This window comes from Nicotiana sylvestris, chromosome 9 (genome assembly GCF_000393655.2).
Source record: "Nicotiana sylvestris chromosome 9, ASM39365v2, whole genome shotgun sequence".
Lineage (NCBI taxonomy): Eukaryota > Viridiplantae > Streptophyta > Magnoliopsida > Solanales > Solanaceae > Nicotiana > Nicotiana sylvestris.
Window position 1 is genome coordinate 1,099,706 of NC_091065.1, and position 72,089 is coordinate 1,171,794.

Below are 72,089 nucleotides of genomic sequence, written 5' to 3' on the forward strand. Positions count from 1 at the left end.
TTTCAAGTGCCCATTTTATGGGCTTTAGGCCCTTTTCCTTTTTTTAAAACTTAATCAATTATTAATGATACCCACCTTTAATAATTAATAATATTAAAATTATTAATATTTCCCTACTTGTATATCCAATTATTTAAGTGTGTGTGTATATATATATATATATATATATATATATATATATATATATATTCACTATAGGCAAGAAGAAAATAATAATAATAATAATAATAATAATTTAGTTCTATAATTAGCGTGTCTCGAAACTTTTATAAATTTGAGGAGTGTTACATTAGGGAAGTATATTGGTGGGACGGAATGAAAAAGGATATAGTGGAGTTTGTTGCTCAGAACTGTCAGCAGGTTAAGATTGAGCATCAGAAACCCGGTGGGTTATTGCAGGCTATGGAGATTACAACTTGGAAATGGAAAGTAATCAATATGAATTTCATCATAGGCTTACCTCGACTCAATATGGGTGGTTGTTGATAGGCTTACAAAGTCAGCCCATTTTCTGGCCACTAGAACTACAAATTCCTCAGAGGACTATGCAAGGCTTTATATTAAGGAGATAGTACGACTGCATGGTGTCCCTGTATCTATTATCTTGAATAGAGGAGCTTAATTTACAGCTAACTTCTGGAGGTCCTTCCAAAAAGGATTGGGGACTCAAGTAAGTCATAGTACAACATTTCATCCCCAGACAGACGGACAGGCTGAACGTACTATTCAGACACTGGAGGATATGTTACGAGATTGTGTGATAGACTTCAAAGGTAGCTGGGATGATCATCTTCCACTTATTGAATTCACATAAATAATAACTACCATTCCAATATTCAGATGGCTCCATACGAAGCTCATTACATACGGAAGTGTAGATCACATGTAGGGTGGTTCGATATTGGAAAAGCTATGTTAGTAGGGCAAGACCTGGTTCAGTAAGCCATAGAAAAAGTAAAGCTTATCCGAGCTCGACTATTGACAGCTTAGAGTTGTTAGAAGTCATATTCTGACGTGCGACGACGAGATTTAGAGTTCGGGGTTAATGATTGGGTATTCTTAAAATTGTCACCTACGAAGGGTGTAATGAGGTTTGGCAAGAAAGGCAAACTTAGTCCACGGTATATTGGGCCTTATAGGATTCTGAGAGTGGACCAAGTAGCTTATGAGTTAGAATTTCCCTCGGAATTGGAGTCTGTCCATCCGATTTTTCACGTATCTATGTTGCGGAAATGCATTGGTGATCCTACCCGAGTGGTGCCCATAAGTGATGTACAAATTACAGAGGACTTATCATACGAAGAAATTCCAGTTGTCATTCTAGACTGACAAATCCGTAAGCTACAGAATAAGGAGGTAGCCTCCGTAAAAATGGCTTGGGAGGCCGAAGAAGACATGAAGTCTAGATACCCTTACTTGTTTCCCCTCTAGAGAAAGGTCCGACTGAGACGTCATAACCTCAAGGTACGTGTACGGATTCTTGTGTTAGCTATTGTCATTGGTCATGTGAAGTCATCATTATTATTGATAATTGTGGTCCTATGTGGCGTTAATTTTTTGAGTTTCTACAAGAAGAGTGGGTAGTAGCGTTGTTACAAAGGCGACTTTGCCAAGGTTATATAGATTCCGGAGAGTTAAACATTCGAGGACGAATGTTTCTAAGGGGGGAAGGATGTTACATCTTGCGTTTTTGTAAGTTAAAAGTTTCGTCTTCAGTTAATCGACGTAGACTCGGGGATGAGATTATCTTGAGGTTAACGTAGTTATGCTAATTATAACAAGCGATAAGTAGGTGTCATGAAGTATAAAGGATACACGAATTAAAGAAAATGAATTTCGTTGAAGGTGGCCGGTTTAGGGAAAAAAATACGGGTCGAGATATAATACCCGATAATTATGGACTAGTACCATATGACCATGATAGTATAATGTATAAAGTATATATAAACAATATTAAAAATAAGTAGAATTTTAAGTAATTTGAGATAATTTTTAAATTATGCGGGTAATTGGTTAATTATCGGGGAATGAAACATTACCCAGTTAACTAATAAGTGGATAAAACTTATTTAATTACACCCCAAAAATGTGGCACAAAGCCACAAGACTAAGAATGACTCTTAGTCATGTATGTCTAGGTGGCTACCTAAGAATAAGGAATTTAATAAAACAAGACTTATAACAAGTCTTGTTATATTTTCATATTGGAAAAAGGAAGAATAAAAAACGTTAACTATCCTAAAGTAATATCCTATCCTTCTTCTAAAGTAATACCCTATCCTTCTTCGTTTGAATGTTTCAAGAATAGAGGGTTAAAATTCATTCAAGAATTTCAAAGAAGCAGAAGCAAATTTTGTTCAAGAATTTCAAAAAGCAGAAGCTTAATCCGATTTTTGGAGTTCTAAGGAATATTAATTATACGGAGTTTTCCCTATTCCAGATATGTTAAGGCCATCCCTTCTATCTTTTTGGCATGGTCCAAGTATATAGAAGAAACGAGCAAATACACAATTTTCATAAACGACTCTATTCATAGATATACTAGGGGTCTTTATGTTCTTGATTCCCCATGTGACATATTATTATATCTTCTGTTCATGAGTCTCAGAAAAATACGTATTTGATAAAGTTTATCCGAAAGGCATATTGATTTTTATGGCATTCCGAGAAAATCTTATGGACATATTTCTTATGCATTTCATGCATTTATACATGAACATTGACTCATGACCAGATGGCGTTATATACGTGTATATATGTATATTATATTTATATGGGATATGGGAAAAAGGTTATGGCGTTATATAAGCACCACCACCTGATCAGCTGGTATACGTTGATGATTTGCCCACAGTGGCCGAGATGATATGATGGGATGCCCTCAGAGGCTTGATGATGTTATATACGTACAGACCTATGCATTACATGACATTTATACGCATATGCATGACATTATAAATGTTTCAGGATTTATAAAGTTATTTAGATTTACAGATGGATTTCTTTATTCCATGTTTCATCTATGTCTCTACGTATAGATTTTCATGCCTTACATACTTAGTACATTTTTCGTACTGACGCCCTATTTCACGGGGCCAGTGTTTCATGCCCACAGGTGCAGGTAGGCAAGTTGACGACCCCCCTTCTTAGGATCCTTGATCAGCAAGAGTTGGCGTGCTCCACTTGATCCGGAGTTGCTTTTAATTTTGATACGATATGTTTGTATATATATGGGTATGACGTGGCTCCATCCCGTCTTTGTATAGTTATATTTCTATTAGAGGTCTGTATACAACATATCTAGTGGATAGTATATGGCCTTGTCGACTTCCAGTTTTGAGGTACATAGTTGTTTATAGCAGCCTTGTCGGCGCACCCTACGTATGTCGCACGTATATGTATGTATGCTTTTTTTTTGGGCAGGTTCCCTTCCTGTATATTGTTTTCGTAATTTAGCAGATGTTATTCAAGTTTATATCTTAGACGCATGCTTTAGAGTATTTGACAGGTAAGACTCAGGCATCCGTCGCGGCCCATCAGTTTGGGTCGTGACATTTTCCAATCCTGAAAACCGCTCCAAAGCCTTCTGATTTTTATTTTATCCTAGATAACATGAGATCAAGACTTTCTAATTGGAAAACACGTTACATGAATATAGCTGGTAGGACTACATTAACATCCTCTACCCTAGCCTCTATCCCTAATCATGTGATGCAATTTACTTTATTACCCCAAAAAATATTGAAAGAAATTGATACAATTCAAAGAAATTTTATTTGGGGTACATCAGACCAAAAGGAAAAACTCCATCTTCTAAACTGGAATACTATTACTACTAATAAAGCCAACGGTGGATTAGAAATAAAAGAAGGCTAAATCAAAAAATTTAGCACTTTTGACTGAGCTTTCTTGGAGACTACTTAATTCTCCCAATGCCTTATGGTCTCAACTTCTTATAAGTAGCTATGCATCTGGTAGACCTAAGTCCAGTTCTTCATTTATATGGCGGGGTATAATCAAAGGGTGGTACTACTGTAATTTGGGAAACACTCATAAAAATTCTACACTCAATGTGTGGAATGCCATATGGCTCCCAAATATTCATAGCCTTAGAAGCACTATAGAGAAGCCTCTAAACATCTCAGACTTCAATTTGACTATTAAAGACTTGTGCAGGAACAACGACTAGGACCTCTCGAAGATTTTTCTTGTTTTACCCCCCAATATTATTGACAACATCAACCTAGTTATTCATCCACTCTATCCCAAAGCCTATGACATTCCAGTTTGGAATATTACCAGTAGTGGTGTATTTACTACCAACTCCTGCTACAAACTCATCGATGGCTTTAGTAATATAGAGAAAGATTTTACATGGAGTTGAAAACTTCACTCCCCGAACAAAATTAAGTTCCTTTTATGGCTATGTTATCACGATAGGCTTCCTTATCGTTCTTATCTAAACTACCTCGGAATGAACATAGACATAGTATGTCCAGTATGTAGAGAAGCTGAAGAAACCATTACGCATATATTTCTATATTGTTATGCGGCACGTAATGTTTGGAACAAGTTAGGTATTGCAATAGATCGCCAAATATCTAATAATAAGCACTGGCTTATTAAAATTAGAGACATGAGTCCCACGACTAATGTTAATAAATTATTGACTTGGAGGGATCTCTTTCCATTTATTATTTGGAATCTTTGGATAAACATAAATCGTAACAATCAAAATAACACAAACAATGTCGTGAGCTTTATGACTGCTATTAATCATGCTGTGGAATATAAGCTCATGACTGACAGAAAGTAATCCCACTAAGATAATTCCTTTACATATTCGATGGTATAAACCACCTGCTGGATGGTACAAGTTAAATACTGATGTTGCCTTCAATGTCAATAAATTGTGTTGTGGAATGGGAGGTGTAGTAAGGAATTGTAAAGGTGACTAGTAATTGGCTACCATGATTACTCCAAAGCTATCTCTCCTTTGCATACAAAATCCTGGCACTCAGACAAGGTCTCCAAGTGGCTATGCAAATGAATCTCATACCACCGGAAGTGAAAATTTGACTCAACTGAGGTAATAAAATACTTAAAGCATGGATGTCCTACTTACGATGCCTTAATTTATGACTGCAGGTTATTACTGTCCGGAATGGGGAAGCCAAGGATTATGCATAACTCCAGGGAAGGAAATGAAGTAGCCCACCTACTGGCTAAGAAGACAATCAATCAATCTAACATGGATCATCTCGTCTATCTGGCAATTTCTCCTTCTCTTGTTGAGACCAAGGTGTTGTCAGACAAAGATGGAGAATCTTCTCTAAAATTTGTTGTAGACGATGCTTGTAGGATGTTAGCTGAACTTGGCAATCGTAATGCCTTAGAAGGCATCGCTTTGGCATGTAATAGTATGGAACAACTTTAGTATATTTTCAATAAAATCTCCAGTTTCTCAAAAAAAAAAAAAAAGACCTAAAACATTACTAGACTTGAAATACTCAAAAGAAATCAAAAAATTATAGAAAATATTTTAAAACAGGTTGTTCTAGGCGACCTATTGTTAAAATAATTTTGGAATTCAAAAAAATGACTATAGAAAATATTTTAAAAGCATATCGCTGGATTTCAGGGACGTTAAAATAGTATTTCAATAAAAAAAAATAAAATTTAGAGAAAAATATTTAAGAGCAGGTCGTCGGATTTACTCGCGATCTACTATTAAAATAGTTTTACAAATTTAAAAAACAAAAGAATTTTAAGAAAATAACGAATTATGATAACAAACTTCGTCGTCTTCTGCTTCCTCTCTCTTTATTAGTATAATAAAAAAAATTGCAAAAATCTCATCTGTTTCACGTATTTCTCTCAACCCAATATATTTTCCCCAAAATTATCAAAGTCATTAGAAAAATTCATTAACTTTAAATTTCAGATTCGATTTACATATTTTACGAATTCAAATTCAATTTTTTTCCAATTTTGTGATTTGCAGGTCCAATATGGATTTCATGAAGGTATTCGATCAAACAGTTCGCGAAATGTAAGCTATTTTCCTCTCTTACCTCTTAATTCATCGTGTTTTTTTTTTGTGTGAAAATTTCAATTTGTCCCCAATATTTTACGCAGTGTTTTTTTTTTTTTTTTGAAAATTGGTAAACTGTGTGTTTTGCAGAAAGAGGGAGGTGAATTTGAAAGTGTTGAAGGTTCCTGAGATTGAGCAGAAGGTAAAAAAGCTTAAAATAAATACTTTCAGCTTTAACTTTTAGCATTTATTTTTGTAGAATACACATAAAGTACATAACATAATCAAGTAACTTAGAAATCAGTTCAGGATTTTAAGTCAATGAGTGCAAAGAGCCGAGGGTCTACAGGAAATAGCCTCTCTATCTTCAAAAGGTAGGGGTAAGGTCTGCGTACCCACTAACCTGTTGGGAATAAACCCCGTAAAAATAGTATTCACGGTATTAGTGATCAACGGAGAATACTAATTTATGGTTGAATCAGCAAGAATAGAAATGCAGCAATAATGACACCAAGATTTTACGTGGAAACCCTTCTGAATAAGGGAAAAACTACGGCCAAGAAGAGCAACTGATATCACTATAGCGAGGAATTTTATACTGTGTAGTAACGAGTACGAATACTCCTAAGACCACTACACTCTCAAAAGAAATAAACACTCTTTTGCTTTTTCCACCTTACTACAATATCTCTCACACTCTATTTTTCTTCACAAACTATTTTCTTATAGTTTATGAAATACCTTGCTCTCTCTTTTCTCTCTTTGTTGGTGGATAGAAATGAGAGTTAAAGCTCTCTTTTTATAGCCAAAACCTCACTCTCTAAAGCCTACAATATTTGACAATTTGCACACCTTTTTCACAATTTCAACAAGGTTGACTACCAAACCAAACCAAGTCAAGAAAATTGGCTACCAAATTATACTAATTCAACAAGGTTGGCTACCAAACCAAACCAAGTCAACAAAATTGGCTACCAAATCATTTGAATGAAATGGATACCATATCAATCTCCCCCTCCAGTCTCATTCATCTAGAGGAGATAGCACTGTCTTCTAGTCTGAGTGCATGCCAACAAGTTCTTTGCATAGCTCGAACTTGTCTCTTGGTACCACCTTGGCCAACATATCATCCACATATAGCAAGAGGATGATAAAATCATCATCAGAAAATCTTTGTACAAACACTGAGTGATCTGAAGAAGTCTTCTTGTAACCTTGCTCCCCCATAACAGACTCAAACTTCTTGTACCACTGTCTGGGAGCTTGCTTCAATCCATATAGACTCTTCTTAAGTTTGCATACAGGATTTTCCTTACCCTTTGCCTTGAAGCCCTCAGGTTGTTTCATATAAATCTCCTCTTCTAAGTCACCGTGAAGAAAAGCAATCTTCACATCTATCTGCTCAATCTCCAAATCAAGACTGGCAGTCAAACCAAGAACTGTCCGAATGGAGGACATTTTCACGACAGGAGAAAATATTTCGTCAAAGTCAATACCTTTCCTTTGATCAAATCCCTTGACAACCAATCTAGCTTTGTATCTGGGCTTCAAACTATGTTCTTCAGCTTTAACTTTGAACACCCACTTGTTCTTCAAAGCTCTCATGCCCTTAGGCAATTTCACCAACTCATAAGTATGGTTCTCATGCAGAGATTTTATCTCATCTTGCATGGCTTCAATCCATTGATCCTTGAGCTCATCTTCTATGGCCTCCGCATAACATTCAGGTTCTCACCCATCATTGAGTAATACATACTCATTAGGTGATTAACGAGAGGAAGGAGTACGAGGTCTAGAAGACCTCATGAGTGGGATATCTAACTTGTCCACAGCTTCGTGAGTAGGAGCATCTGCCTCATCAACATTAGCATTGTTATCACCATCACCATCAATATGTTGATTTGGAATATGGTTCTGGGCATCACCATCATCATTGAGCCCACCAACGTTATCCGCATTTGTATGAGGAACTTGATCAAGATTGACTAAACCTTCAGAACTTGGAGATTTTAGCTTCTCCGCTTTGTTAATATCTTCAATGGTTTGATCCTCCACGAAGATAACATCACGGTTTCTCACGACCTTCTTCTCAATTGGATCATATAGCCTGTAACCAAACTCATCAAGGCCATAACCAATGAAGATGCAATGCCTTGTCTTGACAGTTAATTTTGACCTCTCATCTTTAGGCACATGTACAAAAGCTTTGCAACCAAACACTTTCAAGTGGTCATAGGAAATTTCCTTGCCATACCAAACTCTGTTTGGAACATCACTTTGCAAAGCAACCACAAGGGATAGATTAATAACACGTGCGGCGGTCAACAAAGCCTCACCCCAAAAGGAATTCGGCAACTTTGCTTTAGAAAGCAAACACCTGACTCTTTCCATCAAGGTCTTGTTCATCCTTTCTGCTAAACCATTAAGCTGAGGAGTCTTCTGGTGTCTGATACCCTGTTGCTTGCAGTATTCGTCAAACGGTCCACAATATTCACCACCGTTATCAATACGAATACACTGCAGCTTCTTTTCTGTTTCTCTTTCAACTGAAGCTTGAAACTGCTTAAAGACACCCAACACTTGGTCTTTAGTCTTCAAGATGTAGACCCAAAGTTTCCTTGAACAATCATCAATAAAGGTAGCAAAATAAAGTGCACCACCCAAAGTTCTTGTCTTCATTGGACCACATAAATCTGAATGCACCAACTCAAGCAACTCTGTCTTTCTTGAAGGAGGATGAGATTGCAAAGAAACTCTTTTTTGTTTTCCAGCCAAGCAGTACTCACATTTTTCTAATTTTGCACTTTCAAAATTTGACAACAATTTCTTCTTAGCCAGAACGTTTAGTCCTTTCTCGCTAATGTGGCTAAGCCTCTTATACCATAACGTTGAAGAGTTATTGCTCTCAACGACATTCACCATATCAACACAAGTAGAGGCCGTAGTCCAGTATAGACCACGACGCTTTTCCCCACGAGCCACAATCATGGAACCCTTAGTAAGCTTCCTCTTTCCAGCACCATTGGTACCGACATATCCCTCATCATCCAAAACATCAACAGAGATCAAGTGCAAACGAACATCAGTGCATGCTTTACATTGTTTAAAACTAGTTTAGTTCAATACTAGCTTCCAAACAAATCGTTCCTACACCAGTTATCCTAGATACAGTCTCATTACCCATATTGAAAGTTCCAAAGTCACCCTGAGTATAGGATGAGAAAGACCTTTGGGTCTACATCTTGAATACTAAAGACCAAGTGTTGGGTGTCTTTAAGTAGTTTCAGGCTTCAGTTGAAAGAGAAACAGGAAAGAAGCTGCAGTGTATTCGTACTGATAACGGTGGTGAATATTGTGGACCATTTGACGAATACTGCAAGCAACATGGTATCAGACACCAGAAGACTCCTCAGCTTAATGGTTATCAAAAAGGATGAACAGGACCTTGATGGAAAGAGTCAGGTGTTTGCTAAGCAAAGTTGCCGAATTCCTTTTGGGGTGAGGCTTTGTTGACCGCCGCACATGTTATTAATCTATCCCTTACGGTTGCTTTGCAAAGTGATGTTCCAAACAGAGTTTGGTATGGCAAGGATGTTTCCTATGACCACTTGAAAGTGTTTGGTTGCAAAGATTTTGTACATGTGCCTAAAGATGAGAGGTCAAAATTAACTGCCAAGACAAGACAGTGCATCTTCATTGGTTATGGCCTTGATGAGTTTGGTTACAGGCTATATGATCCAATTGAGAAGAAGGTCGTGAGAAACCGTGATGTTATCTTCGTGGAGGATTAAACCATTGAGGATATTAACAAAGCGGAGAAGCTAAAATCTCCTAGTTCTGAAGGTTTAGTCAATCTTGATCAAGTTCCTCATACAAATGCGGATGACGTTGGTGGGCTCAATGATGATGGTGATGCCCAGAACCATATTTCAAATCAGCATATTGATGGTGATGGTGATAACAATGCTAATGTTGATGAGGCAGATGCTTATACTCACGAAGCTGTGGACGAGTTAGATATTCCACTTAGGAGGTCTTCTAGACCTCGTACTCCTTCCTCCCGTTATTCACCCAATGAGTATGTATTACTCAATGATGGGGGAGAACCTGAATGTTATGCGGAGGCCATAGAAAATGAGCTCAAGGATCAATGGATTGAAGCCATGCAATGAAATCTCTGCATGAGAACCATACTTATGAGTTGGTGAAATTGCCTAAGGGCATGAGAGCTTTGAAGAACAAGTAGGTGTTCAAAGTTAAAGCTGAAGAACATAGTTTGAAGCCCAGATACAAAGCTAGATTGGTTGTCAAGGGATTTGGTCAAAGGAAAGGTATTGACTTTGACGAAATATTTTCTCCTATCGTGAAAATGTCCTCCATTGGGACAGTTCTTGGTTTGACTGCCAGTCTTGATTTGGAGATTGAGCAGATAGATGTGAAGACTGCTTTTCTTCACGGTGACTTAGAAGAGGAAATTTATATGGAACAACCTGAGGGCTTCATTTCAAAGGGTAAGGAAAATCCTGTATGCAAACTTAAGAAGAGTCTATATGGATTGAAGCAAGATCTCAGACAGTGGTACAAGAAGTTTGAGTCTGTTATGGGGGAGCAAGGTTACAAGAAGACTTCTTCAGATCACTCAGTGTTTGTACAAAGATTTTCTGATGATGATTTTATCATCCTCTTGCTATATGTGGATGATATGTTGACCAAGGTGGTACCAAGAGACAAGTTCGAGCTATGCAAAGAACTTGTCGGCATGCACTCAGACCAGAAGACAGTGCTACCTCCTCTAGATGAATGAGACTGGAGGGGGAGATTGATATGGTGTCCATCTCATTCAAATGATTTGGTAGCCAATTTTGTTGATTTGGTTTGGTTTGGTAGCCAACCTTGTTGAATTAGTATAATTTGGTAGCCAATTTTATTGACTTGGTTTGGTTTGGTAGCCAACCTTGTTGAAATTGTGAAAAGGGTGTGCAAATTGTCAAATATTGTAGGCTTTAGAGAGTGAGGTTTTGGCTATAAAAGGAGAGTTTTAACTCTCATTTCTACACACCAACAAAGAGAGAAAAGAGAGAGAGACGAAGGTATTCCATAAGCTATAAGAAAATAGCTTGTGAAGAAAAATAAGAGATATTGTAGTGAGGTGGAAAAAGCAAAAGAGTATTTATTTCTTTTGAGGATGTAGTGGTCTTAGGAGTATTCGTACTCGTTACTACACAGTGTAAAATTCCTCGCTATAGTGATATCAGTTGCTCTTCTTGGCCGTGTTTTTTCCCTTATTCAGAAGGGTTTCCACGTAAAATCTTGCTCCCCAGACCTCACTTGTGGGATTACACTAGGTTTGTTGTTATTGTTGTTGTTGTAAGTGCAAAGTACGTGCACCCATTACACAATAGGCGCACGTCACGAGTTTGAACCTTGCCACAAACAAAAACTTGGTATTTACATAGAGAAGCGGACCCATTAGTTTCGAATCGTGTGCCGCTAGACCTCGGGGATTTCTCAGTTATCAAAAAAAGAAAAGTATCAGTGCACCCATTATCAGAAAAGGAGTAGCACGTGTCGTTTCAAAGGACTAAAAAAAGGTGAACTCAAATTGTTGTTTTTCGATATCAATGGATCATGTGTTTTAGTTTAGAAATAATATTTATTCCTTGATCTTATATAGTAATTGATGATTAACAAAGAACTAGATGGCTCAAGGAAAGCACATTGACTGATTAATAAACTCAGGATTTGTCTGAAATTTATTGTTTTTTCTGAACTAGATCCGGTTTTTCTGTTTCGTACTTGTTGATCAACAAATTTCTACTTAATTATGTTGTGGTAGATGCCAATAACCTCTTTGTCACATGCATTGTGAGGTGTAATATCTATCATTTGATGCAGAAATGAGATTCGTGAAAGTCATAATTATGTCTGTGCTGAAATGTCAATGACGAGATATCTGGGCATATGATCATGGTTCTTTTTGTTGTTTTTCTTTCGACATGTATTCAATAGAATCAGATAGTGATGAACGTTGACTACATGGTGAGATTACTGAGGAAACTTTAGTTGTATGGACTGTATGTCTGTATTATATGTAGTTATTAACAGTAATTTCGACCGAGCATGCGAAGTGAGGGACCACCGCTTATCATGGGTTAAATGAAGCGAATTCAGAAGAAGTCTGCGCTTCGGACAGTGAGGCACAAAGTAATGGAGAAGCTATCGTTTCTTTGAATTTGATCCTAAAGATTTAAGAGATAGGGTAAAGGGAGGATAAGGAAATAGGGCATTCTCTTGTGAGTGCTAGGACTCCTCTCCCGACATACTTCAGTGTACTTTTTGTTGTCTTCTTCTTCTGTGGGTTGCAGCAATTCTTCTTTAACTACTACTGTTTCACTAGTTCTCAGATTTGCTTCTTAGGTTCCTATTTTCCCTTTGAAATGACTCTTTCCTCTTCATTTTTTTGTCAAGTCCTCCTCTTATGCTACTTCTACTTTTGGATTTTCTTTTGCTTTTTTCTTCTACTCAGTCCACTCTTGTCTTTCTCTATCTCAATTATCAAAAGATTCTGTAGCTCTACAGGTTGTTAGGAAATAATATTTCAATTAAAGTTATTATAGTACAAGAGGCGGATCCAGAATTTAAATTTAATTGGTTCAACGTGAACTCACTCTACAGTTAAAATTATGGGTTCATATCTAATATTTCTTAAGATTTTAGTAGGTTTTTACATATATATCTATATTTCGTGTCAAAAATTCTGGGTTCAGATGAAGCCATAGCCAAAAGACGGTCCACCTATGTGTAGTTCAATCCTAAAGCAATTGAGGCTTATTTCTTTTTTGTGCTTTTTCACTTTCAAAAAACAATGGATTTGCATCCTATGCTCTTTTTGTCCTTTCCCCTTCATATTCTGATTATAATGTAATATTATAACATGAATAGGTATTGGACGCTACGGATGATGAACCTTGGGGCCCCCATGGTACTGCATTGGCTGAGATAGCTCAGGCTACAAAAAAATTGTACAACCTCATCAATATAGTTGCTAATTCTTAACTCTTTGGATTTTCTCATTTGTTCTCATCATAATGGTAAGTTCATTGAGCTATCAATTACTGGTGTATCCCGCAGCTCTGAGTGTCAGATGGTTATGAATGTCCTGTGGACAAGATTGACTGAAACAGGAAAGAATTGGCGTTATGTTTATAAGGTGTGTACTATATCCTTTTGCGGTATCAACTTTTTGTAGTTAATTGTAAAAACCTAAGAACCTGTAGAAAACTGAAGAAAAGTTTAAAATATCAAGCTCCCAATAGTCGGTTCTTTGTTTAAATTTTGAGTTTCATTTCTGTACCTTCTCGAACAACTTATATAAGGTCTAATAGTTGTGAAATACTTTTGGTACCAGTCTTTGGCTGTTGTTGAGTATTTGGTGGCTCACGGATCTGAACGCGCTGTTGATGAGATCGTAGAACATACCTATCAGATATCTGTATGTATTTTTGTGTCATTGCGTTAAATTTCTTTGCCAGTGACAGTTGTTCCGTGGTCATACTTAAAGGAGTGTGGTCCTTTCCCTCCTCCCCGTGTATCTTACCTCTTTCCCTCTTTCCTTTTGCTACTCAAGTCTCTCACAAGTTTCGAGTATGTTGAACCCAATGGGAAAGATATGGGGATCAATGTGAGGAAGAAAGCAGAAAATATTGTGGCACTATTGAATAACAAGGAAAAGATCGAAGACGCTAGAAATAAAGCTGCTGCAAATCGCGACAAGTAAGTTAATCCTTTATGGTCTGACTTTGCTCTTGATTATTCAAAGAGTCCCTGGTAACTAGTTGCATGGTCATGATGGAATGCCACCTTTTAGGTACTTTGGATTGTCATCTTCTGGAGTAACATTTAAATCGAGCTCTGCCTCCCTAAATAGCAGCAGCAACTTTCAGAGTGGTGATCGATATGGAGGTTTTGGAAATAAAAGTGATGGCGATTCATTTAAGGATAGTTACAGGGAAAAGGATCGGTATGGTGAAGATAAATTTGACCAGTTTAAATCAAAGAAGGGGTCTTCTCGTTATGGAAGGTCAGCATGATTATTTTTTCTCTACTATGCTTCACTTTGTCCTTCTATTTGGGGTTTGTGGCATAGGTGTTTTTACTATTGGTTCCGTTACAGTTGCAACAGCCTGTTATGCACTGATGTACAACCATTCAATTGCATATATCTTCTTTTTTAATAAATAAAAGTACCTTTTTAAAATAAAAAAATGATCAGTAAGGAAAGGGCCAAAAGGTTTTTTTTTTTTAAATTACCAAAAAAAAGTACCTTTTTTAAAAATAAACAAAATGATCAGTAAAGGAAAGGGCCAAAAGTTCTATTTCTGGCAGCATTTGGGACTGAAGATCTTTTGTTATTGTCCTTCCACTTTATCATTTCATTGCTACTGTGTGACTTTTCCCTCCAAGTTCTTTTTTGCATATTCTAGATTTACGGGAAGAAGCAATTTTAAACCCTGATTCTTTGATTGCCTCGGCAAACCCATGTTAAATGAAGTATACATGATTATGGTCACTCTCTATGGACGAACTATGCACTAAAACCTTTTTAGAAACTTAACATATCCATCAGTTAATCATACCTGAGTCCATGTATGTGTAGGTTAGAATTACTTTTTGTTGTTTTGTTGTCTAATCAAGGTCATTATAATTGACAAAGAACTTCTAGAGCCAGTGGACTTGTTTTTTCTTTCCTCACTTTTCTTCGGGAACTATCATCACCAACTTGTGGGCCTAGAATCTTCTACAAGAAACAAAGTGACAAACTGCATTATGATGGTCTAGTACTCTAGTTACCAAATCCAGTAGCTTTCTTTACTGGCATAAGCAGGTTGATGGGTTTGTAGGTTATGGTGTCTGAAGAGAGTGATGCGAGTGAAGAATGTGGATTAGAGAAAATAGAGTGTGGTGTTATCTGGTTTCTGTTGAGGGAGAAGTGTAATAAAGCATAAAGAGAAAGGGGGGGGGGTATAAAGTTTTACTTATTGCTTCTGATTCTAAAAGAGAGAAACTTGTCTCTTTTTCTTCATTGGTTCTCTCCCCAATTAGGTTTTCAATTTTCTGAATTGGTTACTGCATAGTGTACTCTATGCATACTTTTGGGCCTCAATTGTTGTGTAGTTCTCTGTCCAGCATGTTTATGCAGCTTATACGTACCTGTTCGAACTTTATTTTCCTCTTTATATCACTTTTAGATTTAGCATTCAAATTGACTAAAGTTTAAGTGGCAATCATCTCCACAATGGTTCTACTGTTGCACTTTAAACTCCATTATATCCCCGTTTTCTTAAACTCAAGGACATTTTGCAGCAATGTTCAAGACACTGTTTCATCTAGTGGATCAAAGACGTCAAAGAGGGTAGGTAAACCTGATAAAGCTACTTCTAATCCTCCACATAGTGCAGCTGTATCATCAAGCAAATATGAGGAAGATTTTGATGATTTTGATCCTCGAGGGACTTCAAGTACTAGTAAGTATCTGTATATCTGTAATAGATGCAATGCTATTCTACTTTATGTTTTCTAGAAGGCCCTTTCCAAGTCTTTTGCCTAATGTTTGCATAAAAAGGTGAAGTATCACTAGGTTCCATTTCATTTCTTTTTGCACCTGGGGGTTAGCTCAATTGGCAAAGGTTGAGGGACTTGTGTCTTAGGTCGCACGTTTGAGCCTTGCACCAACCGAACTAACTCTGGTATTTAAGTGGAGAAAGGTAGGAGTGGGCCCATCATCATGAGTTTCGAAGGCTGCGGTTGGCTCAAAGGGTCGGCTCCAGCCAAACTTCTCGGTCGTTAAAAAAAAAGGTGAAGTATCACCAATGTTTTGCATACAAAGGCAAAGTTTCACTTTTACAAACTTTGGTGGTCTGTGCCAAAGAACTTAACTGGTCTTTTTATCTATCAGATATCCACTTGGGGGATCCAAAAGATAGGAAGAATTTTTCTTTCGCCTCAAAAAGCTTAGGATTCCAAGTGAAAAATTAGTAAATTTTAAAAAGATGTCCTTTTGATGCCGAAGAAAGAGGTTGGCTGGACTACAAAATACTAACGCTATTTATTGGTTATGAAAAGCCAAAGATAAGGTTTGCTTGTCCGGCAGTCGTTTTGTTTCATAGAGAAGACATTTATCTTTAAATTAATCTTTTATCTAATGAAGTTGTGTGCCGAACATTTTGGATGTTTAGAACAATGCAGCTTTTTACATGAAATGCATTTTCTTTTTGGGGTTTTTTTTTTGGGGGAGGGGGGGGGGGGGATGTGACAGGAACTTCCAAATTGCAGAGTTGTGACAATATATGTGGTGAAAAGTATGACATGGAGGTTTTTAAACTTGGGCATTCCTGGAACTCATTTTCTTATTTCCTAGGAAATTACTTCTATATGAAGGTAAATAAGTAACTGTCCAACAACTTGAGAGCATACAAAAGAGACATCCTCAAACATTTCAAAGAAATGAAAAATAAATCAAGTGAAGTCTTCATTATGGTCATAGTAACTTGAGCAGCCTTTTCTCATGATTATGTACGTCTCATTTTTATATGCTTTATGATGTAGCATTACATGTTTGGTGCTAAAGTCACAACATACAGATTTCCTTGCGCAACTTTCACTTTTAGTTTGTTTACCCTTTTCTTTTCTCTATCATGTTTATACCCGCATCCACGCACACCCTTGCCTTTTGGTACTTGTGCATGTAGTCAACCTATTGTTTTGTGTGATTAAGGGCCTTCAATGAAGCCTTTCCTTAGTTGACCTGGTTGATTGTTTTTCTGATTTGACGAAGATAATGCCAGTAAAATCTTAAGGACTCGATTTACCGGAAAATGGAAAGAAAGCCTAAGTACCTTGATATTTTGTTCTCAACAACCTGGCAGGAATTCCAATGGGGCAAATCCTAAGCAATTTTTTTTTTATTGGATTTGGTTTCTGTGATGCAAAATATTTAAAGAAAGATCCGTATAATAAATTCATCTGGAACCTATTCCATGTAGAATGTGTGTTCTAGTTAGTTTTGGATTGAGGCTCAGTTGTTGTTTCTTTGCAATTTACTATTTCTTTTGATTGTCAAGCAGAGCCTTCCACCGAAAAATCTGACCAAGTAGATCTATTTGGACAAAATTTGATTGGTGACCTCTTGGATGTACCAACACCTGTTCCAGCTGATAATTCTACTGTCTCCAGTCATCCATCAGAGGTTGATTTATTTGCTGATGCCAATTTTGCATTGGCGAAACCACAGTCTGAGGTGAGGGTAGCTTCTCAGGCTCCAGTGTGCAACACTCCATCATGTTTTTTTCGCAATTTTGCTTTTTGGTTTGTTGGTTTAAAATTGGCCGTCTGTCTTTTCTGCAGATAAGTGTAGATCTGTTTGCTTCTCAGCCTGCCTCTTCATCTGCAGCTCCTTCAACCATAGATTTTTTTTCTGCACCAGATCCTGTTGTACAATCCGATATCAGATCTCCTAAATCAGACAAGATAAATGCTACTACGGTTGATCCGTTTGCTGCAGTTCCACTAAATACCTTTGATAGTTCTGATCCCTTTGGTACATTTGTTTCTCATGCTGATCCTGTATCAGTAGCCAGTGAAAATGCTAATCGTGGTGGGAATCAGGAGGAGACTCCTAGCAAATTAGATAAATCTTCTGTCGAAGCTAAGCCCGCACCAAAGAAGGATGATTTTCAAGTCAGGTCTGGAATATGGGCTGATTCATTGAGCCGTGGACTGATTGATCTGAATATCTCTGCACGTAAGTTTCTGTTCTCTGTTATCACTGGCAACATTCTGTTGAACAACTACATTTTTTTTGGTTTAACCATACGGTGTCTGGAAGCCAGTGGCCCTATTAATTTGGATTCACGTTGTAGAAGCTCACTACGGGAGTTTTAGTGCTCCCTAGTCCCTACCAAAGAGAACTCCATTCTCAGGGCTCAAACCCAAGACCTCTGGTTAAGGGTAGAGGAACCTTTATGGTTCCACCAGTGACCTTTTGGTGGTTGAACAATTGTATATAGTATGCTTACCATTAGATATTTGGTTTAAATCTGTTAGCTTTAAAGTAGAACTAGGCTACAGTTACTCATCTTATAGATGATTGTACTTATTCTGTATCTCCCCCGAAATTTGCAGCCAAAAAGGTCAACCTTGCAGACGTAGGCATCGTGGGTGGATTGACCGATGGGTCAGATGTGAAAGAAAAAGGGCCTACTACATTTTACATGGGCAGAGCCATGGGTCAAGGAACCGGGCTTGGCCAATCCGGGTTCACGTCCACATCAACGGGTGGAGATGACTTTTTTTCAAGTCACCAGAACTATCAATTTGGCAGCTTCCAAAAGTGATTTCGCATATCACCACAACTGAGGTTCATTCCTCCCAGTTCCCACTAAATATTCATTTGTGAATTTCACCTCTAAATAGAAGTAGAGAGCAGTAGTGTGTTGGTGCACATTAGGAAAGTGATCAATGTTATGTCATTGACAGGCTACTAGTTCACATATATACCCCCCCCCCCTGCAGCTGCCCTGCAGAGTGCAAAATATTTTTTTGCTGTGCCTCTTTTAGTACTATACAGATTTTCCTTGTACTTGATCTTGTGTCTTGTGCTTTTCCTATATACAAATTTGGCATATGATTGACTGATTGTGTACATTACCTGGTACTAGTCTGACTCATGGTGATCTAGTCAGAAGATCACTGCATTGCTCCTAGTGGTTTGATTGCAACGTTTCAAAAATCGAGTGGTAATGTTGACCACCGAATCAGATGTCTCAGGGTGTGCTGGAATGGTCGGGATACCTTCGTCCACCTTGAATCAGATGTCTCAGGTTGGAATCGTGGAAATAGATAATCTTTTTGTAAGAACGCTTAAAACTTTTCTAGTCATCTATTAGAGAATTCTCAAGTTTAAGCTATCATTTGTAGGTGTGAAATACGGAAAAGAACCATTCGAAAACATTTTTAAAACCATATTCAAAACATTTTTAAAACCATATTCAAAACATTTTTAACCCTTTTTTTTCATAGACCCCGTGTATTGTAAGTGATTCAAACCTGCTTGAAGCGAGCCTCCCATAGAAGCAAATAAAATTGGTGAGTTATATGAACTAAGTTATGAGCAATATGAAGCCAAACCGGCAAGACCAAGGAACGAACGGGCGTCTTGCACAAATAGGACACTTTGGTGCCACTATTAATTTTTTTGACTCCGCTTAGCCCAATGGGCAGAACTTTAAGTTTAACAAGTGTTGCCCCTCGCTTGCCTCATGGTCAATACTTTTGACTTTTGACCTTAAAGGTTTGGGGGCAAGCGGGGGTTAAAAAATCAAGACCATCCATTTTTGAGGTCGTTGGGTGTAATTTCCTGGGAACACGAATGTACAAGGGACAAGACACCCAAACATAGAATGAGTTTGCAAATACTACCACTAAAAATTGTCACCCTCACCCTTTATAGATAGGGATGCAACAAAAAGTATTCAAAGATTCAATGTTCTTATACTTCTTTGCAGTTTGATGCTAAATTCCTTTGTTCACCAATCAGTAGTAGCAACACATGCAAATGAAAAATTTAATCTCGAAATACATTCGAAAGAAGAGGTCTAGAACGAAGACATATCTTAAGAGAGCTCTGTCCATTTTCAAAATGAGGACCAACAACAAAATGGAAATAAGTGTACAGCATGGTAAGAAGCAATCACTGTACACTGTATATTATCTAAAAAGGCTCATCGACCGAGTTATCAAAGGTACATGGTCACATTCGCGGCCTAGGTACAACCTCTAGATGAGGGGATAAGAGTCAATTCTGTTCTCTGTATAGCTATAAATGAGAGAAATCTGAGTCAATGCTGTTTTCTCTCTTCTTGTATAGACTGAAAAATCCGAGCAGCAGATTCTGTAGCAGCACTGGCATTACGAGGCACAACTTTGATAACTCTAGCCGTATGACTAGGAAAATGAGGCTGGGAGCTACTAGCGGGGTTGCTAATAGCAGGAAAAGTTGGGAACAGAGGAAACACGCTTCTTCCTCCGGTGGAGTTGCCCACGTCTAATCCATGACCTCTTTCCCTTGGACTACTTGCAGTGCTGGCTTGCAACTCAGAATCTCTAGAGGGATACAATCTCACAACCTTTGGCGCGGCTACATTATTCTCTCTCGCAACATTACTTGAGTTCTGTTGTTGAATGTGAAAATTAACTTCCTGATCTCTCGATAACAGACCTTGAAAACCCGTTGCAGCAACCTGGTCCGGTTGATCAATAGCTGGAGATGGGATTACTGGATTCATAACTGGCATGTCAAACGGAGGAAAGTAGCCATGACTAGGTTGAGGTGCGAAAGGAGCTCCCGTTCCTTGATAGTATGCCGGAGCTAAAAAGTTTCCCGTCATTGGAATCGGGGGTCCACAACCGCCATATACTGGACTCATGAATGCAGGTCCAGGATGTGGCTTGTATACTAGTCCTTCAGAAGGAGACATCACGGGTATCAACCATTGGTGTCCCGAAGGTTGATTGAAGAGCCACGGACCCATGTGGGAAACGTGTTTTACTGGTGTTGGTGACGGGGTTTCTGAAAGTGGTCTGCGGCAAGAAAGAGATGTCTCTCCTACATCATTTTCGGCATTGGATTCCATCCTAGAGTTAGGCTTCTCAGAATCATTCTTCTGTTTCGAAACATTTTCAGGTGCTTTGACATTATACTCCAATGCAAGTCTTTTAGTAGACAACCTCTTTAAAGGTTTGCCTAAAGAAGAACCATCTTCGAGTATACTATTTGGCGAACTAGCTATCAGTTTCTGGACCTAATGAGTAACAAACAGAAAAATTTGAGCAAAATACCAAGTCCAAGGAAAAACAGGGAATGCAAAATCTCAAAGCTGATAATTGAAGTTATTCAGTCTCTACAGTTGCTTTACCTTGAGTAGTCGATGCAACTCGAATACTTGGACTGCAAGCACTCTCTGTTGGCTGCAACCAGGACAATAGGGATAGGATCAATATAACAAATAACAGAGAGGAAAAGACTAGCTCTTTAATGTTGGCATCCAAGTATCAATACAAAATAAAACTAATATAAGACATTGTACAGTTGAAAATCAGCTGGAAGACAAGTACCGCTCTAAATTATATAATTGCTAAAACTCGCAAAACAAACTCAAGCAAACGGAAAGCAGGATTACCAATACAAAATTGGTAGGTCTAAGCGTCTAACAAGCCGCTTGATAAAAACAAAAGCGTCAAACAAAGCCTATCAGCATTAAATGCAAGATGAAGCACACAACAGAATGCTAGTAAATGGTAGTAACCATGTTTGCACAAGTTGTCCCTTTTCAGGTCCAAATGGAAAAGTTCACAAATGCTTTTGACATTCATCCAAGTAACACGTCATTCAACCATGCGTCAAATGGCAAAGACTAAGCCACATCATGAAGAGATCTTCAAGACACATTGTTTGATGAAGTTCTCGATATACAAGAAAGCGCAGTTGAGATGTAAATTTATGTAGAAGTGAATCACAAATATCATTGAAATAATTTGAAAAAACAACTGTATGTTACGAATGGTTATACTATAAACATGTATTCAAAAGCAGATAACTTAACACTAACAAGAACATATTGGTGCTAATTGACTGCAGAAATATTTGAGGAGCACATCTCTCATTTAAAAAAAAAAATACCATGAGGATACACAAAAGGGACAATTTTTTACTTTCATAGTACAAGTCATGATCTGAGTGGCATTTTAAAGTACATCATCAGCAAGTAAAAGTTAGGTTCAAAATAAAGCCAATTTATAACATCCCCGAAAACACATCCGCCAAAGACAAAGATAGGTCTCATGTTCGCACAACGTGATAAGAAAATGCAATATCAAGCTCAAGCATGCAACAATCAACCAAAGCTAGCACCAAGAACTCGGACTTACTTGGCAATAGCTCGTCTTGCTCTCCAGAAATGCTTTTGTCCTATTATTCTAACAATATCATCGGGAGATATGTCCACTTTAGATACACACTCCACCATAGAAGTCTCTGATAAGTCATCACTCCGGTCCGTTTCTCCTGTTTGTGATGATTTACATGTCTTTTGTTCATGGAATTCTGTATCATTAATAAGGTTATTAGGATTTATCCGCTTTTCTTATGCAAACTCCTTCAAATGAAATGAAGAATTACCCTTATCAACATCCAAGGCAGATCCGGCAAAGACAGTGCAATCAACTAGAGAATCAGGTCTGACTTGTAACCGTACAATATTGGTCTTCTGTAAATCACCAAAGGTATTTGCATGATTCTTTCTCGGTTTGAAATGCAACAATTTATCAGTTTGCTTCAAAATACCTTCTGCCTTATCCATGGATAAAGAATCTGAGGTACATTTACGGCTTATTGCACGATCTTTGGAGTTCTCTCCATTCTGGATTTTACCAAGCTGTCTCGTAATCAGACCTGTGATTTCTTTCAATTCTTTGTTTGAGCACCCTGAAATTGCTTGATTAGAGGGAGTGAGCTTTTCCATATCAATATTGTTATTAAATTTCCCATGTCCCTGATCTACCTTGAAGTTACCAAACGTGGGAATTCTAAAATCATTCTTTTCTGTTTGCTTTCTAGACTCAACTTTCTGCAACGGGGTATTTGAACCATAACTGCGGCCATGTGGCTTCTCAACTGGATGTCTTGATGCAGGAAGCTGTCTCGAGAAAAATACAACTCTTTCATGTTCATTCCCCTACACAATTTAGTTGCTGAACTCAGATATAAAAAATTCAAACAACCACAAACTTACTATCCATGCACTAAAAATAGAAATAACAGCTCAGTCGGGAAAGATAAAGTTTGACATCAAGAAACCTTCTAAACCAGTAACTAAGGAGTACCACCTCACAACTTAAGTATAAAGTCGAGGTAGCTGTAAGTATGACCACAAGGAGAGAAATGGAGGAATGGAAACGACATATTTTACGTGGAAGAAGTGATCAAACTTGCATAAAGAGACCTATAAGAAAATGGAAACACATCGACAGAGTTGAATAGCATCCTCCTGGAGCATTAAAGGGAAACATCTGGGGATTAGTTGTAGTTATTGGTACTTGATACTTGGTAAAGAAGAAAAATTCCAATGTAAGCCTTAATGGAATTGACCCCCCCCCCCCCCCCCAATAGAAGAAAAAACAGACACAAGAACAAAAAGTGCAGATAACATAGACAAGCAGCGGTGCCATGATACCAAATCATAAGGTGATGACAGTTGATTCTTTTATCATCCTCAATCAATGCACCGGAAGTCAAGCAAGTCAAGGAAAAAATTCTGTACTACCATTTATCTTAACAAGAAGAACAACCTATTATCTTTTTTCTTTCTTTTGCTTTTGGTTTTTTTTAAGGGGAGCCTCGTCGCAACAATAAAAGTTGCCTCTATGTTACCGCAAGGTAACGGGCTCAAGCCGTGGTAAACAACCTCTTGCATATGCAAGGTAAGGCTGCGTACGTAAGACTCAATGTGATCCGGTCCTTTCCAAACCCCGCGATATTGGGAGCTCAGTGCAACAGGTTGTTTTACGAATTCAAAGAGGCATAAGAAGCCACTACCAATAATGACAATCCAAGCTTTTATCTGCATCAAGGTCAATGGACTACTCAACAACAAAAACTACTTATCAGTAGAGGTGGAATCAAATTTTAAAGATGATGGTGCACCTCTTAACATACAATAACAATCCAGTAAAATCCCACTAGTGGGGCCTGGGGAGGATAGTGTGTACGCAGACCTTACCCCTACCCCGAGGGGTAGAGAGGCTGTTTCCGATAGACCCTCAGCTGCAGCTCTTAACATATATACAAATTGGATTTTATATATATAGATGTAGAGTCTCCCATTGTTTATATGTTGGATCTGCTTCTGCTTACCATAACAATGTAAATTCAAGCAGAATGTCCTGATCTAAAAACCACTGACAAAGTTTAGAACGTATCCTGTTTATTTAGGAAGTAAACAACAGCTATGTGAACTTGGTTTACCTGGCTTGAGTAAGGAGGCACACTGTTACTATTATTGTTAAGAGGCAAATCACCAGGGCTGAATCTTTGAGAAGGGATACTAAGCTGTTCATAAAGAGCCATCTTGTTCCTTGGAGGTGCTCTTGGACCTCCTTTCTCTGTATCATTTACATGAAGCCTTGGAAACATTGGCCCCATTACTCTCTCTTCATCTTTCCCTCTCTTCATCCTCTTCCACCTCACTACACTTCTAGTACTTCTTTTTTTATGACCGAGAACTCTGGGACCAACCGCAGCCCTCGAAACTCTTGGATGATGGACTCACCCCTCTACCTTTCTCCACTTACTCCTCTTCTAGTCGAAGCTCGGGATAATGGGTCCGCCCCTCCTCCTCCACTTACTCCCCTTCTAGTCTTTTTATGAGGGTGGTGTTCAGGTCAGCTTACACGTACCTCAACCATTCTACAATTCTACAGGATACCTACTAGCTCCCATCATCAAAGATACAACAAAGTATTATTTTTTATGGCAGTGGTATCCAAACCAACTCGTTTGCACCTCAACTATTGCACCTCAACTATTGCACCGGATACGTACTACTCACCCGCACAAAATTATGACGATGGTTTCCAGGACAGCTTGCTCGCACCTGGACTATTTCACCACGTACCTAGTACCTCTCACCAGCACAATACAACAAAGTAGTATTTACTATTGAATAATTCAAGAATCCCCCAAGAGCAACCATCAACTATTTAGATAATCACAAAGTCAAAAACCCACAAATTAAATCAACCCATTTCCTCCAATGACTTGCAAATACAAATTTCACTAGCAAGTCTTTTCTTTTACCACAAATGTTCCATTACTGCTACTAAAAACTAATCTAACCCACTTGAGAAAACACTAAAATCCATATACTCAGAATTAAAAAAAAAAAACTAGTTCTTTACCTCAAATCAAGCACTTTTAGAAGTACCCAGAAGCAAAAAGACATGAACTTTGCTTTGAACAAGAGATTAAAGTGAAGAAACAAGAAGTGATTCTTGAAATGGGAAAAGGGGAATTCTTGAAGGAAAAAATCAAAGCCAAAAAAGTTTGGCCATGGACCCAATTTTGGGTAGGATATAGAGATAGTTTATTGGAGTACAACAATTATTGTTGGGATTGTTTGTGATTGAGATTTCTTCATTTTTTTTTATGTCACATTGGTCATTAAAATAACTAAGTATATGTCTCTTTTAATATAAGTAATTTTTGATTGGTAGACAATAAGACAAATATCAGTTCATTGGGGAGACGGTCGCCTGCATTTAAAAGTTCGAGTTGCATTTTCATTTTTTTATCATTGGATAATATGTAGGTCTAACTGCACAGCAACAAGTATAGTCAAACCACCATAGTTGTGGTTGAGTGTTAAGTATTCATTCATTCTTGATCAAAGGTTTCGGGTTCGAGTCACTGGGTATGTAGTCGCCTTTGTTAGGGAGCGCTTTACTCCCAATGTGGGACTTTCCGATGCGAATCCGGATTTAATCGGGCCCCAATATGGATACCGAACACCGAATGGAAAACCAAAAAAAAAAAAACAAGTATAGTCAAAATTGTTACAATAAAAAACTCCTTAGATACCAAAAATATTAACTCTATATTAAGGCTAATGAACTCGAAATTCATATCAAAGTCGTCCAACTTTCTTGCCAAATTAAAGCGAAATCAAGATGGATAATAAACTCAATAAAATTCTTTATTAGTGACAATTTATATAGTCGATCCCAATTTATTTGGAACTGAAATTAACATCATTATTGTTGTTGTATTCTAGCCGGCCCCATTCCCACCTTTTGTTGTTGCTATTTTCATTAAAATAAAACTCTAGTTTGTTAGATCCTAGAAAAACCAAAAGTACTCACTTTTGACGGCCTTATATGATAAAATCGCAATAGAGTATATTTAAGGGTCTATTTTGAAATTTTTTTTTTTAAAAAAAAAAAGTTAAAAAAAAAGTTAAAAAAAAAAAACTAGAGGTCTATTTCGAATTTACTCCCAAATATAAGGATCCCTGGAAACAGCATCTCTGCCCATCGGGGTAGAGGTAAGGTCTGCGTACATATTACCCTCCCCAGACCCCACTTGTGGGATTACACTGGGTTGTTGTTGTTGTTGTCCCAAATATAAGGATCACTTTTGTCATTTTTTCTCGTATTTCAGGTAGTTTTTTTTGCAAATATTGATTAAAATTATTTTTGTGATAAGTGAAGCAAATTAAAATGACTTTTACGTAACAAAAGAAAGAATAGTGACTTTTGGGTAATGAACATAAAGATGGATGACCACATATGAAATTTACTCCTTGAAATAGCCCACCATTTTTGCAAAATTAAAGCGAAATTAAGATTGATAATCAAAACATCAAAATTCCATATTAGTGATAAAATAAGTTTAGTTAATAATAAGGAAGGGCAAGATGAGAGGAAAAAATAGTTAACGACGCGACCACATCCAAATCGGTCGTTACATAAAGCGATGCTCTTCGTCATTTTTATGATAAGGTGAAGTATTATTAATAAAAAGTGTACCAAGAAGGTACACAAAGAGAGCGACGCTCTTCGTCATTACGTAACAATAAATTTAATGATACGATAAAATAAATTAAGTAATAATCAAAATAAATATTGTATTTAAAGTAACTATCCAATACAATAGATAACAACCATCCAAACTAGCTGTTAAAGCAAAATCAAGATTGATAATAAACTCAACAAAATTCAAAATTAGTGACAATTCATATAGCCGACCCTAACTTATTTGGAACTGAAGCTAGCGTCATTGTTGTTGTTATATTCCAACTTCACAAATTGTTTTAAGGGCATATTGGATTCTTTCGCGGCCCTCCAAAGTGAAATTCAGGTTTTTCAACATAATAATAATAAAGAAAATTGATACAATACAATAGATAACAACCATCCAAACTAGCTGTTAAAGCAAAATCAAGATTGATAATAAACTCAACAAAACTCAAAATTAGTGACAATTTATAAAGCCAACCCTAATTTGTTTGGAAATGAAGCTAGCATCATTGTTGTTGTTATATTCCAACTTCACAAATTGTTTTAAGGGCATATTGGATTCCTTCCCGCGGGCCTCCAAAGTGAAATTCAGGTTTTTTAATATAATAATAATAAAGAAAATTGATACAATACAATAGATAACAACCATCCAAACTACTTGTTAAAGCGAAATCAAGATTGATAATAAACTTTACAAAATTTAAAATTAGTTACAATTCATATAGTCGGCCCTAACTTGTTTGGAACTGAAGCTAGCGTCATCGTTGTCGCTATATTCTAAATTCACAAGTTATTTTAAGGGCATATTGGATTCCTTCCCGGCCCTCCAAAGTGAAATTCAAGTTTTTAACGTAATAATAATAAAGAAAAATGATACAATACAATAGATAACAACCATCCAAACTAGCTCTTAAAGCGAAATCAAGATTGATAATAAAATCAACAAAATTTCATATTAGTGACAACTCATATAGCCGAATAACCCAACTTGTTTGGAACTGAAACTAGCGTCGTCGTTGTCATTGTATTCTAACTTCATAAATGTGTTTTAAGGGCATATTGGATTTCTTCCCGGCCCTCCTAAGTGAAATTCAGCTTTTTCAACATAATAATAATAAAGAAAATTGATACAATACAATAGAGAACAACCATCCAAACTAGCTGTTAAAGCGAAACCAAGATTGATAATAAACTCAACAAAATTCAAAATTAGTGACAATTTCATATAGCCGACCCTAACTTGTTTTGAACTGAAGCTAGCGTCATCGTGTCGCTATATTCTAAATTCACAATATGTTTTAAGGGCATATTGGATACCTTCCCAGCCCTCCAAAGTGAAATTCAGGTTTTTCAACATAATAATAATAATAAAGAAAATTGATACAATACAATAGAGAACAACCATCCAAACTAGCTGTTAAAGCGAAACCAAGATTGATAATAAACTCAACAAAATTCAAAATTAGTGACAATTCATATAGCCGACCCCAACTTGTCTGCAACTGAAACGAGCGTCACTGTTAACAATGTGTTTTAAGGGCATATTGGATTCCTTCCTGGACCTCCAAAATGAAATTCAGGTTCTTCAACATAATCACCCATATACTGAGTACGATAACAATCATATTCCTCAGAATAAGCATCAACATATTCTGGAAATTTCAACTCCATTGAATTTTGAAGAACTCTTATTCTTTTCATAAATCCTGTATTTGCATATATAAAAATAGGAAATGCTCCACTTCCCATTTGTGTTTTTGTATGTGGATGTGTTCCTACTTTGCTGCTATAAACTTCACCACCCCATTGAACTGTTTCTGCATGGTATTTTAGCCCACCTTCAAATATCTCTGATGGCCAATATCCTATGTTTATTTTTTCTCCATATTGTAGCCACCAGTTGCTTGTATTTAAATCCTAATTTGGTGAAAAATATAGAGAAATTATAAGATCAAAGAAAAAAAAGAGAGAATTGTCAAATGTGAGCAATTTATCTATATTTGTAAAGCAAGGTAGCCCGGTGCATTAAGCTTCCTCTATACGCGGGGTGCGGGGAAGGCCAGACTACAAGGGTCTATCGTGCGCAGCTTTACCTTGCATTTCTGCAAGAGGCTGTTTTCACGGCTCGAACCCGTGACCTCCTGGCCGCATGACAACAACTTTATCAGTTATGCCAAGGCATGTAAATTAAATTAATACAACAACAACAACAATAACAACAAACTCAATATATTTCTATTACAAGTAGTGTCTGGGGAAAATAGATAGTACGCAGACCTTACCTCTACAGTGAATGTAGAGATGTTGTTTTCAATAGGCCCTCGGCTTGAGAAAAATGAGAAAAGAGCGGTAGCAACAAGCAACAACGAGAACAAGATAAAAGTAAATTAAATTAATAATATGTTTTTTTAACTTGATTTTGGATATGCATGAGTACAAGAAATAAGAAAAGAAAGATTTAAAGATTTTAATTATATATATTGATAGTGCTATAATAATTTTTATGTTGTTAGGAAACTTTAACTAGATATAATTAGCAATTTGTTATTCTATTTTTTTAGTAATTATTTTATCAAATTTGCTATAAAAAGTTACATATTATTGTCAACCTAAAAAATTACATATATATGTTGATATTATGATAACCTGCTAAGTCCAATTAAATTAGTTTGATACTATAAAATTAATACATTATCAACATATATTACTTAAATTCATAACATAATGTGCCTCGACGTGTATTAATTTGCGAAAGCATCCGTGAAAATTGACAAAAAATAAGACTCGTGTTTGTTGTCAAAATGCAAGCAAATCATTCTTATTTGAAGGGGAAAAAAATAGAATATTTGTCAATGTCTAGTATATTAAACATGTTTATATTTCAAGATGTTGTCATATAAATGTATATGGATCATAGTGTGATGGATAAGAATTCTTCACCCTTGACCCGAGACTTCGGTTTCAAATATAGGAAATTAAGAAAATATGGAGCATTTCCTTCTACAATGGATCTTACACTTACGACGCAAATCAGAATTAGTTTGGACCCAATGTGAATATCGAACTGAATGGAAAACCAAAAAAAAAAGTATTATGTTACTAACCTTGTAAATATAAACAGTAATTGAATAAGGGAGACCATTTTGGGTTGAGATTGGGTATATAGCTGCACCAAGTGCTATCTCATGGCTGGTTTGTACAAAACCAGGACAAGCCAGGTCAAAGCAACCTGTTTCTCTTGAGCCATCAGTCTATCATTTGAACATCCAAACACAAGTGAAATTCATTACATAAGACTTTATTAGATCGAGTTTGTTTCATTTTATATGACAGTATTTGAATGAGCACGTAACTTAATAAAACAGTAAGATTCTTGACACATATTCTTGACGATATTTAGTTTTTATCTATAACAAGATATCACTCTTTCTTGATATATATATAACAAGTCATTAAGAACAAAATAAAAGTGATAAAACTAAAGCGTCTTCACATATAACAAGATATCAATTTTTCCTTCCTGATATTCTTACCATATTTGATTTTTCTATCTCTTGAAGGAAGAACGACATATTTACCATTATTGGTTTTACCTTTTACGAAAAGGAAAATATAATTCAATGTATCATTTCAAATTGAATAAACCTTTTAGAATCACTAAACTTGTCAGATTACATTTATCATAGTTATTTTTTATATTTCAAGACCAGACTTTAAAAAGATAAGGTGAAAGAGATGAGATAATAAAGAAGAGAGCCAATTAGATGGTGTTTGGCTAAGCTTATAAGCTGGTCAAACTGGCTTATAAGCACTTTTTGGCTTATCTACGCGTTTGGTAAAATTAAAAGTGCTTATAAGTTAAGTGCTTATAAGCCAAAAGGCATAAGTTGGTCTCCCCCAACTTATCAAATTTCAGCTTATAAGCACTTTAGGTTTGACCAAAATATTTACTATTCTATCCCTAAAATAATTCTTTTTAAACAAAACTCTTCGTATACCCAATTCTTCCGCTGCTTATTATTAATTCCAGCACTTTTATCCAAACACGTAACTGTTTATTTTTTAAATCAGCTTCAGCACTTAAAAGTGTTTTTCAGCACCTAATGCTTATCAGCTACTTAAATCAGCTAAGCCAAACGAGCTCTTAGTAAGAATTCAAGCTTATTTCAAGCCATTTCACTCAAATTACAACTTTAAGAAGTCAAGCATGAAATAAAGAGAATATGATCACCACTAGTTATTTTCTTTCTAGTGTTGTAAACAGTAAATTGTGTTAAATGCACCCCTATATAATATGGTAAATAATTTTATCAAAATAGTCCTATATATTATATATGTGTTGAACTTCCAAAAAAAATAAAAAAAATAATGATGACTTAAAAAAATGAAGAAAAAAATATAAGAACTTACAGTCCAATAAGTGAAAAATCGCGTCTGCCTATCACCATAAACCCTTGGATTAACCTAAAATGTTAGAAGTTAAATCAACCAGTTAGTAAATGCTACAAATTATTAATGACGTGCGAATTTAATTCTATGAAACTTCACTGATAGTTTAAAGAATTTTTACACTACCAATAACATAATACTAGAAGCTATGTTGCATGGACTCTCTCCAAAAATGTTGTCATATTCGTATTGAATCTGCCAAAATACATTACTTTTGGAGATTCCAATGCGCATCCGGCGATATTTTTGGAGAGTCTTAGTAACATAAACTAGAAATATGAACAACACTAAAAGTTATGTTGTGTGGACTCTCTAAAAATGCTACTGTATCCATGTAGAATCCGTCAAAATACATTATTTTTGAAGAATTCAACGTGCATCCAACAAGCATCAAGGGAAGAACGACCAAAAAACTGAAAGTTAGAAGACAAAAGAGAGTTTCAAAAAAGAAGTCCAAGGTGACATTTAAACATGTTAAGGTATCTGGCAACTCCAAAAACAAGGGAGGTATAGAAGCTGCTATGAATGACCAACAAGAAAACAACTTGCAAATGAATACTCAGATGGATACTAACAGAAGTGAGGATAAGATACAAAATGGAGATGAAGGAAGCACTGATGTGATCAAGAATGATAGTCAAAATGAGAATGAAGAAGCAGTGCAAGAATCAAGCAATATTGAGGCCACCAAAACAGACAAGGCTCCTGACTGGCAGATGTATATCAATGAATCAACTAGTGTCCCTTCAGACATCAAGAATCTGCCAGGAATTTGCCTGGCAGTCGATTTGATCCTTGAAGAACAGGAAGCCCACACAGAAGCAGCCTCAATGAGCAGAGTAACTCAACAACAATTTGAAGTAACTTCCCCCAACAGTGTCACTGTTGTGATTCCAAAAGATCAATTACATACTGGGCATGACAACGAGGAAGGGGATGGTTTCTCACCTGTGACTAGGGCTGTCAAATTTGGCCCAAGCCCAAATGACCCGCCCAACCCGTCCAAGGTTGGGTTGGTTATTGACCCGCCCATTTATTGAACTTAGCCCATCTTGACCCAATCCATCTCAATCCAATTAAAGTTGGACTAATTTTTAGCCCAAATTGATCCATGAGTAAGTTTGTCAAAATATCTGAGAAATAATTTTATTTTTTGTCTAATATTTTAAATATGACCATAACAAAAGCAAAAAATCCTTATTTAGTAATTATACAATTTATAAGAAAATAGAATATATTAATTAAAGTTTAATAAGAGTTGGGCGGATTGAGTTATGACCCGAATTTTAACCCATTTTGACCTAACCCATCTTAGCCCAAGTAACTTTTGGGCGGGTCATTTGACCCGCCCAATTATTGACTCAACCCATTTTGACCCGCTCAGTTGACACACCTACCTGTGACCAAACCCAGAAACCAAAATAAAAAGAAAGAAAAGAAGAAAAATGCAATACCAATTCACTTCCTCGGGGAGGTAGATCAAACTAATCCTCCTCCCATGTTTCCATGATTAGTGCAATCTTCTGGAATATTAGAGGAGTGAACACCAAGAAAGACATGCCTAGGCTTAAAAAACTTGTCAACATCAACAAAGTGGATTTCATAGCTATTATGGAACCGTTTGCCAACATGAACAAGATTGATAAATACATGAGGTATCTCAAGCTTCGACACTGCATCTCCAACACCAATGGGCAAATCTGGCTCGTGTGGTCAGGTAATTATCAAACAAGTGTAATTAGTATAGATGACCAACAAATCACCATCAAAATGCAGAATGGGGTGAGTACTACTAATATGTTCATCACTGTTGTCTATGCTAATGTAATGCAAAGGAAAGAAAAGATCTTTGGAGTAGTTTAGAGGATACTCATATGTTGATTGATGGGCCATGGTGCATTGGAGGAGATTTCAATGTTATTCTTGATTCATATGAGAAACAGGGGGGTCGTCCACACAGAATGTACAAAAGCCTAGATTTCAGCTCTTGTATGAACAATTGTGAAGTTAAGGATTTGGGCTACGTTGGACCTAAATTCACTTGGTGTAATAATTGGGAGTCTAGAAGAAGAATTTGGAAGAGACTTGATAGAATTTTGTAAATGATTTATGGTGCCAACTACTTCAAAATAACATTGTCAAGCACCTTCCGAGGACTGGATCAGACCATAGACCATTGCTGCTTAGTTGTTACAACAGGAACAATAATGGCATAAAGTACTTTAGATTCCTTGACGTCTAGACCGAGCAGCCTTCCTTCATGAACCTGGTTGAAGAAGTGTGAGCAACTAACATACGTGGGAATGCTTTGTGGAAACTTAAACAGAAACTAAAGATGCTCAGCAAAAGACTTACTCAATGGTCTAAAAAAGAAGTTGGCAATATTTTCGATCATATTCAACACTGGGAGGCTAGAATTCAAGACCTTAAGGAGTTAGATTTAAAAAACAACATTGATTTCTCTAGAGAAGAACCGAACAAAGGGCAAGCAGAATACATTAGATGGATGACCATGCAAGATGCTATCTTGAAACAGAAAGCTAATATCAAGTGGTTTGAAGAAGGTGACTCCAATACCAAGCACTTTCACAGCTTAATCAGAGAAAAAGAAGAAAACTACAACTCCACAGGATCAAAGATAATAGAGACAAATGGGTGGAAGATGATGATAACATAGCAAAAGTTGCCATAACACTTCCATAAGAGAATCAACATCAATCACCAATTCAGAGATACTGAAATTCTTGAATGCATCCCTCAACGAATCACTGGTGAAGACAATAGAACTCTCACTGCCATTCCTAATATTGATGAAATCAAAGATGCTGTCTTTGATATGGGAGCTACAAGTGCAGCAGGGCTTGATGGTTTCAATGGCACCTTTTTTCATAAATGCTGGGATATTATCAAAAATGATATTACTGATTTTGTTCAAGAGGTTTTCAATGGGAAGAGGCTTTCCAAATTCTTCTCACATACCTGCCGTGTCCCGCTTCCTAAAGTGGAGTCTCCAAACAATTTCTTTGAGCTTAGACCTATCAGTCTAAGCAATTTCACTGCCAAGATCATCTCCAAAATCTTTTCAAGAACACTTAACCCTATGCTTCACAAGCTTATCTCAGAGAATCAAAGTGGTTTTGTCAAAGGAAGATCTATCATTGAAAACATTCTACTTGCGCAAGAGATCACTCAGAATATCAACCATAGGAACCGTGGTGGTAATGTTATTATCAAGACAGATATGGAGAAAGCCTATGACAGAATGTCTTGAAATTTTCTTATGTCTGTTATGAGGAAATATGGTTTCTCCAAGGAAAAGATTGACATCATTTGGAGTTTGGTCAATGAAGTTTGGTATTCTATTATTATCAATGGTAATAGAAAAGGTTTCTTTACTTCTTCCCACGGTTTGAAGCAAGGGGGTCCTTTGTCCCCATCCTTGTTCATCATTGGTGCTGAAGTTTTGTCCAGATCTTTGATTAAACTATTTGAATATGACAACTTCACTCCATTCAGCATGAATAACGGAGGACCCAACATCAACCACTTAGCCTATGCAGATAACATTGTCATATTCTGTGGTGGAAACAAGCAGTCTATCAAGCTTATCAAGAATCAAATCAAGAGGTATGAAAAGGCCTCGGGGCAAAGAGTCAACAATGATAAGAGTTACCTCATTACTTCTCCTAACACCTCTGCCTACAGGATCAATAGAATTAGACAAGCTTCTGGTTTCATGGATAAAAGGTTTCCTTTCAATTACTTGGAATGCCCTATCTATCATGGGAGGAAGAACACTGTCCTATTTGAGGGCATATTAGCTAAAATTGTTAAAAGACTCGATGGATGGCAAGGCAAGATTTTATCATCAGGTGAAAAATCATTCTGATCAAGCATGTTCTACAATCGCTTCCAACTTATATTCTGTCGGCTATGAACCCCCCCAATCTACTATTACCCTCAGGGAAAAACATTTTGTGAATTTCTTCTGGGGATCTACAAATGGTAAGAACAAATACCACTGGAGCTCTTGGCACAATATGTGCCTTCCCAAAGATAAAGGTGGCATTGGCATAAGGAAGATGCAAGATGTGATTGAAACCTTTAATATCAAAAGATGGGGAAGGTTTAGAATGCAACATTCTTTATGGGCCGCCTTTCTCAAAGCCAAGTATTGTAAGAGATCTCATCATGTGAGTAAAGTCCTCAACTCATCAGATTCTCACAGATGAAAATATCTATTGAAGACCAGGAGTAAAACCGAAATGCACATTAACTGGAAAATTCAAAATGGTTCATCCAGCTTCTGGTGGGATAATTGGACTGGTAAAGGACTCTAGCTCACATGTATCAAGGTATCAGGAAATTTGCAAACACTCAAGTAAATGGCTTCTTTCATAATGGGTAATGGGACATCAACAAGTTAAACCAGGTTCTTCCTTCTCATATTACTGGTTACATTATTAAAATTGATATAGATAATGATATGGAAGATGGCTTCCCTGTTTGGAATTCTTCTGATGATGGTTTGTTTTCAAACAAATTGGCTTGGCACCTAATTAAATAAAAAAAATGATTTCTCAAAGAAAGTTTGGCATCATTCTACCCTTTTAAAATGTCCTTCCTAACTTGGAGACTTCTTAAAATAAAACTCCCGTTTGATGACATGATTGGTAGGTTTGGTACTAACATCACTTCGAGATGTTCTTGTTGTAGTGTCCAACAGGTTGAGACTATGCAACATGTGTTCGTGGAAAGCGAGGCAGCTATGTTCATTTGGAAGGCAATGGAAAACCCGCTCGGAATTGGGCATCAACAGGCCCCTATTCATGCCATCTTCAAAAATTGGTGGGAAGGAAAAGCAAAGAACAAAGTACATGGCCCGATTCTCCAAGTAGCACCAACTGTCATATGCTGGGGGATTTGGAAACAGAAAAGCTCCTGTAGATATGGCACGCAGAAGAAATTTCATCTCAGGTTATATGGACTATCAAATCCATAATCTCCAATCTAATGCCGAATGGAGAGGTCTCTTATCACTGACCTACCTTATGCAGCAGGATAGAAAAGTTGAGACCTGTTCAAACTTGAAAGCAAGTTTAATGGCATCCTCCTCTATATGACACTATCAAAGTTAACACTGATGGTAGTTACATAAAGGAAAGCAGGAAAGCTGGCATAGGAGGGATAATCAGAGATGGGAATGACAATTGTATCATGGCCTTTGTTATGCCTGTTAATTGTGATAGCAACAACATGGCCGAAGCCTTAGCTGCGGAGTTTAGAGGAAAATGGTGCAACCAATTAGGTTTCGCTAATTTTGCTCTCGAACTAGACTCAACTGTCATTGTTAACATGATCAACCAAAGAGGAACAAAGCACATGAAACTAAAATGGTGGTGGATAGGATTATAAAAGTTGTCCAAAATGCAAATGCGACTGTTCAACACTGCTACAGAGAGGGCAACCAGTAGCCGATGCCTTAGCTAAACTAGCCTCCACCTCCAGTACAAAGTTGATCTGCCACTCTTTCGGCCAACTACAAAAGGAAGCTAAAGGCCCCTTCATTCTGGATAAATGGCAAATGCCTGGTATTAGAACAAAATATGATAAGTGCAACTTTTTTGTTAGTTTATTATGTATATATATATGTACTGGCAGTTGAGAGGACTTTGTATATCTCCTGCTATTTTTTGGGCGATAGAAATCACCATGTTGTATTATCTTATTGAGGTAAGGTCAAGCCACCCTCACTGCAATTTTTTTTGAAATACAACATCTCCCCGACCTCTGTCTGGGGTACTTCAGTTAAAAAAAAAAAGTGCATCCGACAATATTTTTGGAGAGTCTTAGCAACATAAATTAGAAGTACGAACAACATTATATTGTGCGGACTCTCTAGAAAATGATGTTGCACCCTTGTCAAATCCGCTAAATTACACTACTTTTGGATATATCAACGCGCATTCGGCGATATCCCAACAATATCTTTGGAGAATCCGAGCAGCATATTATAAGGGATAATAAATAAATAAAAAGAGAAGGTAAGAGAAAATATTATACTAACTGCCCATCCAGATTCAATGTCTTGATAGTCATAGTAAGCTCCACTCATAAGAGCTACTCGAGAAGTGCTATACTCATCATCTGCTTCAACATGAGGATTCCACGTTACCATGTCTGTTTTTGCTCCTAAATATCTATATCCTTCTGTATGTAGTATAGCCAACTTCATATTCATGTCACAAAATGAAAAAGAAATAAAAAGAATAGGGTTAGACGAGAAGTAAGAATTTCGATATAATATTTACATAATCTAATCACCTGTAATGTAGAAAAAAAATATTTAAATTCTATAAGAAATATATATCTCAATATTTTACCCTTAATTTGTTGTACCTTGACGTTGTTAATACTATTATCGTTAGTAAAATATTGGTCTTGACAATTAAATGTAGTTCTAGCTAGCGAATAAATTGAGTGATAATTTTCACCTTCTCATTCATTATATTAGGTTAGGAGATCGAATCAAGCACGCATAATGCAACATTATAATTATTTCGTGTGTCAAAATATTTGGAAAAAGTCCTATTTACCCTTTACTTTTGACTATGGTTTAGAACTATTCTTTGTTATACTTCAGATTTTGAACTCCGTTCATGTCAAGGTTTGCTAACTCCATCACTTATAAATTATAATGCAGGAAAAATATTCTTTATACCATTTGCTAACGCCAATGGTATAAAGGGTCCAAAGTATAACGATGGATAAAATTAAATATAACTTTCGTATAGTAGAGGGTCATTTTTTTACCCCTTTTCTAAAATGTACTCTAATTACTAGTATATATATATATATATATATATATGTGTGTGTGTGTGTGTGTGTGTGTGTATGTATGTATTGGAAAAAATTGTATTTAAATATAAAGGTGATGTGTCGAAACACGTAGACTGGTCAAATGATCAAAGAATTACAACTAGCCAAGAGGCACGAGTTGCAACAGATACGAGCAAACGACAGAGGAAGAGGCACGGGAAGGTATACAAATAACCTAGCGCCCGTACCTATCTAAGTCATTTATGTCCGAGAATCAAAAGGAATGAATCAGACAATAGAAAAGAGTGCAGATACGACATTTAATAGGCATTAAATGTGGAATACGTTAGAGAATTTGTATTGAATGTAATGATTATGTAACGTAGCATTCAATGTCTTTAATTACTCATAATAGCCTCATTATGATTTGGGCAAAACGTATATCTCCAAGATATCTATAAAAGGGAGATATCTGATTAATTGTGGGGACACGAAATACTATTGATATAAACTTTGGTTTACTTGTTTTTCTCTTGATTACTCTCTTGCTACCTAAATTACTTCCTTTTATACACTCTTTTGATTATCAGTAACCCGTGTTCTTCTAAATTCTAGCTTTGACTAAAATTTTATTTTTTGTTTAAACAAATTGGTTCCGTTACCGGGAATCTGATAATCTATTTTCTTTTCGCTTAACTTCCCTTGTTGCATCAACTATGTCGAACAACAATGACAACATTTAAGGAAACCAAGAAAACCAAATAAACGAACAACTTTAGAGAGACTCTCAGGATAATAACGCACTAAATATTTCTCCACAAGGCTCTCCTCGGCAATCTTGTGAAGGCACTCCTGAGGGATCTCATACAGATGGACAGACTCAATTCGAAAATGTTGAAGCTATGGATGAGGCTTTGTAAAAACTTATTACCGCACAGGTCAATAAAGCCGTTCAGTCCTTGGTTAGCCAGTTACCTTCTGCACCACCCACACCTACTCCAAATAACAACACTCTGGAGAACCCTCATTCCGAGCTTGTGAATTCAGGCAGCGGAGGAACCCCCAGTGAATCGCAAGATGGAGAACCAGGTAATTTAGTTAATTCAGATTTATAAAATTTAGTACTAACCTTTCAGAAACAGCTCAAGGAGCAAAGTGAGCTCATAGAGCAGATACTCGGGGTGCCGCCCATAATCAAAGGGGTAGATATGGATGGAAGCCAAGTGCTGCTCCACTCCCAGTTCCAAAAAAGTTCAAAATGCCTGATATTCCAAAATATGATGGAACAATAGACCCACGAGATCATGTGACTGCATTCACAATGGGTGTAAAAGGCAACGATTTGACTAAGCAGGAGATTGAATCAGTATTAGTCAAAAAATTTGGTGAAATGCTCACTAAAGGAGCGCTAACATGGTATTCTCTTTTACCCAAAAATTCTATAAATTCTTTTGCTGAGCTTGCAGATTCTTTCATCAAAGCACACTCGGGAGCTCAAAAAGTAGAGAAAAGAATGGAGGATATTTTCAAAATCAAGCAAAGGGACTCAGAAATGCTTAGAGAATTCGTGGACAGATTTCAACATGAAAGAATGACATTGCCACGTGTACCTAACAATTGGGCAGCTATAGCTTTCACAAGTAATTTGAATGAAAAAATCTCGGAAGCTACGAGGAGACTCAAGGAAAGCCTTCGAGAATTCCCGGCTACAACGTGGAATGATGTTTCTAACAGGTATAGCACGAAGCTGAGGATTGAGGAAGATACTGTTCCACGATTTCAAAAAGAAGAAAAGGTAAGTTCGAGATGTGCGCATACCTAAAAAAATCCGGTAAAAATAGGTACGAGCCTTACATGGGACCCGCGAGAAAGGACTCACGATCAAAGCAAGATAATCAAAGGTACGATCACAGATCAAGAAACAGAGAATCGGGTTCTTCATGAAGATTTAGGAACGAGCAAAACAACTATGAGTCACGAGATGATGATAGAAATTTAAAAGCGAGATTCGGTGGTTACAACTTCAACGTCAGCACCTCCGAGCTCGTAGCTATTTTGAGAAGCATGGGAGATAAGGTTCGATGGCCAAAGGAAATGAGATCGAATCCAAACAGGCGCAACCCTGACCATTGGTGTAAGTTTCATAATGACCACGGACATAAAACATCAGATTGCAGATTTTTACAAAGTGAAGTTGATCATTTATTAAAACAAGGATATCTTACTGAGTTGTTCAGTGAGAAAGGCAAGCAAGCTTACATGAAGAACATGCAGGAGCCTCCAAAACCACCTTCTCCCAAAAGAACTGTCAATGTTATAAGTGGGGGTGAAGACATCAATGGTATATCATATACTGCAGCTAACAAAATTTTCAAAGTAACAATAACCCAAGGGAAACGGGTGCGACATGTTTTAGAGGAAGACAACATTACATTCAATGATGCAGATGCAGATGGCATATTAACCCCTCATAACGACGCACCGGTAATATCTTTAATTATACATGATACTAATGTGAAACGAGTTTTGATTGATCCAGGTAGTTCCGTGAACATTATTTTACTAAGAGTTACGTGAGATGCAAGCTGAAGATAAACTGATACCAAAGACGCATACTCTATCTGGATTTGATAATTCTAGTGTCCTCACGAAAGGAGAGGTAACACTCACCACATTCACTGAAGGAGTCGTTAAAGATACAAAGTTCCAGGTGGTAGTTATGGAGATGGCTTACAACATGATTCTTGGGAGACCATGGATCCACGAAATGGATGTTGTTCCTTCAACCATGCATCAAGTTATTAAATTTCCATCGCCATGGGGAATCTGTCAAATTCGTGGAGATCAACATACAGCCAGGGCTATCAACTCTGTTGCAGATACAAGCACGAGAAATGAAGGTAAATAGCAACCACAAAAGGCAGTTGAGGTCACTACAACACAAACCTCAACTAAACAAGGAAAAATATATGTAGATTCAAGGCCTGATACCATTTAAGAACCAGAAGAGAATGAAAATATCAAAACAACATTAGAGGAATTAGAGCCTGTCGTGTTATTTGCTCAATGCCCTGATAAAAAAGTCTATGTTGGAGCCAATCTTAGCCAAGGTATGCGAGATAAGTTAATTGAATTTTTGAAAACTAACGTGGACTGCTTTGCTTGGTCCCATTCTGACATGACAGGAATACCACCGGAGATGATGACTCATAAACTAAATGAAGATCCATCATACCCTCCTGTCAAGCAAAAGAAAAGAAAGCAAGGAACTTTCAAGAATCAGGTGATTCAAGAAGAAGTCCAAAAATTGCTAAAAATTGGTTCCATTCATGAGATAAAATATCCTAACTGGTTAGCTAACACTGTTGTAGTTCCAAAGAAGAACGGTAAGTGGCGGGTTTGTGTAGATTACATAGATCTTAATAAAGCCTGCCCTAAAGATCTTTTCCACTACCACACATAGATCAATTGATTGATGCAACTGCAAGTCACAAACTATTAAGTTTTTTAGATGCATATTCAGGTTATAATCAGATTAAAATGGATTCGGGAGATGAAGAAAAAACTTCATTCATAATAGACAGGGGGACTTATTATTATAAAGTAATGCCTTTTGGTCTAAAGAATGCAGGTGCAACATATCAGAGGTTAGTTACCAAAATGTTTCAAGAGCATTTAGGAAAGACTATGGAGGTATATATAGATGATATGCTTGTTAAAACTCAGTATTCAAAAGATCACATACCACACTTATCTGACACATTTTCAATTTTGCGCAAATTTAATGTGAAGTTAAATCCCGAAAAATGTGCATTTGGCGTTGCATCAGGCAAGTTTTTGGGTTTTCTTGTTTCTAACTGTGGTATTGAAGTAAATCCTGCACAGATCAAGGCTATTGAGGAAATCCCTGATATACTTTCAAACAAGAAAGAAGTTCAAAGATTAACCGGGAGAATTGCAGCCTTGGGAAGATTCATTTCTAAATCATCAGAAAAGTGTTTTAAATTCTTCTCAGCCCTTAAAAAGCAGGATCATTTTGAATGGAATGAGGAATGTCAACAAGCACTTAGGAATTTGAAAACGTACTTATCAAATCCACCTTTGCTGGCAAAACCAAAGGCTAGGGAAAGACTACTCATTTACCTTGCTATTTCGGAAGTTGCGGTAAGCGCTGTTTTGGTCCGAGAAGAACAAGGTAAACAATCCCCTATCTACTATGTTAGTAAATCTTTGTTAGATGCGGAGATGCAATATCCTCAATTAGAAAAACTACACTTGCATTAATCATGGCATCTAGAAAGTTAAGACCTTACTTTCAGTGTCATCCTATCGCCGTAGTAACTGCCTACCCTTTACGTAATATATTACATAAACATGAGCTATCAGGTAGGTTAAGTGAATACGAAATCACATACCAACCTAGAACTGCTATAAAATCACAAGTGTTAGCTGATTTCGTGGCTGATTTTAGCCAAGAGATGTAATTAGAAGCAGAAAAAGAATTACAGGTACTCAATGGAACTAACCCGGGAACTTGGACTTTATTCACTGATGGCTCATCTAATGTAAAAGGTGCAGGTTTAGGGATTATCTTGGTACCACCTACGGGTGGTACCATTCGACAAGCTATTAAATGTCACTCCATAACTAACAATAAAACGGAGTATGAGGCTATGATTGCAGGTCTAGAATTGGCACGAGAGCTTGGCATAAATCAGATTATAATTAAGAGTGATTCGCAACTCGTGGTTAATCAAATGCTGGGGACTTATACAACTAGGGAAGCAAGGATGCAACAATACTTAGAAAAGGTACGGGAATTGATAAAGCAATTTCTAACCTGGAAAGTTATACAAATACCAAGGGATGAAAATATTGAAGCGGACGCCCTAGCTAATCTCGCATCTGCAGCTGATGTGGCAAGCGATGCAAACGCCTCAATTATACATTTATTTCATTCAGTTCTCGATCCTGATAAGAATGGGGTAAATTTTAATAATTTAACTTAGGATTGGAGGAACGAGATTATTGTTTTTTTGCAGTATGGTACCGTCCCTGATGATAAGAAGAAAGCTCATGCGCTTCGAAAGAAGGCTGCTCGGTACTGCTTAAAGCAAGGCAATTTATATCGTAAAATGTTCGGTGGTCTCTTAGCAAGATGCCTCGGACCTTCGTAAATGGAGTATGTAATGAAAGAAATACACGAGGGACATTACGGGAATCACGTAGTAGGAAGGTCATTGGTAAGAACCTTAATTAGGGCAGGTTATTACTGGCCTAAAATGGAAGAAGAAGAAGCAGAAAGTTTCGTGGCCAAATGTGATAAATGTCAAAGGTACGGTAACAATATGCATAGACCTGCGGAGTTATTACACCCGGTCATTGCGCCATGGCCATTTATGAAATGAGGAATGAATATCGTGGGTCCATTACCACAAGCAAAAGGACAGGTAAAGTTTCTGCTCGTACTCACTAATTATTTTACTAAATGGGTGGAGGCAGGAGCATTTAAACAAGTGCGAGAAAAGGAAGTCAAAGATTTAATTTGGCGGAATATCATATGCCGATTCGGTGTACCAAAGGATATCGTGTGTGATAATGGCCCTCAATTTATTGGAGCTCAAATCACGGAATTCTTTCAAAGTTGGCAAATTAAAAGGATTACGTCAACACCTTATCATCCGGTGGGTAATGGGTAAGAAAAATCAACGAACAAGGTTATTATCAATAATTTAAAGAAACGATTAGAGGAATCAAAAGGTAACTGGCCTGAAGTATTACCTGGAGTTTTATGGGCATATCGCACAACTGCAAAAACAAGTACATGAGAAACACCGTTTTCATTGGTTTATGGAGCTGAAGCTTTAATTCCAGTTGATATTGGGGAACCAAGTACACGGTTCACACAGGCGACACAAGAATCTAATGACGAGGAGATGCGGGTCAATCTAGATTTACTCGAGGGGAGGAGAGGAGCTGCATTAATAAGAATGGCAGCACAAAAGCAAGTCATAGAACAATATTACAACCGAAAAGCACGCCTCAGATTCTTCAAAGTGGGGGACTTCGTGCTTAAAAAGGTTTTTCAATCTACAAAGGCAGCTAACACGGGTAAATTAAGTCCAACATGGTAAGGACCCTATAGAGTTCATGATATTGTAGGAAAGAGAGCATATGAGCTGGAGACAATGGATGGCAAGATATTACCTTCACATTGGAATGTTGTTCCTTTGAAGAGATACTATTTCTAAGGAATACTCACGGTTAGGTATCACCATTTTAAATTTAATTTTTGAATTGTTAAAATTTTATTAACGATTTTAGAAGATAGGCAAAAGGCTAACCCGTACTAAATGATGAGTCACGACCTGTAAGGCACACAGAATAACCTAAAATTCCTGGCCTTGGGTTAAAAATATTCTGATAGAAATTCAAATGGGTTAAGCAGTCTTCATCTATAATCGCACCTCCGAGTCCTGTATATTTTTCCTTTTCAGGAAAAGGACCAAATGAGAAAAACTATCAAGTGCTCGAGGCTTCATACTTCAACACTCAAACACTTGGGGACTACATAATATACACAGACATGTGTATAAAGAAGGCAAAGAAGATTAAGAAAAAATCAAGCCTAAAAGAGTCAAGTGCAGAGTAAAAGTCACAAAGTCACGAGATAGAGCCACGAGCTAAGGCCAAATAAAAACCTCACTATAGTTAGGGTAAAGGCTATGTACTAAAACGGGTTATAAGGAAAAACCTCGTGTCTATTATTCTTTTTTTGAAAAAATCTGTTACAAGAAAAACAGTTACGAGAAAGTTATAGATGTAATTCAAATACATGTAAAGTATTATTCAAAACTTGTCAAAGTTATTTCAAAGAAACATGTGTGTTCCTATTTCTTTTATCGTATGACAACACCATTATGAAGTTGAGACGTCTTCTTCATTAAGTGTCGAAATATAAAAGGGCCCTCTTTTATAAAACTCATGTTTAAATTAATTAGTCATGAGGTTAACAGATGCATTTTCGAAAAACAAATGTAAGTCCTTAAAAATAAAGGCAAGAATAAAGCAAACAGAAGTTTAAGATAATAACATGAAAAACTTCTTAATATGTAAAAAATCTAAGACTAAGTTCGAACTTAGTCATAAAACTATGAAATTGTTTATACAGATTGCCCCATAAAAGACTTGGGGACTTGCGTTTCCAAAATCAACCCTCAAATGAAGCTAAGGGTTTGATTACAATTTTCCAAAATAAAAACAAAAACAAAATCATTCAAATGATTAAAACTGGTCACTGAGAAGTTTGTGGAACTGAAGCAGGAACATCAATAGCAGCGGGCTCAATTTGGGCAGGTGCATCAACAGATGCGGTTTCAACTTGGCTTGCAGCAATAGGCTCGATTGGGCTTGAAAGAGTTGGGATACCCGTATCAGCTTCAACATTCACGGGAGCTTCAACCACGGGAAAAGGGAAGTCTTGAGTTTGCTGAGATTTTTCAATGGTTTCATTGATCTTAGCTAACTCCGACTCCAGGTTGAAGTTTTCTTGGCCAGCTTCAATTAGGGTATCACGACGTGAATTCAAAAATGCCCAACTTACCTCAATAGCAGATTTTTCTTCAAGGGTCTCATAATCCTTTTCCCAATCAGTAATCTCATTCTTTAGCTCTTCATTTTCAGCCAAGGCGGAGTTGTAAGAAGCTTGAAGAGAGGCATGGGAGCTCTCTAAAGCACGAACCTTATCAGCCGAGACTCGAAGGTCTTCCTGTGCTTGAGTTAAGCTTTGCACGAGCTCCCCAGCGTAAACTTCTTTTTGACTCAAAAGAGCCTTCAACTCTCTGTTCTCTTCGCTGGCCTTATATAGTTGCTCTGAGAAGGAAGTTTCGAGACGTTCTTTGTCTTTTTCTACTTGGCTTGAGGAAGCTTTTACAACTGCTAACTCTGAAGTTAAAGCCCGCATCTGCTGCTCTAAGGTACTCTTGCTTTCTTGTAAATCTTCCATATCAATTAGTGCACTCTCAAATTGTTCCTTCCAATTGATCGCCTCCAACTGAGAATCACGTGCTACCTTCTCCAAGAGAGGGATTTGGTTCATCATTTCTGTGCCGATAAGATTGGCCTAAAAAGGGAAGGGAAATAAGAATATAATAAGCCCAAAGATAAAAAAAATTACAAAGTAAAGAAGGGAGAGAAGGAAAATACCTTCAAAGTGGCATGCACGATTTCATTCATTAGAGTCAGGGAACTATGGCTCTCCAACTTTGCTTTTTCAATTGGATCAATTAAAGGTTCCAGCCATACATCTGCCTGACCTGACTTCCTCAAAAGGCTGCTATCAGCATGAACTTCAATGGTTACTCTCCTCATAGCGGAACTTCTACTTGAAGAGCCCACTTACGTATGGTGAACGATAGGAGGGGGAATTGTCGAAGGAGGAGCGGTAGAGGAAGTGAAAACAGTAGAAGAAGGAACAGAAACAGCTGGGGCTGGTAAGGAAGGAATCACGGGCACGGGAGTTGAAAAAGAAGATAAGGGTATTTCATCTAAAACAGGCCCTAAACTTCCACTACTAATACCACTGAAGAAAAGGTGATAAATAGACTCATGAGTATCATGAGGAGTGACGTCATCATCAGGAATTATTACTGGGGTTTCAACAGGTTCGGTAAGAGGAACAGAAAGACGAGGGGAAACTTCAGCTTCATGATCAGAGATGATGCGTCTCCTAGCTCATGGCCTCATCACCAGGGAACCTTCATCTTCTTCTTCTTCAGAGTCTTCTTCTTCAACATTTTTCCTTTTTGCAGAAAAAGAACCCAAGACTATTTCTCGGGCTCTTTCTAAAGAAATAGGGTTCCCGAAAGAGTACGGGTTCCCGAAGAGACACGAGAGGCCGCAACTGCTTCAGCAGTAACTCCTCAAATAGAAAATCCTGATAAAAAGAAGGATGTAAGTTAGAACAATAAAGAAAAATATATACATGCGTGAAAGATGAAATAAAAACTCTTACCATGAGTCTTTACTTTCCAACCGTAACGGTAAGAAAGTATTTTCCAAGACCTACCATCTATTGGTGCGGTCTTCAGCAATTTATCTACCCAACCACGAAAATTGGGAATATCCTCCACCACTCCCATTATTGCTAAAAAAAGCAAAACTAGAGAAGTTGATAAACTTGAAAGAAAAAGGCACGAGATGGATAAAAGACTTACGTGCAAAATTCCACTTCTCAGGGAAGGGAGCGTTATTCTCACCCACTAAACCAATAGTGGGGGCAGCAACAAATCGAGCGTACTAGCCACGGTCCTTGTCAGCTTCAGAGCTTACTAAAACACTCTTACTCCTATCCACTAGGGTAAAAACGCCATTACGGAAAAGTCTAGGGGAGTAAAGATGAATCATGTGAGGGAAGGTAAAGAAAACGTCAGCCATATTGGTTAAATGCCTCAAACAGGCAACAACCCTCCATATGATTGGGCCAATTTGACCCAAACAGACATTAAAGAATGGCAAAATTTAAGAATGACTGGGTCAATAGCTGGTTTGAACCCTAAAGTGAAAGGGTATGTATAAACAAAAGAGAACCTAGTCAAGTAAAAAGTAATTCTCTGATTTGGATTATGGATAATAATGGGAAAATCATTACTCCAATGGCAGTCTTTGCGAACTACAGGAGTCGAAACTTCTGTAATTTGAGTGGGGTAAGCGTCAGCACGATCTAAAGCGGAAACCTGGTTTCTAAGAGATTCCCTATCATGGTAAAAAGATAGTTCTGTAGGGGCTATCTCCTCTACTAAAGGCCCACGTAATGGTTCAGAAGGTTCTTTATCCCTAGAAGAAGATTTTTGAGAAAGGGAACCTCTAGTTCTAGAAAAAGGACCAGAACTAGGAGAAGGTATAGACGAACCACCACCGCAAGTAGACCCTAAGCAACGAAGCCCACCTCCCCTTCTATGTCTAACGGGGGCATTAGGGAAGATATCAACAATGGGAACTCTCCTAGGGTTAGGATTTGGTGAAGACATGGCGAAGAAGAATAATGTGAGGAAGAAGTGAACTGAGATTTGAGGAATTAAGTGTTTAATAAACTTTATGTGGTAAAAGACAAGGAAAGAAGTTATATTTATATTAATACGCCACCGCCAAAGGTAAAAGTGCAGTGATGGAAGGACCATAATAATGATAACTGGCACTTCGTGAATAGTGGAGCCGTAAAAAACCTTGAAAAGGGCTGCAAAACTGCAGAACCAATGGAAAAAGGACACGTGTACTGAGCATTAAATGGAAGCGACAATTGAAGCGTCAATTTTGTCATAGCATTAATGGTGACAAAAATTCTCTTTTAATGAAATCCACTTCCCAAATATTCAACTGATGAATAAATGGAAAGTGGGGAGACTATCCGTATTGGACAAAATTGTATTTAAATATAAAGGTGACATGTCAAAACACGTAGACTGGTCAAATAATCAAAGAATTACAACTAGCCAAGAAGCACGAGTTGCAACATATACGAGCAAATGGCAGAGGAAGAGGCACGAGCAGGTATACAAATAACCCAACGCCCGTACCTATCTAAGTCATTTATATCCGAGAATCAAAAGGAATGAATCTGACAATAGAAAGGAGTGCAGATACGACATTTAATAGGTATTAAATGTGGAATACGTTAGAGAATTTGTATTGAATGTAATGATTATGTAACGTATCATTCAATGTCTTTAATTACTCATAATAGCCTCATTATGATTTGGGAAAAACGTATATCTCCAAGATATCCATAAAAGGGAGATATCTGATCAATTGTGGGGACACGAAATACTATTGATATAAACTTTGGTTTACTTGTTTTTCTCTTGATTACTCTCTTGCTACTTAAATTACTTTCTTTTATACACTCTTTTGATTATTAGTAACTCGTGTTCTTCTAAATTCTAGCTTTGACTAAAATTTTATTTTTTAGTTAAACAATATATATAAGCATAATTAGTAACCCGATAAAAATAGTAACTAACCCGCTATCACAAATTAAACTATATTGACAGAAAAATGACTCACTGAGTGATTCATCTGTGAAAGGTAGATATCCTTCTTGCTTTTCAATCCATTATCTCTATGAAAAAAGCTAGGCTTTTTCAATTGATCCTTCTTCTTCTGTGTTCTTCGAATTGGAACTGTCCCTTTTGGACAATTTCCATTTTTTTGCCAGATTTGTGTCGTGACAAACTTGTAGAATTTTTGGTCTGTTTTTGTTGTGAGAGAATTCTCCATAACTGGATTATCACTCGGTCTCATCTGATCAATGAAGCAAAATGGTTTTAATATGCAGCTTTGTGAATGAAATATATGTATCTTATTCTATAATGATATAACTAATATCCTCCGTTTAATTTTTTGTGAAGTTGTTTGATTCGGCATAGATTTAAGAAAATAAAAGATTTTTGAAATTTTTGATCTTAAATATATAGTAGAATCAACGATTGATGCTTGCAGATGCAGTAGCGAAGCACAGGAGTTTTCCCAAGGATGCTCAAACTGGAAAGAAGTAAAAAAAAATCCCGAAAAAGGGTGTTCAATATATGTTATATACCTCTAAAACCTAATATTTTACCTTTATACGCGGTGTAATTTTTCGACGAAGGATGGTCAATTGACCATCCTTTAAGATATATAGCTTCGCCCCTGGATGCTTGCATCAGCGTAAGCTACCTACATTATATCCCTTGGGGTGCGGCCCTTCCCCAGATCCTGCATGAACATCGGATGCTTTGTGCACCGGATTGCCCTTTTTTGTGGTCTTAAACATGCCACGTATATTTATATAGCCATAAAATCATGCCACTAAGGATAAAATGAGAAGTTCAAAATTAAATCTTTCTCAAATATAGAAAGTGTAATTTTTTTTGGAGCACGTTAAAAGAAAAATAGTATCATGTAAAGTGGAATACGGGAAGTATATATAATCTGTGTACTTTAACATGGTGTAATAAATAAATAGTAACTAATATTCCTTATTTTTTAAGTTACTATCTCTGCATTTTATGAATGATTAATTAAGTTATCGTTTAGGCGACTTGATAATATAAAAATACTTTTACACTTTAGTATTTATAATTGCATTAATAAACTCTTCCTGTAATTTTTAATATCAGTTGAACAAACCTGGATTTTGTGGTTCTTCAAAGCAGGATGAGACAAAGCTGGCTGCTTAAAAATGTCAATGCAGTCAATGACATCTCCATCTTCACTCTAACAAAAAATCAAAAGAATTTTTAAAAAAAAAACATCAAGTAACAACTCAATGTATAGATAAAACTATAATATTCAATAAGAAAATATAGATTAGAGAAAGGAAAAAAATTATAATACCACTATATAGTATGTCAAGTGAACTAGCTTGGTGAAAGGGAAAAGGAAAAGGAAATGGCACTAAAGCACTATGTTGTTCAAACTTTTCAAAAATATCGTCGAGTATCGGAATCTTCAAAAGCACTTTTGAAAAATCCGATCGATACGCACGTGACAAATTTTTTGAAAAGTCCGAACAATATAGCTAGAGGAAAATTCATTCTTCCTTCTTTTGATATTAAAGAAGGAAGGTTCCGGAAGAAACTGGAAATGGTTTTTAATATATATATATATATATATATATATATATATATATATATATATATATATATATATATAATGTACATAAAAATTTATCTATACCTGAATGCTTTTAACTGGAAGACCATTTTCTGCCCTGGAAAATAGTGCAAGAGTTATTTCCAGTAACAATATGGCTATAAATTTGAATGCCATTATCATTTTAGAAAGCAAACCAAAAATCCAATCAATTTGTTGAATAATTGTAATGATTATGTTATTGGAGAACTCATTGATAAATATTTGTCTCTATAAGTGTTGCTGTTACATGAAGAATAGTAGGTTTAAACTAATCTCTATATAGATTTGCATGACTTACCTACCAGTCTAATTTCTAACACCATTTACAATGCATTTTTGTTATATCTTTCTATTTTCATTTGATTACTTGTTTTTGCAGTCTTGCATTATCAGTACATTAGATAAGTATGTATTCATACTTAAGTTGCTTGAAACTTTGTTTCATATATATTTCATGAGTTTAAGTTATATGCATCGTTGACATAAATAATTTTAGACATTAACAAGTCATGCTAATGATATTTACATAAAAGCCTCCATGAGACTTGTAATCTTGAAAATAAGATATGTCACTAGTTACGAAAGGTAAAACTGATTTGATAGTGTAAAAAATTTCTTACAATGACACTATATATAATTTAAATTCATATTTCATACTATCAACTTTTTTTGCTTAGTAGCGGTTTCATGTCGGAGACAGGGATAGTCGTTACATCATTCGTGCAAATCGCTACTTATGCGACAAGAAATTTCGCTACCCCTCCCAAATTTTTTGGGCCAAGGCTTCTTCTTTGTATACATAAGTAGTCATTTTCTTTGGACATTATCACATTAACATCAATCTTTCCATCAAATTTGGATACTAAAAAGAATAAAAGGATTAAAAGAATCTACAAAGTAGATAAACAACCATTCAATAATTCATTAGTTGATAATTTGAGATTGAGATGTCAATCGATTTTTATTTCGATTTTGACCATTCCATATTCAAAGTTGTCCGACTTATTCAGATTTAAACGAATAAACCTAATAAGGATATAAAGAGCTTTCTATCGAGAAATCAGTCATTTGTCCAATAGAGAAAGGTAGAATAATGCAAATTCATATTTACTCTTTTTTACTTACTTTAAAGGTTTTTAGAATTCAATTTTGTATATACTTAACATGTGATTAGTTGGGCAACCTTTCATATACAAAATATTAATGGTATATATTTTATACTTCGGGTGTACAGATGATATATAAAATATATACAACTAACATAATTTATACATATTATATATAAATTATAGTTTTTGTAACCAGATTCCCTGTACAAAAAACTTTGTATACATATAAATTGTAGCTTTTGGCCAAAATTTGTATAATAAAAAATTATATTCAAGTTATATACAAATTATAGTTTTGGACCGAATTTGTGTATGTTTTATAAAAAAACTTTAGTTACTTTATATAAATAAGAAAATCTAACTAAAATCAGGTAAAATTTCATGTATAAACGAAATTTTAAGAAAGTAAGGCCTATATGCAGTTTGGTAGTTCAAACTTTAAAAAAGGTATTTTTTGCTTCGAACATATAAATCTGAAACTTCCGAAAGTGGTAGTTCAAACTTTAGATATACATATTTATTAAACGTTTATGTCGAAAATTTGTTGCACAAACAATATCAAAATTTCAATCAAAACTTCAGATGTTTAATGAAACAATAAAAGAAAGAACGAACAATATTGCAGAGAAAGAGAGAGAGGGAATTCTTATTGAATTTTGGGATGATTTATAATGAGGTAAGACCCCTTTATTTATAAAGGAAAAATGACTTAACCACAAAGTAAAACTCTCTAAAAGATAGACATTTACTCTAATTATAATTCTATACACTCCCCCTTGAATGTCTACTCAATATGTAATGTTCGTTAAAACCTTAACTAAAATAAAACCCAGTGCGAAAACTTCTAGTAAAGGAAAAGCAGTACACATGTTTAATAATACGCCTTTTGGTTGCCTCGTTAAAAACCTTGCAAGGAAAACTTAGTGGGACAAAACTTTATAAGGAAAAAGAGTGCAACGCGTATTAACTCCCCTTGATGAGAGCATCAATTCACATCCTTTAGCATTCATATCCCGATCTTGTACACTAGCTTCTTGAAGGTTGACGTCAGTAGAGACTTGGTGAACAAATCAACTATATTATCACTTGAACGAATCTGTTGCACATTGATATCACCATTCTTTTGAAGATCATGTGTGAAAAATAACTTTGGTAAAATGTATTGTCCTATCTCCTTTTATGAATCCTCCCTTCAAATGGGATATGCATGCTGCATTATCTTCATACAAAATCGTGGGTAGTTTGTCACATTTGAAACCACATTTGTCTCGAATAAGATGTATTATAGACCTCAACCACATACATTCTCGACTTGCTTCGTGTATAGCAATTATCTCAGTATGATTAGATGAAGTAGCCATAATTGATTGCTTAGTCGATCGCCAAGATATGGGTGCCTCCATAGATAAACACATAACCTATTTGAGATCGAGCCTTGTGTGGATCGGATAAATACCCAGCATCGGCATAACCAACAGGATCAGGACTTCAATTATTGTCATAAAATAAGCCCATATCGGTAGTCCCTTTTAGATACCGCAATATGTGTTTGATTCCATTCCAATGTCTCCTTGTAGGGGCAGAGTTATATCTTGCTAAGACATTGACTGGAAAAGTAATGTCAGGCCTTGTTGCATTAGCAAGACACATTAATGCACCAATTGCACTAAGATATGGTACTTCAGGACCAAGTAGCTCTTCATTCTTTTCTTGAGACCAGAATGGATCCTTATTCACATCAAGTGATCGAACAACCATCAGAGTACTTAATGGATGTGCTACATCCATGTAAAACTATTTCAATACCTTTGCTATGTAGGCAGATTGATGAACAAAAATTCCATTCGCCAAATGTTCAATTTGCAAACCGAGATATAATTTTGTCTTTCCGAGATCTTTCATCTCGAATTCTTTCTTTAAATAATCAATTGCCTTTTGGAGTTCTGTAGGGGTTCCAATAAGGTTTATGTCGTCGACATATACGATAAGTACAACAAATTCCAATGTTGTTTTCTTTATAAAAGCACATGGGCAAATGTCATCATTTGTATAACCTTCTTTTAACAAATACTCTCCAAGACGATTATACCACATTCGTCCTGATTGCTTTAGACGATACAAAGATCTTTTCAATTTGATTGAAAGCATTTTTCGGGACTTTGAATTATGTGTACTAGGTATTTTAAATCCCTCGGGAATTTTCATGTATATCTCATTATCAAGTGAGCCATAAAGGTAGGTGGTAACCACATCCATTAAATGTATGTCAAGATTTGTATGGACAACAAAACTAATGAGATAACAAAATATTATAGCATCCATAATGGGTGAATATGTCTTTTTATAATCAACACCAGATCTTTGTAAAAATCCTTGTGCAACAAAGCGTGCCTTATATCTTTGTATCTCGTTTTTTTCACTTCTCTTGCGTACAAAGACCCATTTATAGTCAACAGGCTTAACACCATTAGGTGTTTGGACTACAGCCCCAAAAACTTCACGTTTTGCAAGTGAATTCATCTTTGACTAGATTGCTTCTTTCCATTTTGGCCAATCATGTCTTTGTCGACATTCTCCAACAGATCGAGGTTCAGGATCCTCACTATCTTGCATAATGCTAGATGCAACATTATATGCAAAGACATAATCCACCACTATATCCAATCGATTTAAATTTTTCTCAATATCGACTGGATTTATTGATAGTTCCTTATTTTCTTGAGTCTTAGTGGTTTCTTCATGAATCTCAGAATTTATTAAATCGTGGATTTCTTCGTGAGACTCTTTCGTAGTGTCATTTTGATCATTTGTTTTCCTTTTTCTAGGATTTCGATCCTTAGTACCCAATGGTCTGCCACGTTTTAGATGTGCTTTTGACTCATTAGCTATGACACTAGAAGATTGTACAATAGAGACATAAATACGGATTGGAACATTCTCTGCAGAGATATATGATTTTGTTATTCTTTTCAGATTCGTAAATGCGTCTGGCATTTGATTTGCTATTCTCTGCAAATGATAATCTTTTGCACCTCTTTTTCACAAATAGAGGCACGTGGATCAAGATTAGACAATGATGAATTTTCCCACAAAATTTTTCGTTTGGTTTCACCATTTTCTCCCCCTAATTTTGGGAAAAGTGTCTCATCGAATCGATAGTCTGCAAATTGTGCAGTGAACAGATCCCCCGTTAATGTTGAGGGCGATCCAAACCCAACATATATTCCTAACCTTCTTTGGGGGACCATTTTAGTGTGATATGGCGGTGCTACAGGCACATATACTACGCACCCAAAAATTCTTAAATGGGATATATTAGTTTTATGACCCAAAACAAATTACAACGGAGAATATTTATGATAATTTGTCGGTCTAAGATGAACTAGCATTGCTGCATGCAAAATGACGTGATCCCAAACAGAAGTGGGTAACCTCATTTTCATGAGTAACAGTCTTGCTATCAATTGCAGACGTTTAATTAAAGACTATGCAAGGCCATTTTGAGTGTGAACATGAGCTACAAAAATGTTTCACTTTTATCCCAATTGATAAGTAATAATCATTAAATACTTGGGATGAAAACTCAACAGTATTATCAAGTCTAATATACTTAATTGGATTATCGGGGAGTTGTTCCCGTAATCGAATTATTTGTACCATAAATTTTGCAAATGCCAGGTTGCGACATGACAATAGGCACACATGAGACCATCTTGAAAATACATCTATTAAGATCATAAACTATCTAAACGACCCACTAGGTGGGTGAATATGTCCACAAATATCCCCTTGTATATGTTCCAAAAACGCAGGGGACTCAATCCCAACCTTTGTTGGTGATGGTCTAATAATTAACTTGCCTTGATAACAAGAAGTGCAAGAAAATTCATTATTCAAAAGAATCTTTAAATTCTTTAATGGATGCCCATTTGAGTTGTCTATAATTCGCCTCATCATAATTGATCCAGGGTGTCCCAATTGATCATGCCAAAGTACAAAAGTATTGGAATCAGTAACCTTTTGATTTACGGTAGAATGTGCCTCAATTGCACAAATTCTTGTGCAATACAGGCCACAAGATAAAGATGAGAACTCTCAATAACCCTCTTTTGGCCAGAGACATTCTTGGTAATGATGAAATATTCAAGATTATTCTCATCTATTATCTCAATATAATATCCATTTCGGCGGATATTTTTAAAACTCAAGAATTTCCTCTTGGACTTGGAGGAGAACATTGCATTCTCTATGATAAGTATTGTTACCTTAGGCAGAGTTATAGTAGCTTTTCCAGAGCCTTCAATTAAATTACTACTACCAGATATTGTAGTAACATCTGCCTTACACATACTTAAATAGAGAAATATTTCTTCTCTTTGAATATTATATGTGTCGTACATGAATCAATTAAACAAATATTTTTACAATTGAACTTTGTTCCAAGTTTGTTTTGTGGGATATCCATATTTACTCCCCATAATTTGATATACAAAAGAAATATACAAATAAATATTAGCATTTTCATAGATAAAGGAAAAGAGATAAAGTGAAGTCAATAACTCAATCATGACTTATTCAATAAGTGTGATGATAATTGCATTTTAATAAAAATTTCGTATAGTGTCAGTTGATTTAAAATCAATCCTAACTTATAGAAATGCTTTAGCAAATAGTTTCACGCTAGTCTGTAAGACACTTTTTCATTTGCAAGTTTTCGTCCTTTTTTTTGTAATTTTTTTTTCCCACGATTCTCAACTCCTAACATAAATTACAACTGATACTGACTATAAATTTTGACCATTCTCAAACTTTATTCAATGACAGATTATACTAATTCGACATACTAATTAATGTTGGGATATATACTATTAACCATGAGTTTGGTTTAGATATAGTATTTATTATGAAATAATTGTTTATTCAGTTTTAATAAAGTTTTAAATAGATCATATAATAGTCTGTGTCCTTTGCTTATATAGTAGATGATTTAGTGTATAGAGTTTAGCTTATACACGGAAGATTAAATCATCGGTTCTTATAAGTATAAAGTTTGAGTTCACAATCTAATGATGGAATTGGACAAACCATCAGGAATGATTGTAGCACAAGATTAAATATAATTAATCTTGATTACGGGAATGGTTTAATTCCAACTTCTTGTGCTAGTACATTTTGTATGTATTGAACGGACCAGGTAGAGATAAGTATTTTATACTGACTTAATAAAATAAACTCTCTAGCCATTAAATGTACTTATACTCTTAATCTTGATATAATTATTATTAACTGTGTATATTATTATTGTTTTGATTTATTAAAAGGCGAGATTCTTTCGTGGGTCAATATGCCTGGTAAATTGGATAATAATAATATACATTGGCGAAGTAATAGTTAGTTGATGGAATCCATGTCTCGGTTTAGAGATTGATGATATACCTTTATGAAAGCTTATAAGTTTTCATGTGTAAACCCGACCGGTGGATTTTGTATCCGACACATGAAATAAGTTAAGCGAAAGTCTAAAGGAAATAATCAATAAATTAAATCGTCAGTAATTTAATTTAATTGATTCGTATCTGAATCTTAACATGGGGAGTTAAATAAGATTTAATGGATGAATTTCGAAATTGAATAAGGAGTGCAATTACGAATTTTTAGTGGAATAATTCGTAATTAATTATGGTGGATATTAATTTCGAAAATTACAAATTAATTCCATAATTGGAAGCCTTGTTAATTAAATTTGTGGTCCCTACTGTGCCTAAATAATAGGAAATAAAGGAATCCTTTTTCTGGTGGAAAAGAAAACCTAACAGGTTTTGGAAAAGGGTCTTAACCCTTAAAACTTGTGCTATAAATACATAAGGTTTTCCACCTAGAGGGATGAGTACATGGTGGCTGAAATTTTCAGCCAAGTTTTCCTAGAAATTTCGCCCACACGAAATTGCTATTTTCGGGTATTATTTGGGTAACACAGTAGAAGACCGTGGAACGTTCGAGGATCACGATTGTGCGGGTGATGGAGATTCCATTAAGAAGTTATGGAACTGAAGGCTCACGTGGTAGAAGAGATATGTTCACGCTTCAAGAGGTAACCCGTGAAATCCCGTTTATGCTAGTTGTCTAAATTACATGTGATTTTGATACTGGGATTGCTTCCGCTGCATATAATAATCCATCAATTGGTATCAGAGCTCACTCACATCTAATTAGATAACTAAGTTTTTCATGAAACAAGAATATGGTGTTTATGTGCATTTTTTGAATTACATATATATGTGGTTTTCTGAAAAACTGCACTGCTGTTTTGTGTGCATAATTTATGGATTATTCTTATAATCATGAGATATATGTTTTTTATTGATATTTGATTGAGATTATCTGAATTTTTTGGGGTAAACCCTAGAAAAACGCAAAACCTGTTTTTGACCGAATAGCCGGAATTTTCGGAGGTCAGCGAACTTGACGGACTCCGATTGAGCTGAAATTTGGTGGGTCCATCAGAAACGCCGTGGTGAGAAACACTCACTGCATAGCAGTGAATCATGGTATTTTTCGGCGTTTTGAGGTCGTTTGGACTGTGTTTTGGACGTTTTTCTATTTTCTGAAAACTATTTCTTAATAATTTTAATTCTTTTTTAATTCAATGGTGTTGGGGATGACTCCCCATGGTCCCCATGATTAAATACTAGTCATATAATAGGTTTACACATTGACTATTAGCAAATAAACGTGTTGTTGTATTAAATTCAATAATAGAGGTGTAAGATTTTATTGACTAGGTCTTACAAGGTATAATTCATATTGTGTAATGATATAATTATTTTGTAAGAAAGTAAAATTCTCTATTTGATATCCTGGATGACTAATGATTGGAGCGTTTGGCATGTTTGTGCATAAAAAATTTCTCAAATTTAAGTTTATATTTTCATGCCCTACGTGATTACTAGTTTGGATTTTCGATGAAGAATTTTGTTCTCTGATTGGAGGTTCTAATTAAGTGAAATATGACGGTATGTTGTATGAGTTTTATAATGTTGGTATGACTTTTAAGCTATGGTCTACCATAAAATAATTTTATGAGCTAAATATATATTCACTTGTAAATTGAGAATTTTATGAGTAATAAATAGTTACCACTGAAGTGGTTTGTTTATTTGAACTCATGAAAAATTCTTAGTAAATTTGTACATGTGAAATTATATCTATTCATGGATTGAGCATTATGATTAATAAGTAGGATCCACAAAATGGTCTATTTATTTGAGTCATTGAAATATGTTTAATATACCATGTGAAAATTATCCTTGAGAAATCTACATTAATGGTGGAGGTTCATAACTAGAAAAAGAGTATTTATCTTTGGGTACTAGTGAAACTAACTCCACCCATGAGAAGAGATATTGGGGTTTTCACTGAACGGGAGAAAATATAATATCTCAGGTTCTTATGTATTTAATAAAAGGATAATTTATTGCAAAAGGAGATATTATATATCCTAGAAATAGGAAGAAAATAATATATGCCTTGAGCTCATAGTGTAATTATAAGGAGAATGGAAATCAATATCATATTTATTTTAATTCATGAAACTACTTAAAACGGTTATTCTCCGAGTTTGGTTACAGGCTAGTGGTCATGAATTTGACGGACTCCGATTAACCTGAAACTTGGTGGGTTCATCGAAAACGATCTAGTGAAAAAAAAACTCCTTGCTATGCAGTGAATCATGTTGTTTTTTTGGCATTTTGAGGTCGTTTAGATGGGTTTTCAAGCAGTTTATTAAATTGAATTTGTTATAAATATGAAAAATTATTCTTTATATATCGGCTATATTTGTGTTAAATCTGAAACATGATGATTTAACTTGATATGATATATAGCAAGAATGCAAATCACATGGATTTAATCCTGACTACGCCAAAAAAAAAAATTATTCGAATTTGGTCTAGTTTTTGGCGATCATGAATTTCACGATCTCCGAATGACCTGAAATTCGGTAGGATCATTGGAAACGATCATTTAAGAAGAACTCACTGCTATGCAGTGAATCACATCGTATTTTGATGATTTGGGATCGTTTAGGTGAGTTTTTTGGAGGTTTGACGGATTAAAATGTGATTTACATACGAAAAGTCATTCTTTCTATCATTTTATATGTCTAATCTGGAACATGATAACACATGTTGATTTGACATGAATTGGTATATGATAAAAAAAATGTAGGTCATATTTTAAATTCTTAAAAAAATGCTTAAAATGATAATTTTCCAAATTTGGTCGCAATTTTTGATTGATATGAAATTTGGTAGATTTATCAGAAATAGTCCAGTCAACAATAATCACCACTATACAGTGTGAAATATTAATTTTAGTATTTTAAGACTGTTTAAATGGGTATTGAGCATTTTTTTTAATATGGAACTTAATCCTCAGAGAAAAGTTCGTGGTTGTGATAAAGTGGTGATGGGAATAAACCCCTATGGTCTTCATTTTTTTTATTTATAGTGAGATAATAAATTTATGCGTTGACATTAGGTCTTCCTCCATATCGGATAAATTTATTATGAACTCACTGGCTATAGTTACTAGTTATTGATAACCAGTATTAACTCTCCATCTGAGCTTAAAGGGTTGAATCAATTTTGTAACTACAATACAATCATGATTAAGTGGTGATAGAAATATATTTCTATGGTCTTCCACTATTAATTTCAAGTGAGTAATAAATTTATGTGTTGACTTTAGGTCTTCCTCCATATCGGATAAATTTATTGTAAGCTCACTAGGTGAAATACTAGTAATTGACATCGTGTACTTACTCTCCATCTGAGTATACATGTTGGATCAATGAAACTAGAGCTATTAAAAATGATGTTCACTTGACTTAAATTAACAGTATACTCTCCATCTGAGTTGGGTCTGTTTTAATTATTGGAGTGAATAATCTGGCATTGCATATGTATGTTGCATGAGTAGTTCTTTCCCATCGAAATTGCTATTCAAGATGCATGACATATATGTGTAGTGTGTTTTAAAATTTTTGTATTAAAAAGTTATATACAATTGACTGAAAATAATAGTATGCTCTCCATCTGAGTTGGTTCTATTTATTTTTGGATTGTATAATTCTTGCATTATATAATATACTTTGCATGAATAATTCTTTTCCCATCGAAATTTATTATTCCAGATGCATGTATGTATATAAATATTGAATGCAGTCTGAATTTTACTATTCAGTGTTTTGACTTATTATGATCTATTTAATATTTTTATCTCAACTCCACAATGATTTTATGCAATTTGTCGTATTACTTGTTAAAATTTTCTTTTAGTGATAAGGCATTAATTTTAAGGATGCAATATATGTACTTTTGTTAGAAGGAATTTAATTCCGGTTTCTGGGCAAAATAAGAGATGGATATTTGTTTTATTTTTCGAATAACTCTTGAGTTATTGAGCTTAATAAACACTTTATCTCTTGTGGTACATGAATGCATGACCTTGTTATTATATATTGATGTCTCTCCTGAACAGAACAATATTAGTCTACCTCATAAGAGAATATGTTCTTCAAAATTGAGTAAAACTTATCTGTGCACTTTTATCTAAGTCATATTAATCTGGATAGGATTTCAAGTTGGTCAAGTATGGACCTTAAGGTTCATTGAAAGTAGAGGCACTACCAACTTGTGGATCCTGTTTGGAAGGAAATTTGACTAAAAGATGTTTCCCTTTAAAAGGAAATAAAACTAGTGATAAGCTAGAATGAATCCTTTCTGATTTGTATGGTTAAATGAACATACTCGTAAGAGATAGATTTTGAGTATTTTATGACGTTCATAAATGATTACTCAAAATATTAATATATTTATTTGATGCACTGTAAGTCTTAATGAATTAAGTAATTCAAGGTTTTTAAGACTTGAAATAGAGAAGCACCAAAGAAATATATTAAGTTACTACAATTTGATTGTAGTGGCGAGCATCTATCTAAAGAGTTTTTTAGTTACATATCAGAATAGGGATTACATCTCAATTGACTACACCGTAAACTTCATAATAGAGTCGTGTAGTAGAAAGAAGAAATAAGTCTCTTTTGGATATGGATAGACTAATGACGTGTTATTCAGATTTGCCTTATTTATTTTTGGAATATTTCCTGGAAACTTCAAATTACATTCTGAATTTAGTTCCTTCTAAGCTAGTACCTGGGACATCTATAGAACTGTGGACTGAATGTAAGCTTGGTCTGTGGCATGTTCAGATATAGGATTATCCCGCATATGTGCTGAAAGGGAAAGCAGATATGTAAGTTGGAACTAAGGATGGATAGGTGCATGTTTATCGAATATCCAAGAAAACGAATGAAGCTTTATTTTATTGTCCTAAAGAAAATAAGGCAATTGTTAAAACAAATGCATTTTTCTAGATAAGGACTGTTTAATAAAACATGTTCCTAGAAGTAAACTATTTTTACAGGAACTGGGCAAAGAAATAACTAGATGTTCAAGAACATCAAAACCCACACGTCAGAATTGACGTTCCATTGCATTTAAGTAGTGGGAGAACGTTAATAGACATAATATGCCTTTATCGAGTGGGAGTGATGTTTGAACATTGAACACTATAGTAAGAAGTCACTAATATTTCAATGTCGTGAGGTAACGAAGGTAATATTAGTGGTACTTCGTCTTAGTGGGAGAAAGCTAAAGAAAATTATAGTTCGGTGTTCATTCTTGGGATAGTTTCGGTAACAGGATCTCTGAAGAGTTTAATACCAAACTAGATAATTACGACAAAGTACTACTGGACAAATATTGCATCAGATATAACTTGGCAAGATTCTTTAACAAAACCTTATTTGGTGAAGGCTTTTAATAGTCATGTAAAAGAATGCCTGAGAAAGTTGTAGATGCATGGTTATGAGTCTAAGTGGGAGATTGTTGGGGTATATACTATTAACCATGCATTTGGATATAGTATATTCTAATAATTATCATGGTTAAAAGTCTAAGTGAGAGATTGTTGGGATATATACTATTAACCATGAGTTTGGTTTAGATATAGTATTTATTATGAAATAATTGTTTATTCAGTTTTAATAAAGTTTTAAATAGATCATATAATAGTCTGTGTCCTTTGCTTATATAGTAGATGATTTAGTGTATAGAGTTTAGCTTATACACGGAAGATTAAATCATCGGTTCTTATAAGTATAAAGTTTGAGTTCACAATCTAATGATGGAATTGGACAAACCATCAGGAATGATTGTAGCACAAGATTAAATATAATTAATCTTGATTACGGGAATGGTTTAATTCCAACTTCTTGTGCTAGTACATTTTGTATGTATTGAACGGACCAGGTAGAGATAAGTATTTTATACTGACTTAATAAAATAAACTCTCTAGCCATTAAATGTACTTATACTCTTAATCTTGATATAATTATTATTAACTGTGTATATTATTATTGTTTTGATTTATTAAAAGGCGAGATTCTTTCGTGGGTCAATATGCCTGGTAAATTGGATAATAATAATATACATTGGCGAAGTAATAGTTAGTTGATGGAATCCATGTCTCGGTTTAGAGATTGATGATATACCTTTATGAAAGCTTATAAGTTTTCATGTGTAAACCCGACCGGTGGATTTTGTATCCGACACATGAAATAAGTTAAGCGAAAGTCTAAAGGAAATAATCAATAAATTAAATCGTCAGTAATTTAATTTAATTGATTCGTATCTGAATCTTAACATGAGGAGTTAAATAAGATTTAATGGATGAATTTCGAAATTGAATAAGGAGTGCAATTACGAATTTTTAGTGGAATAATTCGTAATTAATTATGGTGGATATTAATTTCGAAAATTACAAATTAATTCCATAATTGGAAGCCTTGTTAATTAAATTTGTGGTCCCTACTGTGCCTAAATAATAGGAAATAAAGGAATCCTTTTTCTGCTGGAAAAGAAAACCTAACAGGTTTTGGAAAAGGGTCTTAACCCTTAAAACTTGTGCTATAAATACATAAGGTTTTCCACCTAGATGTATGAGTACATGGTGGCTGAAATTTTCAGCCAAGTTTTCCTAGAAATTTCGCCCACACGAAATTGCTATTTTCGGGTATTATTTGGGTAACACAGTAGAAGACCGTGGAACGTTCGAGGATCACGATTGTGCGGGTGATGGAGATTCCATTAAGAAGTTATGGAACTGAAGGCTCACGTGGTAGAAGAGATATGTTCACGCTTCAAGAGGTAACCCGTGAAATCCCGTTTATGCTAGTTGTCTAAATTACATGTGATTTTGATACTGGGATTGCTTCCGCTGCATATAATAATCCATCAATTAAAACTACTACACATGTGTACTACGATAATTACATGATGTTTATTCACTAACTAATACGTATAAGCAAAATAAAATAAAATCAAACTACTTAAATTTTTTTAACCACAGATCCATCATCGATCAAGATCACGGTGCTTAAAAGAAGTCTGTCATATTTAAGTGGGTGATGTCAAATTCATTGTCATAGACAAAATTAGCTTCATGACCTTTATTCTTTAGAGATGCTTGATAAAGCTCAACCAAATGTCTTGGTGTACGACAAATATTTGCCCAATGCCCTTTTCCACCGCAACGATAACATTAAGTTTCTGAACCATTTACATTTGGCTTCTCATCTTTCCCTTTCCATTTTTGGTGGTTATTTTTCTTTGGGGGTGATTAACACGAGAAAAATTTCTTTCTTGTCCATGGCCACAGCCACGGCCCCAACCACGACCACAACTACGAATAGGGCCAAGGCCTTTCCACGCTTAGCATAATGGGAGTACACCTCATCCATTTCAGACAATGGTGTAGACCCAGTGGGTCGATTTTCGTGATTTCTCATGAGCAAATCATTGTTTCGTTCAGCGACAAGGAGAAGAGAAATCAACTCAGAGTAGTTCTTGAAACCTTTCTCTTGGTACTGCTGTTGCAAGACCATATTGGAGGCATGAAATGTTGTGAATGTTTTTTCAAGCATATCATAGTTAGTGATAGTATCTCCACAGAGTTTCAATTTAGAAGTAATTCTGAACATCACATAGTTATATTCAGAAACAGACTTAAAGTCTTGGAGCCTCAAATGAGTCCAATCATATCGTGCTTGTGGAAGAGTGACCAACTTTAAGTTGTCATATCTTTCTTCTAAGCCATTCCAAAAAACAAGTGGATCTTTGACTGTGAGATATTCTATTTTCAACCCTTTATTAAGGTGATGTCGCAAGAAAATCAAGGCCTTAGCACAGTCTTAGGTAGATACTTTATTTTTATCTTATGGCGTCTCCAAGACCCATTGCATCTAAATGGATTTCAGCATCCAACACCCATGTCATATAGTTCTTACCCTAAATTTCAAGGGTAACAAACTTTCTTTTCATAGTGTTAGACATAATTAAAAGAGGAGAAAAGTTGTACCTTAATCTTCTCAAAGAGCTTCTTGAGACGGTAAAGTCTCGTGTTGATAACGTGTAATGAAAGAATAAAAGAAGAAGAACAATTGCAGAGAAAGAGAGAGGGAATTCTTATTGAATTTTGGAATGATTTATAATGGGGTAAGACCCCTCTATTTATAGGGAAAAATAACTTAGCCACAAAGTAAAACTCTCCAAAAGATAAACATTCACTCTAATTATAATTCTATTCATAACATGATGCATATTTTTATGGAAATGTTACCTCCTAAGCAAAGGTATACACCCTATTTATTATAAACTAAAATCAATAAAAATATTATTTTCTATAGCTACATTTTATATTTTACGGGAAAAAGCAAAAACTACCCCTATCGTTTGCTAAATGATTTATAAATACCATCTGTCAATTTATCCGTCCAAAAAGACACACGGCGTTAATTCTATTAACAAAATTACCCCAACGACTAACGGCAGAACTGGTTAGCCTACATTTAATGACGTGCCATTTTTCTACTGGGTCACGTGCCAATCTCTAACTGGAACAAAAATGGATACCATTTCGACCCACTTAGCTAACCCGACCTCCCCATCTTTTCCAAAAAAACACGCACGTTAAAATGGATACAAAAATGGACTATACATCACCTGCGATAGAACAGTAGTAGGATTTGGAAAATCCAACATATTTCTCGCTACGTATGCCTACTGTCACCTGTCATGTCCCCTTCTCTCTTTACACACAATAATTTACTCTTCCTCTCACCAAAACCACCATAACCACTCCCCTCCCAAATCATTCAACATTTCAGAATTATTATTATTAGTATTATTAATAAAATTTATTTATTTGAGAGGAACATGAATCACCAGCAACAGAGAAAAAGTCAAAACATTGCTCTTTTTCAACACCCATTGAAAAATATAGATAATTCTATTTCCAAAACATATTTACAAAATTACTCCATCAATATCAAGGAAAATATAATTACCCATAGAAATGATATCCATTTTTGTTCCAGTCAGAGATTGTCACGTGACCCAGTAGAAAAATGACACGTCATTAAATGTAGGCCCACCAGTTCTGCCGTTAGTCGCGAGGGTAATTTTGTTAATAAAATTAACATCGTGTGTTTTTTTGGACGGATAGATGGACGGAGGGTATTTATAAACCATTTAGCAAACGATAGGGGTAGTTTTGGTCCTTTTCCGTATGTTTTATAGCAAAATAAGTATGTATGGTATATACTACCATTGAGGCATTAATTAAGGCATGAAATATGCGTTTTATGTTTTTTCTTTCTCTTAGACAGCTGGACATATTATTTTTAAGGTGATTGTCGTTACTGTATTAATGAATATATGACGCGAATACATGTGAATACATGCGCATCTAGCTGGAATGTCTTTATTTTAGGCGCTTTTTTGTTGTTGTATTCATGGATACATGGTGCAAATACATGCGCGTACCGCTAGACTACCCTGATTTTAGGTGCTTTTTACTGTTGTACAACAGCGCAAATACATGTGAATACATGCGCGTACACCTGGATTGCCCTGATTTTAGGCATTTTTTGCTGCTTTATTCATGAATACAACAGCGCGAATACATCGAATACTCTACCGTAACAACTGAATAGTAGCTACAGAAAGTAATTGTGTATATGGTAACTATAGGAAGTTAATAGCCACTAAACAATAGTGGTTTATGAAAGTTCCTCTATTTTTATAACTTCGTTTCCGAAGTGGCTATATTCACGAAAATTACAATCTTCGATTAGTCCCAAAATCATGTAGAAATGGCACAAGGTAGCCACTCTAAAGGGCTGCTATTTAGGAATTAGTTCGTGGATCCTGAATTTCGTCTTGAAGTTAACATTTTTAGTTTAAACTTTCGGGGAAAAATAAACACTGCTAATCTCTAAATAGCATATCTGAGAATGGCTATTTGTGCACTTGCCCCCAAAATGAGCCATCTGTGCACTTGCCCCATTAACTAGTATGCTTCAATTTTAGCCCAAAAGAATTGCAATTATTTTTTTTTTTTGAGAAATTTTCATAAAACACTATCTTTTAGTGGTAATTAGCTATCTATAAATACCATTTGCTATATTATGGATTGTAAATACGTTTTCTGTTGTTATAAGATGTATCAAATATATTTAAACTACTGTATTCATGAATACAATAGCAAAAATAGGCGTGAATCAGGGAAGTCCAGCTAATGAGTTGTTGTATTCGAGTGTATTCAACTGTATTCATGGCGTGAAACATGGGATTACAACTGGACATATTATTGTATTCGATTGTATTCACGGCGTGAAACAGGGGATTACACTGTTTTTAAACGGAAAGTGAATCAATTAACATAATAGACTCCTAATATAACTCAACAAACTCAATTATAACACACAAAATTTGTATTTCCAGTTACAAAAAAGATTCTCAACCGAAAAATACCCCAAAAATATAGCAATCTTCAGAGAAATTATATAATACATCTGAATACATAAATTATATTAATTGAAAAAATATATGAATACATTCATGGCATATAGCGAGACAGTGAATACAATGAAATACATAGAATACAACGGGATACATTGAAATACAATGAAAAAAAGATAGTGAATACATTGAAATACATGGAATACAACGAGATACATTGAATTACAACGAAAAAAAGACAATGAATACAATGAAATACATGAAAATATAGCGTGATACGTTGAAAAAATATTGAAATATATTAACAGAAAATCAAGTTGCTCAGCCCTAAACTCTGTCGCCTTTGTTCAAGAACAAACCCTAATTTCTGGCGAATCCGCCATCGAGTAAAAATCCTGAATCTCACTGTTCCCACGCCACCGTCGATTGGAGGCTTCATCTCTTTGGCTTCAATTTCGGTTGAAAAAATTACTAACACTGCTTGAGGACCCGTGACCGTCTTGTCAGAGGAGACATCCATAGCCGCACAACCATTTTTCTTATTCTTGTTTTTGTTCTTCGCCATAGCTATGCGAACAAGGAGACGTAAGGATTTCTTCTGCAGTTGTAATTGCAATGGAGGGGTTTAGGGTTCAGCAAATCGAAATAGTCTGGCTTGTTTTGTCGAATTGCCTGATGGGCCGGGAGGCTGCTCACTAGCTGGAAGTCTTCGTAGTATACCAGGCAAAATCATCGTTTGTGACTAATGGTAGTTGATGTGGGTGAAAAGAATTTTGATATTGAACATCGTGCGAGGGAAGAGAATGGTATGTATCAAAGTAGAGAGAGAAAAAAATAGTGTAACTAAATAACATATTTAGTGGCTTAGGGATATGAGGTAACTAAAATTAGATATTTTATTATAAACATTAAAAGGTATCTATACAATATAATTTTTTTAAATGATATTTATTTAAAATAAATATAAGGTGTTGTAATAATTTCAATTTTTTTCCTAATCATGATCGGAAGCTTCTGGACATTTATCCAAAAACAAAATAGTGAAATTTACTCATTTACCCTCCACCAGGGTATAAATATCAATCTTCCTCAACTCACTTCTCCCTTTTCGAGAACAATCAGAGAGAAAGCGTTGATTCGAAGCAGAAAAAATGGTGAATTTCTTGTTGGCGATCACGGCGGAGCTTGAGAATCTCACTAACCTTCAGCCGCAAGGCGGTGTTACTGATCCTGACTTCCCTTATCACTTCAAGGTCTCCGTCTAAACGCCGTTAATTTCAGTTACTCTATCGCATTTGTATGTCTATGTGATTTCTCGATGAAGATTGATCTAATTGATGTGTGTGTGTGTGTGTGTGTATTTACACATATAGACAGTAAACTGCACTTACTCTAGCTGATGACTCTAAAATACTGGATTACTTTTGCTTATTAGGTGTTTATTTAGGTCTATTCAGGTAGCTCATTGCAATGTGTGTGTGTGTGCGCCCGTGTGTGTGTGTGTATTTACACATAGAGAGTAAACTGCACTTACTCTAACTAATGACTCTAGAATACTGGATTACTTTTGCTTATTAGATGTTTATTTAGGTCTATTCAGATAGCTCATTGCAATGTGTGTGTGTGTGTGTGTGTGTGTGTTTTGTCTGCGTGTGTGTGATTCAGGTAGTTACTCTATTGCATGATGTCTATGTGATTTCTCCATAAAAATTTTGTTTAATTGTTTTTGACTCAATAATAGATGTGCGTGTGTTTATATTTAGACATATATAGAGTAAACTGCACTTACTCTAACTAATGACTCTAAAATACTGTATTACTTCTACTTATTAGGTGTTTATTTAGACCTAAACGCCTCTAAATTTTGTAGTTACTCTAATGCTTTATAGGCTGCACTTACTGTAACTAAACTCTAAATACTGGATTACCTTTTTAGGTGTTGATTAGGGTTATTCAGGTAGCTCATTGCTAGTTCATCTTCGTATTTTTCATTTTCATGATTTTCGATGTCAAATGATCGTGTTTTTTTTCTCTCTAAAATTTTAGTTGCTCTATTGCTATGTCTATGTGATTTCTGGATGAAGATTTGATATACTTGATGTTGACTCTATAGTAAATGTGGATCTAGTCATTTTAACAGCTTTAAGTGAACTACTGCTAACATGCTTATGTGTTTTTTTGTGTGCGTGCGTGTGTGTGTCTGATTGTTGATATTATGTTATTTTTTCCGTGAAGATTGATCTAACTGATGATGCGTTCTAGCTATTTGCTTATGGCTATCTGATAGCTCATTCCAATTTCATCTTCTCATTCTTCATTTTCGTGATTTCTTCTTTGTCGAACTATCTCTCTTTTTCCTAATTACAGTTTTAGCTTCAGAATTTTTGTGTCTATTTTGCTTGTGTTCTGTATGAAGTCTTTTTTTGACGCAAATAAATCCTAGCATTATGTTAGTGCTGGTATTACAAGAGTGAGTAGAGACTCTGCACAAAAAGACCTGTATACAAAAGAAGGGGAAGTCCCTGTCACACTATTTTCCTCGTATGCATTATCCAACTTACACCAAAGTGCCAACTGCCTTAAACATTTGCATTTCAGGACCTGCATCGCAGTAGATCTGCCCTCGAGACATCTTTGATTTTTCTCCTTCCATACAGTCCCCAATACGGAAGATGGAATAGTTCTCCATATTTTGAGCTCTTTGTTCCTTGTATCCTCAACAGCTTAAGAGTTCCTTGACTGGTGGGGGACCCATTTTTACACCAAAGAGATTTGGAAAAAGGCCCCAAACAGCTTAAGAGTTTCGAGAACATGGCCCTTGATAGGAAGGTGTGGAGATCGAACATTAGAGTTGTAGGTTAGGAGGTAGTTAGAGCATTTTTTCTACTTCGTTCCAAGTGTGAGGATAGGCTGATAGGGTTTGTCTTAGATTTCTAGTGGTTTATGTTGTGTTCTCACTATTCTTCCGTTTTTCTTTACTGGTTATTGTATTGCGTTTCAAATATTTGTTGGTTTCTTATGATGCTTTATTATTTTTATGGTTTCTGTTGATGATACTAATATACCGTCACTTTTTGTCTTTTCGTTTTCTTGAGCCGAGGGTCTATCGGAAATAACCTCTCTACTCCATGGGAGTAGGGATAGGGGTAGGGGTAAGGACTGCGTACACACTACCCTCCCCAGACCCTTTTTTTTTATTTGCACCGGGTGTCCGAGTCTCTTCGAGCCCCGACTATTCCCGGGGTGCACAGGCCCTCGGCAAGGAGTTTCCCGCAAGTGCACCACGGTTAATTTACCCTCCCTAGACCCCTTACTTTTGGGATTTTACTAGGTTGTTGTTGTTGTTGTACCTCTTCCTCTGAATACCTTTAAAGCCATTTTATAATCGAGCTATTGTTATGTAGTTGAAGGTTTCTTATCCCAAGACCACCTTTTCTTTTATCTTTTAATGTTATTTCCCACTGTATGAAGTCTTATTACTTAGTTTTAAATTATGTGCCACTTTTTCCATTTTAAGACGTTCTGAAATGTTACACCACCTCGTGTGAACCTTGTTTCATTTTATTTTTAATGTGTACTACTTTCACTCTGTATCTTTTTAGATATACTACTACTTAAATTTCCTTTCAGCTATGTTCGTATGAGATAGTGTTGTTTCCATAAGTTAATTTTTTACTGCTTTTGCCTGATGAAATTATCCATTTCCTGTCCTCCATTAATATTTATTTTATAGTCCATTAAATGCTTTCTTTATCTTTGAATAAATTGTGCAGCTGAAGTGTGGCAATTGTGGCGAGATCACCCAAAAGGAGACTTACGTGATGTTGGGTGAGACTGTTCCTCTTCCCATAGGCAAGGGCACGACCCACCTCATTCAGAAGGTGACCTATCTTCCTGTTACCTTATCTTTGACAATATTTATACCGCTTAGAGAGATATTGATGTACATCTGAATGTCTTATGTGTTAATATAGATATGAAAAACACAGTGAACTTAATTCAGCTAGTTACACTATGAATTTAACATCACTGAGAGAGCATGAAATTTGAGGTGAGACAAGAAGTAAGTAGGAAAGCTATAAGGTAAATCGCTAGTTTGTAGTAAATGCCCCTATCTGCTGTTTCTTAATTCTATCATGTTGAATAGCCATGATGTCCTTGAAGTCTATGTATACTTGACTGTTATTTGTGACAAGATAGATATGAAAACATAGTCAGCTCGTTTTCACTATGAATTTTGACATTACCGAGACAGCTTGAAATATGAGCTGAGGTAAGGAGTTAATTAGGAAATCTATAGCATCAGAAGTGGTTAATTTGTAGTAACTGCCTCTATCTGCTTTTTCTTAATTGTATCACTTTGAATATCTTTAATATCCTTAAAGTCTATTTTGAACCTCAGTTATTCCCCTTTTTTTCCATTTTTCTTTGATGTTCTGTTGCTATTACAACTCT

The 72,089-nt window shown here is 35.8% G+C and overlaps 5 protein-coding genes across 8 annotated transcripts in view; 2 read left to right on the forward strand and 3 right to left on the reverse strand.

Annotated features, from left to right (window-relative positions):
* Positions 1 to 5,783: 5,783 nt before the first annotated feature.
* LOC104233277 (clathrin interactor EPSIN 1-like) lies at positions 5,784 to 18,723 on the forward strand. 2 transcript variants are annotated; one of them, XM_009786649.2, is made up of 12 exons: positions 5,784 to 5,868; positions 6,005 to 6,052; positions 6,185 to 6,236; positions 12,977 to 13,056; positions 13,166 to 13,244; positions 13,443 to 13,526; positions 13,662 to 13,807; positions 13,902 to 14,114; positions 15,398 to 15,558; positions 17,158 to 17,330; positions 17,438 to 17,834; positions 18,215 to 18,723. In XM_009786649.2, the coding sequence occupies exons 2-12, from the start codon at positions 6,012 to 6,014 to the stop codon at positions 18,424 to 18,426; spliced, it is 1,638 nt and encodes a 545-aa protein (XP_009784951.1). In that variant the 5' UTR covers positions 5,784 to 5,868; positions 6,005 to 6,011; the 3' UTR covers positions 18,427 to 18,723. The 2 variants fall into 2 exon arrangements, with proteins under 2 accessions (XP_009784951.1, XP_009784950.1); XM_009786648.2 differs by lacking the exon at positions 5,784 to 5,868 and adding an exon at positions 5,892 to 5,910.
* Positions 18,724 to 19,700: 977 nt separating this feature from the next.
* Positions 19,701 to 25,292, reverse strand: LOC104233278 (protein EARLY FLOWERING 3-like). Its single transcript, XM_009786650.2, has 5 exons — positions 24,114 to 25,292; positions 22,269 to 22,824; positions 22,019 to 22,193; positions 21,007 to 21,058; positions 19,701 to 20,892 (listed from the first exon to the last, which is right to left on the reverse strand). The coding sequence occupies exons 1-5, from the start codon at positions 24,318 to 24,320 to the stop codon at positions 19,930 to 19,932; spliced, it is 1,953 nt and encodes a 650-aa protein (XP_009784952.1). The 5' UTR covers positions 24,321 to 25,292; the 3' UTR covers positions 19,701 to 19,929.
* A 2,528-nt stretch (positions 25,293 to 27,820) lies between these two features.
* On the reverse strand, positions 27,821 to 50,821 carry LOC104233279 (protein neprosin-like). Of its 3 annotated transcripts, XM_009786651.2 has the most exons (7): positions 50,645 to 50,821; positions 50,096 to 50,182; positions 48,992 to 49,228; positions 37,179 to 37,340; positions 31,073 to 31,126; positions 29,767 to 29,913; positions 27,821 to 28,579 (listed from the first exon to the last, which is right to left on the reverse strand). In XM_009786651.2, the coding sequence occupies exons 1-7, from the start codon at positions 50,741 to 50,743 to the stop codon at positions 28,196 to 28,198; spliced, it is 1,170 nt and encodes a 389-aa protein (XP_009784953.1). In that variant the 5' UTR covers positions 50,744 to 50,821; the 3' UTR covers positions 27,821 to 28,195. The 3 variants fall into 3 exon arrangements, with proteins under 3 accessions (XP_009784953.1, XP_009784955.1, XP_009784954.1); XM_009786653.2 differs by lacking the exon at positions 48,992 to 49,228; XM_009786652.2 differs by lacking the exon at positions 29,767 to 29,913.
* Positions 45,225 to 46,300, reverse strand: LOC138876918 (uncharacterized). The gene is made up of 3 exons (XM_070156164.1): positions 46,136 to 46,300; positions 45,672 to 46,052; positions 45,225 to 45,419 (listed from the first exon to the last, which is right to left on the reverse strand). The coding sequence occupies exons 1-3, from the start codon at positions 46,298 to 46,300 to the stop codon at positions 45,225 to 45,227; spliced, it is 741 nt and encodes a 246-aa protein (XP_070012265.1).
* A 17,908-nt stretch (positions 50,822 to 68,729) lies between the features above and the next one.
* LOC104234902 (uncharacterized) overlaps positions 68,730 to 72,089 on the forward strand; it is a 5,329-nt gene continuing 1,969 nt past the window's right edge. Inside the window, exons 1-2 of the mRNA XM_009788545.2 lie at positions 68,730 to 68,887; positions 71,408 to 71,515. Coding sequence (XP_009786847.1) covers positions 68,786 to 68,887; positions 71,408 to 71,515 — 210 coding nt within the window. The 5' untranslated portion in view covers positions 68,730 to 68,785. The remainder of the gene's footprint in view (positions 68,888 to 71,407; positions 71,516 to 72,089) is intronic.

Bases quoted from the DNA above. Each gene is read 5' to 3' on its own strand.
- LOC104233279 (XM_009786651.2), bottom strand. From the start codon at position 50,743: ATGATAATGGCATTCAAATTTATAGCCATATTGTTACTGGAAATAACT. The intron at 50,183-50,644 runs GTATAGATAAAT...ATTTTTTGTTAG, and splicing joins TTCCAGTTAAAAGCATTCAG to AGTGAAGATGGAGATGTCAT. The intron at 29,914-31,072 runs GTAAGTTCTTAT...TTCAAATGATAG, and splicing joins GATTTTTCACTTATTGGACT to ACTGATGGCTCAAGAGAAAC.
- LOC104233277 (XM_009786649.2), top strand. From the start codon at position 6,012: ATGGATTTCATGAAGGTATTCGATCAAACAGTTCGCGAAAT. The intron at 13,527-13,661 runs GTATGTATTTTT...TTGCTACTCAAG, and splicing joins AACATACCTATCAGATATCT to TCTCTCACAAGTTTCGAGTA. The intron at 17,835-18,214 runs GTAAGTTTCTGT...CGAAATTTGCAG, and splicing joins TGATCTGAATATCTCTGCAC to CCAAAAAGGTCAACCTTGCA.
- LOC104233278 (XM_009786650.2), bottom strand. From the start codon at position 24,320: ATGAAGAGAGGGAAAGATGAAGAGAGAGTAATGGGGCCAATGTTTCCA. The intron at 21,059-22,018 runs GTAAGTCCGAGT...TCCTGGTTGCAG, and splicing joins GCAAGACGAGCTATTGCCAA to CCAACAGAGAGTGCTTGCAG. The intron at 20,893-21,006 runs GTAAAGCAACTG...GTTACTCATTAG, and splicing joins AGTTGCATCGACTACTCAAG to GTCCAGAAACTGATAGCTAG.
- LOC138876918 (XM_070156164.1), bottom strand. From the start codon at position 46,300: ATGAGGAGAGTAACCATTGAAGTTCATGCTGATAGCAGCCTTTTGAGG. The intron at 46,053-46,135 runs GTATTTTCCTTC...TTCCCTTTTTAG, and splicing joins TCGTGCATGCCACTTTGAAG to GCCAATCTTATCGGCACAGA. The intron at 45,420-45,671 runs GTTCGTGCTTTA...GAAAAATCTCAG, and splicing joins TTCGAGTCTCGGCTGATAAG to CAAACTCAAGACTTCCCTTT.